Genomic DNA, 72,089 nt, shown 5'->3' on the forward strand with positions numbered 1-72,089 from the left:
AACAACTTAGATGGATCTTGAAAGTGTAATGCTAAGTAAAGAGCCAGTTTCTAAAGACCATACATTGCATGAGTCCATTTATATAAAATTCTTGATAGGACAAAATTACAGTGATGGAAAACAAATCAGGTTTCTAGGAGTTACGTATTGTGAGGAGAAGAGAGGGAGATCTTTGTGGTGAAGGAATGGTTTCACACAAACCAGTGATCAAATAGCAGAAAGGATTACACACATGTACTGAACCCAATTTTCTAGCACTGATATTGTACTAAAGTTATGTAAAATATCACCATTGTGGAAAACCTGAAAAGAATTTAGAGAAGCAATTTTCTAGATTTAACATAAACCCAAGTATTTCATAAATATTTCATTGTTTATGGTAGAGAGACAGAAAAAGAGAGGCAAATTAGAGATAAAGATGGAGAGAGAGAGCGGTAGAGAGAGAGACAGAGAGAGAGAGAGAGAGAGAGTGAGAGAGAGAGACAGAGAAAGAGAAAGAGAGAGGAGAAAGATATGCTGTATTTTTTATTTTTGTCCACTATCAACAGTTTGAAAAGAAGCAAGCCATAATAAAGACATGGGATAGGCCTTACCTGGCTGCGATGCCCAAGGAGTCTATCTGGAGGTCGTTGATACACCCCAAGCCCTCTGCTGTACTAAGATGAGAGCCACTGCCTTGTTGCCAATGGAGATGAGAGTACATTGAAATCCCCCCAGGGGAATTTTACATTAAGAGCCAGAGCTGCTGTCATGACAGCCTGAATGAGCAGACAGAGACATTTACAAAATGTTTGCACAGTATGACAGAAAGCTGCTTTCCTGTGTTTATAGGAATCTGAGGATTGGTCTTTCGAAACAAAACACAGTGAGGAGACACCACCATTCACTGGGAATGATAAGAACAAAAGTTAGTATTTATAGAATATAAAATGACATCTGGAGTGAGGAATATAGAAAGTTGTAAAGTGACAGAAGTTAGAAAGTATATGGATTTAAAATGGGAAAAGAAATGACAAATCAGTTGTATTTAAAACTCGTTAAGTGTATGCTTTGAAAATGTACCAGGTATTCTCATTGCTCTGAAAAGTATGTTAAATCTCCTCGAGTGTCTATATGTGTGTTTGGGCATATTTCCACATAGAGTGTTATAAAGATTGGACTGAGCCTTCTAAGGGAAATTCACACTAACTGGTCTGATTTTTTTTTTTGCATAAAGAAATTTAATCAAATATCATAGTAACACTTATCCTGTGACATTAATATCTTAACAAGTGTTGAAAAAAGAACCCACCAAAATATGATACCATGGCACATGATGAAAAAAACGAAAAAAACAATTACTATTAACGACTACTCTGTGAATAAAAAGAAATCGACATTTGATTATTTTTAATATTGAAATTTAGTAGATCATAAATGTTCTCACCACACAAACAAGAAATGGTAACTATGTGAGGTCGTGGATGTGTTCACTAACCTTACAGTGGTAATAATTTCACAATATATATGTGTATCAAATGATCACAGTGTACAATTTAAACTTACATAGTTTTATATGCCATGATACCTCAATAAAACTGAAAAAAGAATTTACAGTTAAAAAAGAAAGTTAAATATTAAAGGTTCCATTGAAGCCATAAAATTAACATAAATACAAACTACTTTTTTTTCATTACCCTGAGTTTCTTAGGATGGTCAGTGATGAATGACATCAGAATTTTAAGCAACTGTATTACTTTCACCCAAATAAGAAAATATCAGTTCTAAATTATATCAGTCAAATGTAGACATATAAAAATATTTTAATATGGCATCGTCAGTGAAGAGTGTGTGGCTATTTTAGCTATTTTTTTTTACGATCCCAATAGGAATAGAAATATATGGGAAGGAAAAATCATGAAATAGTCTTGAAATAATTGCAAAATTGACATAGCATTTATATGTTGCTGAGAAATGGGAATATTTGAGGTCGCTTAAGGCATTCTCTTGAGTTAAAAACATCAATAGGATAACAAAAACAGAGACAGAGACCTTACATTTTCACAATCATCAACACAAAATAGATCATAATCATCTTAGAAATGAAATATGAAAGTTTAAAACTTCTAGAAGATGACTTAGAAGAAACTTAGATGATCTTGAGTTTGGCAATGAGTTTTTAGATAACATCAAAAGTATAATCTATGAATGAACAAACTGATAAGTTTGACTTCACGAAAATTAAAAACTACTGCTCTGTGGATGAATATCAGGAGAATGAAAAGAGAAGTCACATACTGAGAGAAAATATTGGTGCAAGACATATTTGATAAAGGAATTTTATCCAAAATATACAAATGACTCCAAAACTCAAAAATAAGAAGATGAACAAACCCAATAAACAATGGGTGAAAGAGTTGAACAGCACCTCACAAAAGAAGGTATACGTATAGCAAAGAGGCATATGAAAAGAAGCCCGGCATCAATGTCATTACAAAGTTGCAAATTATGAGATACTAGTACACACCTATTAGAATGGCCAAAACCCAAAACATTGACAGCACTTAATACTGGAGAGGATATGGAGAAGAAGAACCCTCTTTCATTGCTGGTGAGAATGCAAAATGATACATTCACTTTTGGAACACAGTAGTGTGGCAGTTTCTGATGAAGTTAAAACTAGTCTCTACTATGCAATCTAGCGATTGCAGTCCTTGGTATTTTCTCGTTTGATTTGAAAACTTATGTTCACACAAAAACCTGCACCAAACGTTTATAGTTTTATTCACAGTTACAACACTTGGAAGCAACCAAGTGTCCTTCAATAGATGAATGAATAAACAAACTGTATGCATCCATACAATGGAGTATTATCCATCGATCAAAAAAAAAAAAAAGAGTTGTCAAGCCACTAAAAGACATGAAGCTATATCTTAAATGCATATTTTAAGTGAAAGAAGCCAGTCTGAAAAGGGTACTTACTATATCATTCTAACTATATGTCATTCTGGAAATGGTAAAATTATTGAGACAGTAAAAAGACGAATGGCTACCAGGAATTCAGCATACGAAGTGGGCAGTGGTTGAAAAGACCGAGTATAGGAGATTGTTAGGGCATGCAACTACTCTGTATGATAATGGAATGCTGGACATGATGCTAGATGACATTATGCATTTGGTAAAACCCATACAACTGTATAACACAAAGAGTGACTGCTAATGAAAACTAGTTTGGACTTTAGCTAGTAATAATGTGTCATTCCTTAATTAATACAAAATATATAATAATTAATACAAAATTTGATATATAATACAAAATTTGATATATAATTGATACATAATACAAAATAATTAATACAAAATTTGATATACAATACAAAATATATCACACTAAAGTAAGATAATAATAATAGAAGCTGTGTGTGGTGTGATGAGAGGGGTTATATATGGGAACTCTGAACTCTTTGTTCTTTCTGGTCTGTAAACTTGAAATTACTCTAAAAAAGTCTACTAGAAAGCAAAATTATGTTATTGTTTCCATATATCTCTGATTTGATGTGTGTACACATTAAGTTTCAAGGAAGGTTTAGTATGGACATGCCAAACTGATACAATATTAATTTTCTTATTTGGGGTTGTACATGTTTTCATGTATTACTGTGTCATTTAAACAGCTAGTTTATTGCCTCCTCACCACCACCCTGCTGGTCACAGATGGTAGTTCCTCTTTTATGTCAATGCTGGCTCCATTTTGTAGTATCTGTTCTATTTCTCAGCTGTGAAAGAGATAGCTGTGTGTACCTTTACTTCTCTTGGCTGCTTGATTTTAAAGGGACACGTCTGAAGGAGCATTACACTCCCTGACCTCCCTCCATCCCTCCATATCCCAAGTCTTTCCCTGTGTGTTAAAAGGAAATTCTAACACTCCGAATAGCAGAAATAGTAAAATAAGCATCATATACACATATGACATAGATTCATGATTCTTAACCTGTTGCCATATTTGCTTTCCCTAATTGGTTTGCCTAATTCTTAAAAAGCAAAATATAAACACATGATTTCATAATTGTAAACATATCAGTATATATCGTTAAAAAGTAACAATTTCCTACATCTTCCAAACATAATCGCACTTTCCAAGGGAATGGTTAATTTCCCTTAATATTTCTAATACCTAGTTCATATTCATGATTCCCTAATTATTGTCTCTTGCAGCTGTTGTTTTTCCAACCACGCTTTGCAATATGTTGTTAGATCCTCGAGTTAAAGTCGAAACCCAAACCTCTGGGTACCCAGTTGAAGTCCCCTGCTATCAGGTCCAATTGTCACGTCTGCCAACTGACTGATGAAACCCACACGCTTCAAGTAATAATTCCTGCGGTCTCACGGTTTCATGGGAAACGTAGTCTTCAAAGTGTGGGCTTACCGCGGAGCCCTCTGGGAATGGGTCTCACTCTGCGCATGCGCACGCTAGTCCCGCCTCCTCCCGACGGCCCTTCCCAGGCTAAGAAGGGCGGGATCTCTTAGTCGCTGTGTTTTGCGGGAGCAGAGGATGCCCTGGGCGTTTGCGTTCAGGTAGGCCTGTGCGGGGGCCACGAGAAGTGCACTTCGGGGACATCCTGGCAGGCCCTCCTCTCCCCCAGCCGCACGTACATTCGGGGTCTGCCCGGGGGACTTGGCGGACCCGGCGGTGCAGGTGGGGCCCAGTCCTGGTCAGGAGAAGGTGCTCGATGCGGTCCTGTGGGGGGTGTTGGGGGCTGGGGATGGTGTGGGCGGTTGCTGCAGACGGCCGGAGGGGAATGCACCTTTTTGACGTCCACGGTAAAGTTGAGGCTAGTAATAGTGGTTTGCGTAGTTACTCTACTCTGAGAATTAGGTAAGGTGTGATCTGCAAAACATTTTGCCAAGTGCTTATAATCACTGTGTAAGCAGCTATCAAGAGACACTGTTCCCTTCATTTATGTCATTTGACCCTCACAACGACTACTTGTCGGTATTGTCGATGAAAAAACATCAAGCCTAAGAGAAAACTTGTAAGACTTTATTTGAGCTAAACTGACGACAATTGTCCGGAAACAAAATTTCAACAGATTGAATAAATACTCGGGAAAATGGTGGTTTTGCAATTTATTTTACACAGTAGAATCTAAGGAGGAGGGTTACCTGAAATGGATTGGTCCTGGATTAAAAGGGTGGGAGAAAGCAAAGCAGGGACATCTCTGGGATTGGATAAAAAATAAATTGGAGGAACAGATACTTCTTTTAGGTTGGTGGGGACTGGATAGTTAATAGCAGTTTACAGCACATAGAGATGGTAATCAAGGGACCAGAAGAACAAGGGTTTCTGTAGTTTCCTGCTCTGGTGAGGCCTGTGGTGCCCTAGGGGGTCCAGTAAAAGGGATTATGGTGGCATCCCAAGGGCATGTTATCTTAGAAGCAGAAAAGACAGCAGGGAGGATCATTTAAGGTAAAAGATTGACCTTTGTCAAGGAATCTACAGGCCAAGGACATGACTATGGACCAAGACCGCTTTCAGTTAGGAATTTTTATGTTCAGACCGTCCTGTGTGGTTAATTTCAGTCTCTGAGTTTGTAGGGCCTGCCATGCGGACCTCCCCTGAGCTTCTCTGGTTTAGTATGTGGGCCCTTTTCTATCCACAGTATAAACATGCCATTTCACGTGAGGGAATGAAATACCTCAAGTGCACAAGCTGGTAGGTGAGAGAGGTAGGACGCAAATATAGATTTTCCTCCTGGTGTCTTGCTCTTCCTAATGTCCTCCCTGCCCCAAACCCAGAGCGCCAACCTTTGGAGCACTTAGCACAGTAGCCTGTCCTCAAATCCCCAGAGACATCGTTGTGAAGTAAATGCGGACAGAATCTTACCACGTGGTAAACATATCCTGGGATGTGTGGGTTTTCTCCAGAGCCCCTGGGTGGGACTGTGAGGCTCTTGGCGCCTTCCTGCACTGTCCAGGCTGTCTCCATCCTCAGAGGTCCAGTCTGACAAACTAATGCAGTGCTGGCCGGTAGGGACGTAATGCAAATATAATATAAAAATATAATTGAAAAATGTTCAGTAGGAGCAGTAAAAAGAAAAGGAGGTGAAGTTAATGTTACTGGTGCTTTTAATTCAGTGCATTCAAAATCCTATTTTGACTCGCGGCACTAGCCACACTTCCGGTGGAGCAGCTGCATACAGGTAATGGGTACAGTGCTGCATAGTCCAGTTTCGTGAATTCCAAAAGGGTCAGGTTTAGAATGTTAGATGAAGGTTTCAAATGAAGTGAATTTGTTTCTCAGGCTCAGGTCCCAGCCCCTCTGGAGCAAAGTAACACTTTTAACTCAGGACAGAGGGAGGAACCCCAGGAACAGCTGCCACTTGGGGGAACAGCTCTTCTCACAGACTCCTCACCAGAGCTTTAGAGTAGAGGCAGAAGTGTCTCGAAGGAGCAGGTCCTGATTTGCTCCACCAGAAGCAGTTCTTGATCCCTGGGGGAAGCCTGAGTCAGACTCGGGGATGTCACCACACCCAGAAGTCATCACAGACTGTGTGACGGTGGATACTGTGGACCAACTTGCAGAAGGTGGTACGTGGGGTTGAGAGGGATGGGTGTCTGCCAGGCTGCGCAGGAAAGGGCACCTGACTGGATGGCTTGTGAGGACTGATGTCCCAGGAAGGTGTAAACAGCTAGAGGTGACGAAATCCTAAACAGCACCTTGTTTCCTTTGTTCTGCCCTCACTCTCTCCAGATTCTGAGCTGCTCTCACACCATGTCCATCAATCACCTCATGTGGTATCTAGAGTTATGCTGATGCTCCCTCTTTCCTGAACGTGGACTTAACACAATGAGAGTAGAACAAAGGTTTTCTGTTTTGGGCACTTAGGGAAGCCCCAAAATATTGGGCCCGAAATGAATGATTTATTTTGTGTCACCTCGGGCAGAAGCAAGCATGCAGCACAGAGCTGTTTAGTCTCACAGGTAAGTTTTATAAACATGTTATCAACAGATGTATTTTAGAAACTGCAACCAATTTAGAGCAAAAAGTTAAACAATATAGATCTTGCATAAAGTATCCCATCTTTATTTCGCTTTTCTAGAGAAACTCTTAACTCAAGGTGTAAAGACAATGAGAACTTGATGAACAACCACCAGTCGTGTTTTGACGCTAGCTTTAATGAAGGTAGGGGGACCTCTCGCGGACCTGAATTTCTTTAACCAGTCCTCTGTATTACTTACATATTTAATTTTTTTTTTTTTGGAATTGATTAGTTAGAGGGGGCATCAATTTAGAATTCCTTGACAAAAAGCAGTTGACCTCACTCAGTGAAAATGCAAGGTGAAGCCCACGTCCTCATATCACAGATGCATGTGACCAGGTGGTGCTGCCTCCGTGCGCTTCTTCCTGTTCCTTCTCCAGAATGTCAGAGGGACGTGCTCCCACAGGAGGCTTTTCCTCCAGGTAGTGTTAGGAGATTTGTAGGCAGGTGAATATGGGAGTTGTAAGGAAGACCAAGTTTCTCATCATCCCATTGTCTTTCTTCCTCCCCATTGGAACCGTTGAGTATTTCATCTTCTTCCAGAAGCAGCAGGAAATGAACATGGCTCAGGTGAGTTCAGTTTTTAATACTCTGTTTATTTTACAGTGGAAATTATAAAGGCTACACTGTCTCGGTGTTAACATGGAAAAGTAGAAATAGAGATGGATCAAATGCATTGAGAGAATTTGTAGAAATAGAGATGAACAGCAGAGCAAAGGGGGCATGTGGATATATGCAGATGCTGTGATCCTACAAATTTACCAATTGGAGCTTCAAATTTATTTCTGAGATATTTGATGACCATGCCAGTATTAGAAAATACTTCTTTAAAAGCTGACATTTCTGAGAAGATAAAAGTAAACTCTCTCCTTGTAGAATGTAAAGACAATGGAAGATAAAAGATATCTTTGTTGATTTCAAGTTGGTGATTTAGTTAACAATTTTCCAGTAATAACCGTAAGATAATATCGGAATTTACTTCTACTTATTCTGCAATAAAAATAGAAGACTTAATGCTAAATATATATTCAGTAAATACTATTTTTCAGAAACTGAAACATGGGTTGAATTAAGACATTTTTTTGATGAATCAACTGGATATCCTTGAAATTACCCTTCGTAAATATTTCAAGTACCTATGATATTCAGGTTGCTCAGCAGACAGTTTAAAATTCTGTTCTCTGTCAAATATTTCAATACTTTCCATTCGTGCTTCAAACCTCTGCATGAAGCCTTGTTTTCTCTCCCCATTTGCCTGTGATCTCTTAATCAGAGACTTGATTATCATCAAATCCTTCGGACCTTGTCTAATCCTTTCCTTACCTGACTTTTCTGTATCTCTTGCTTCTTCTTCTCTTTTCTCTGTTTCTCTGTTAGTGTCTGTGACACCCTCCACTGGCACTGCCCTCGCCCTGTTGCCGTCTTCATGGAGTCATCTTCTCTCCCTTATCCTTTCACACGGCTCACTCCCAGTTCCATCCTTGGCCCTTCAGTCTGCTCTATTGTCCTGTAAGGATTTCATCCTCTCATTTTTTTTTTCTCCTTTCTTCTGCCTCCCTCCACCCACTCCGGTTCAAGCCACTGTCTCGCAGTCTAGTTGTGTAGGACAGAGCTCCTTGGCCCATGCTGGTATTATGCGCCTTGCGCTCCCCTCCGGCTGAGGCAGTCAGTCTACAGTCGTCTGTCACCAGGCGTAGGTCGACGTCGGTCAGCCGCTCACAGCAGCTCATGGGCAGCTCACGGTAGCCCACAGCAGCTGACGATGGCTGCCGGCCACTCACGCTGGCTGCCGGCCACTCAGGGCTGCACACAGTAGATGACGCCCGCACACAGCAGACCGCCGCAGCTCTCGCCAACCTCCAGCTGCTCACGGCAACCCAGCTGTAGGGAGAGCTGTTGTTCACAATCTTAGCTGCAGGGGGCGCAGCTCACTGGCCCATGTGGGAATTGAACCTGCGACCTCAGCGTTAGGAGCATGGCGCTCCAACCACCTGAGCCACCGGGCCGGCCTCTCTCTTTTCTTTTTCTTTCTTTTTTTTTTTAAATAGTTTTATTGAGATGCAATCCACGTACCTTGCCAGTCACCCACTTAAAGTGTAAAATTCAATGATTTTTTAAAGTGTACTCACAGATATGTGCAAACGTCACCACAGTCAATGTAGAACATTTTCATCACCTTAAAAAGCAACTCTAAACTCAACTGTACTGTCCCATCATCCCATTTCCCCTCCAAGCCCCAAGCAACAACTAATCTACTTTTCTGTCTGTATTTCTTGTGCTCTGTAGCAGAAATTTCCTTCAATGCCTGGAATCAGTAAGTCTCCCAGTCTTTGTTCTGTGCGTGTCAGATATATATATATTCCTTCAGCGGTCAGTCAGGCAGTTTACAAGTCTGCAGTAACCTTCACTTCCTTCTTATGCCAAAGCTCCTGGTCACCTAGAGGTGACAGCTTAGGACCATCTCACGTGTTTCCTGAACATGGTCTGAACCCTGGGTACGTGCACAGCTCCATTCTTCTATGGAGCCTTCTAGATTCTCACATATAGATCAGATCTGTATTAACATCCCTTTCCCCAGCATTTCCTTTTAAGCTTCTTGATCACGCCATTGTTTACCGCTGGTGTTATCCAGCACCTCAGGTAGCCACTAGGATAAACAAATGCCTTTAAATGTTTCGACAAATGCTCCTGAGGAGAAGGCTTTTCACACATGCTACTATGTGACACTCAAGTTACAAACTCCATGTTAGCTCAGATAAAGATATCCTTGTAAGTAGGGTCTTTCAGGGAACCACCAACTGGCAAAATGATGTCAGTTTTCTGAGAATGAGGCTTTGATGGAACCTGAACCCAGTTCTGCCCCTCCTGTAGTTGCCAGGCTGCTGGCTGCAGACCCTTGGTTCTCAAACTACCACAAAATTGAAGAGGGAGAGTAATGGGAACAGTGTAACTTAAAAGCATACAGTATCACTGTTTTTACTGTGATTTAGCCGTTTTCCATACATATATTCACAGTTCGCCTTTCTTCTGTAATTTTTTTCATTGTTTTTGAAAAGGAGAGAATTTTCCAGTATCCCTATTTCAACATTTTCACCTCCATAGCTTATTAACTTAACTTCTTTTAATGCAGCAGATTTTTATTCAGCCATTTGGGAAAGAGACTGGCAAAAATAAAACAAGACTAATGTTCCTTTTCTCACTAATTTTTACTTTTGGAAAATATAGTTAAATTTTCTTATTTTTTTACATCAACACAATTTGAATGAGATGTGTTCCTGTTTTATTATTCATTTACTTTAGTTCCCCACTACTAGCACTGAGCTGATCAGATAGAAGGTATTCACTCAGTGACACTGAAGACGTAAATGAACATATAATTGGATACATAACACTAAAAAAAGACTTGTTTCTCTCCTCTTATCTCTTAATCTAGCTTTATTTTATTTCATTTCATTGTGATAAGAACACTTGACATGAGACCTGTTCTCTTACAAATTTTTTCGTGTCCAATTCAGTAGCGTTAACTAGTGGCAAAAGGTTGTACAACAGATCTCTAGAAATTAATACTTTTCTCAAGTGAAACTTTATACCCGTTTATTGGCAACTCCCCACTTTTCCCTTCTCCCAGCGGCTTTAAAGTGTCTTATTGTGGAAACTTTCCCTTTCTCAGTTTCCAAGACTCTGACCTCTCATGGTTCTGTTATGACCTTTTAGAAAAGTTCTCTGGCTTTGTGACCTGTACATTTTCTTCCCGCCTCTTTAATATCCACGGTCCCTGCAAGGCTGGTTTTGGTACTTTGCTTTCCTCATCCCAGTGTGCTCAAGGTGCTGTCTGATGGCCTCTGATACCTTCAGTTACCACCCAGATTGCTCCTAACTCCTTAATGCTTGTCTTCATCCTGGACCCCCCTCTGTGTTCTACAACCGTGTGTGTGCTAGTGTAAGGGACAGTTCCAGCTTCACGTTCCACACACATTCGGGAGCAACATGACCAGATCTGTCTCACTAAAAATTCTGCCACAGTTTTTTCGTTTGTGTCCCTGATATCAGTATTTGACCCCAACATTGAAGAAGCTGCTCATGTTGCTTGACTGGGTAGCTGTATAAGAAAGTAGTTACCACATTGGGTGCTGCCTATGCTCTGTGATTCCATCCCTACCCTTATATCCACTGCCATTACTTCAGTGTACACAGTTCTCTTATACAGGTCTCTGGGATTCCAAGGCCTTGGTAAGTTGTGCTTTGCTCTTCATAAGCTCTAGATTTATATATTGTATGTTCATTTAGACAGAAGTTCAGTCATGTATGTTATCTCCACAGCTTCCATGTATTTCTTCTTTGGCTCCCATCATTGTTGGTAGTGGTTTCCATAGAGGGATTGAAAGTGCTAGAATTCTCTAGGACAGTTCCTTTGGATGTAGAAGAAGAGGTGTAGGAATTCTGTATAATGAAAGTTTTTTGTCTTAAAGAACTACAATCCATAAGTATATATAAATTATTAACTTAACTTCTTTTAATGCAGCAGATTTTTATTCAGCCATTTGGGAAAGAGACTGGCAAAAATAAAGCAAGACTAATGTTCCTTTTCTCACTAATTTTTACTTTTGGAAAATATAGTTAAATTTTCTTATTTTTTTACATCAACACAATTTGAATGAGATGTGTTCCTGTTTTATTATTCATTTACTTTAGTTCCCCACTACTAGCACTGAGCTGATCAATTAAGTATGATTAAATTGATTATTAAGTATGTTACATTGAAAAGTTTTTTAACTGATTGAGTAACTCAAAAGTTCAAGACAAATTAGGTCAAACATCAACATTATATGTATTTGTTTTAGAGCCTTTAGCGTAAACAGCAGAATACTAGTTCTCACAGGTATGTGCTGTGTCAGTTAATTAATTCTGAACTTTTGAACAATATATGTTATCACAGGGATCCGTGTCATTCGAAGACGTGACTGTGGAGTTCACCCAGGAGGAGTGGCCATACCTGGGCCCCGCTCAGAGGGCCGTCTACAGAGATGTGATGCTGGAGAACTACAGCCACCTGGTCTCCGTAGGTGAGCAGACCTTAGCATCTGACTCCCTGTGGAATACAATTCCTTTTTTTAAATTATCAAATTACATGCACCTTCTATAAAGATTAAAGTTATTCAGGCTTTTGATTACATGGCCGAGGTAACTGAAACCTTTAGAGAAACAAGCAACGTTTCTGTCATTACTTTCCCATTGAAAGCAGCAAATGGGCACTTTCATTTTGCTGTTGCTGCTGCATCTTTCTCCACAGTCAGGAACTAGAAAGTCTGTGGATTGGGTCTACATATCCCCTTAATTGTTGCATTCACAGGGTATTGCATTACCAAACCCCAAGTGATCTTCAAGTTGGAGCAAGGCGAACAGCCCTGGTCCTTAGGGGAAGAATTCCTAAACCAGAGGTACCCAGGTGAGTGAGCACGGACAAAAGGCAACTCCAGGTGTAGTTAGACCTTAGAGAGAAACACTTCTGACAGTTGTTTTTCTTTTTAAACAGCTTTATTGAGATGTAATTCACATGTCACACAATTCACCCATTTAAGGTATACAGTTCACTGGCTTTTAATATATTGATAGATATATGTAAACATCACTACAGTCAGTTTTCTTCACCGTTAGCTGTCACCTCCCTACGTCCTGTCCCCTCCAGCCCTAGCAACCGTCGATCTTTTCTCTGTCTATTGATTTGGCTATTCTGGACATTTCATGTAAATGGAATTACATATTATTTGTTTTTTGTGACTGGTTTCTTTCACTCTGCATTAGAAGGTTCATGTTATAGGATGTATTAGTACTTCATTCTTTTAATTGCAAAATAATATTTCATTATGTGGATATACCACATTTATTTGTTTATTCATCAGTCATTAGACATTTGGGATTCCACTTTTTGGCTATTATTGAGTAAAGCTGATATGATCATTCATTTACGTGTTTTTGTATGGATATGTGCTTTTGTTTCCCCTGAGTTCCTAGCTAGGAGTGGAATTGGTGGGTCCTGTGTTAACTGTGGAATGCCAGACTGTTTTCCTGAGCTGTACCATTTTACATTCCTATGACAGCGTATGAGGGTTCCCATTCCTCCACATCTTCGGCAGCACTTACTATCTTGCATTTTGATTTTAGCCATAGTAGTGGATGTGAAGTGCTATATCACTGAGGTGTCGATTTGCATTTCTGTGTTAGTCAGCTGGGCTGGCATAACACAATACCGTAGCCTGGGTGGCTTACATAACAGAAATTTATTTCTCACAGCTCTGGAGGCTGAAAGTCCAAGATCAGGGGACCAGCATGGTTGATCTCTGATGAGGTCTCTCCTCCTGGCTCACCATGTCCTCAGATGGCCTTTCCCCTGTGCACGCATGGACAGAGAAATAGCTCTGGTGTCTCTTCCTAGTTTTATAAGGACTCCGCTTCCATAGAATTAGGACCCCACATTTATGACCTCATTTAGCCTTCATTACCTCCCTTGAGGTCTCATCTCCAAATACACTTGCATTGGGGGATTAGGGCTTCAAAATAAGTGCTTGGGGAAGACACAGTTTAGTCCATAACAATTTTCCGATCACTGATGATGTTACTCATCTTTTCTTGTGCTTATTGTCATTAGTTTAAACCAGGGGTGTCCAAACTGCGGCCCGTGGGCCAACTGCGGCTAGCAATCCATTGTTAATTGGCCCACAGCAAATTCCAAAAATATATTTAGTTTACTTAAGTGAACCAGGTGGGGCAATACGTACTTCACCCTGAGTGAGTGGCCCGGCTTGTTTGTGTATTTTACCTCATATGGCCCTTGGTGAAAACCGTTGAAAAAAGTTTGGACACCCCTGGTTTAAACTAATAAAAGAATTCCAGAAATTTCAAAAGTTGTATTTTCAATATAATTTTTCAAACAAAAAGTAAAATCATCGTAAATAAGTTTTCTTACTGAAACTTTGTTGTGAAGCCATTTAAACAGGGTGACAAAGATACACTAACGTAGATCAAGCACATTTCACAGTCACTAAATAGAAATGATTGGTTCATGCTTATTGGCTAAAAAAGGTATCCCCAAATAAGTATCTTAGAAAGATTGTAATAAAAGAAGAGTAGAGTTATTAACTCACTAAAAATAAAACAATTTAAGGTTTAGTGTTGTGTTATCATTCAGGTTTGAATTTCCACAATATATTCATTAACTTAAAAGAAGACCTTCTATCCCAATAGCACAGGTTAACATGAACCTGTAAACATGTGAAAGACTGCATCAAACTATATAATATCAATGATCATAAAACGCGAAGTAATGGATTTCTAGGAACTTAAAATTCACTTGAATTAGGAGATCGTAATAGACGGTAAGTCTTCCGTTAATGATGTCGATAGGTTCTTAAAAACTGTATTTAAGTGAAATGACCTATAATGAAACCACCTATTCATAGGCTAATGAATATAAACAATGGTTAAGTTCTTAGATCAAAAACATCAGCAAACTTCTATAAAGATCCAAAACACTTCTAATATTAATCATTCATGAAATGAGAGCTATACATAGATTTAAGAAAGATTAAAGATGATTTTCCAACCCACTTATGGTAGTTCAGCATGGCAGGTGGCCAGATCCTATCCCGGCAGCTCGGGGCTGAAGGTTGGAACCCACCGTGGACAGGACGCCATTCCATTGTAGGGAGCATCACACACACCACACTTAGTCAGACTGAGGGCAGTGTAGACAAGCGACTTCACATAACATACACATCTTGGGGTGTGAGAGGAAGCCAGAGTACCCAGAGAAACCCCACCCAGACATGGGGAGAAGGGGCCCATTCAGCGCCGACACTGGCCCTGGCTGGGAATCAGTTTTTTTGTTGTCATCAACATTGTCACGAAACGATGTTTAATGAACGGAAGTTATTTGAGGACCTGCTGTACCTCATCTGATGAAATAAGAAATACTGTTCATATTAAATATGTATGTCTATAGAGGCTGTGAATGATATTTGTATTAAATTGAAACATTTGTATATGTGTATGCTGAAATCAAAGAACAAGCCGTTCAAATTCCCACGGAATAATAAGATTGTATAAAGATAGTTTTAAGCTAAAAAAACAGTAAGCCCAACAAATTAGAATCACCACAAAAAATATTCTCTGAACCTAGTTTGATAAATCTAGTAACTAATGATAAAATGAGTAAACAAAGACTTTCAACATGGAAATGTAAAAAATGATCTCTTAAACAATGTATAGCAAAGGAAATCAATTCCAAAATTGCATGGCATTTATAAAATAAAAATAAATGTGTATTAGAAACCTTAAGATATAGCTAAATAAGTGAATAGAGATAAATTTGTAGTGTCATATTTATATAAATTAAGTGAGAACAATGGCAAAAGTATACTAAATAAAAGCAGAAGAATATAAAAGTGAAATTAATAATGAACCGGAAAACATAGAAATGGTAGAGTGTTCTGAGAATAAAGAACAATAAAATGGGTGAAACTTAGGTAACCCCAACAAAGACAAAAGAAGCACTTTATATAAAAATTCAAGTGGGGATATATTTGTAAAGATTTAATGCAATGTCAAACTAAATCCCATCGTAAAATAGAGTGAACTTGCTCTGCCAGATTTCAAGGATTTATGTAAAGCTCTGAGTATTTAAGTAGCAGCTGCGGGAGGGATAATTTAATAAAGTGGAGAAACAGAAAAAGCTCAAGAAAAAAACGTGCTTCATAGACAGTTGGTCTTTGACACATGGCACTAGCCCCACAGAGCAGTGGGGAAAGAATTCTGAGGTAACGTTTTGGATCAAAACCAAAAAATTGGATTCAGGTACCTAATGACCCGATTTTCAAAGCAAAACTAGAAATATTCTATATGATGACAAGGAAAACGTGTTCATAACTGTGCTTAGGGAAGGAATTAATAAGGTATAAAAAGGCTTAACCAAGGGAAAGATGGAGTAAATGTATTCCTTCTGACTTCACCCACTAAATTCAGTTAAATGTGTACTTGTACACACAGTACATCTAAACATATATATGTGTGTATATTAGGCTAGTGCAAAAGTAATTACAGTTTTTACAATTATTTTCAATTGCAAAAACCGCAATTATTTTTGCACCAGCCTAATATATAGTAAGATTCTGAAAGATGGAAAGAAAAGCGAAGATGATTTAGGGACATTGGCACGTGAAGAAACACTGGGTGCCAGCAGGAGGCCTGTGGGGGCCTGATCTCACCCCTGCCCAGTGTTAAAGTGGCATCTTCTCCAACTCCCGGGTGTCAACAGACGTTTAGTGGGGAACCTGGACTTCTCTCCTCACTTGGCAGTAGTGAGGCTGCACCCCACTTCTATTGGCGTGGTTTCAGAGGAGGCTGGCTAAAACTGAACATGAACTTTGATAAAGTCCAATTCTTTAATTTTCTCTGAGGACCATGGTTTTGTTGTCCCATCTAGAAACATCAGCACTCAAAGGAACAAAGATTATTCCTATATTTTTGTCTAGAAATTTTTAAATTTCACATTTTGTCCTTTGTGATATTTGGTGTTCATTTTTATTGAAAGTGTGAGGTATATGTCAAGTACAAATTTTTGAAGAGGGAATCCAGTTATTGTAGCACCATATGTTGAAAAGATTATCATTTTTTCATTGAACAGCATTTGCAAGATCTTCGAAAACAGATGGGAATATTTATATATTTCTGCATATGTATATATTTGTATACAAATATATAATGTATAAGACTGTGTGTCTTAGATTGTACATTTTTATGGAATCTTTATTCTTCTTTATTCATCTACATATCCTTATGCCAAGAGCACATTGCCTATATTACAGTACCTGATTAATTAATTCTTGAAAAGATAGTGCGAGTCCACCAACTTTCTTCTGCATCAATTTTAAAATGAGCTTCTTGATATTTACAAAAAAGCATGCTGGCCTTTCAGTTGGGATTGCATTGCATCTATAGATCAAATGAAAGAGAATTGACATCTTAACGATATATGGCCTTACAATCCCTAAATAACAAATACTTCTCCATTTATTTAAGATTTCCTTGATTTCTTATGATTTTTTTCATCAGTAGTTTTCAACATGGAGATACCAAGATTTTGTGTGTGTGCATGTGTGTGTGTGTGTGTGTGTATGTGAGAGAGAGAGAGAGAGAGAGAGAGAGAGCGAGAATGAGCTTGTGTGTGCATGTGTGTTATGGTAAATTATGATGTTTATCTGATTTCAAATTCCAATTGGTCATATTTGTATATTATTGGCTTCTGTATATTGCCTTTGTATTTTGCCTTTGCTGAAAACACTTATTAGTTCAAGGGGCTTTTTCAAAAGATGTTTTTGGAATTTTTCTGTTTAGACTTACTCTGCATCTTTCATTTTTGTTCTTGTCATGTTGCATTGGTGGAACTTCCATCACACTCTTAAGTAGAAGTGCAGAGAGTAAACATCCTTTTTCCCCAGTCTTAGGGTTGAGGCTGTCAGTCTCTCACTTTTAAGTATGATGTTAGCTATAAGCTTATTTTAGATTTCGTTTTCTTTTTAAAGATTTTATTGGGGGAAGGGAACAGGACTTTATTGGGGAACAGTGTGCACTTCCAGGACCTTTTCCAAGTCAAGGTGTTGTCCTTTCAGTCTTAGTTGTGGAGGGCGCAGCTCAGCTCCAGGTCCAGTTGCCGTTGCTAGTTGCTAGTTGCAGGGGGCACAGCCCACCATTCCTTAGGGGAGTCCATCCAGCAACCTTGTGGTTTAGAGCACCTGCTCCAACCAACTGAGCTATCCCGGAGCTCAGCAGCAGCTCAGCTCAAGGTGCCCTGTTCAATCTTACTTGCAGGGGGCGCTCCCCACCATCCCTTGGGGGAGTCAAGGAGTTGAACCAGCAACCTCGTGGTTGAGAGCCTACTTGCCCACGTGGGAATCCAACCGGCAGCTTTCCGAGTTAGGAGCATGGAGCTCCAACCTCCTGAGCCACCGGCTGGCCCCGTAGATTTCTTTTATTAGGTTAATGAATGGATTTTGAATTTAGCACCATGTTTTGTTATCTTAATATATATGATTGTATGGGTTTAATTCTTTCAGTTATTTATATGGTGGGTTACATGGATTAACTTTCAAATATTGTAACAGTTTTCATTCTTGGGATAAATCCCACTTCATACTGATTTATTTATTTTTATATGTTGCTGTGTTCGTTAGGCTACTGTTTTTCAGTATTTTTACATTTATATCATGAAGGATATTGTATTGATCTGTGGGGTTTGTGTTTTTTTTTTTTTTCCCTTGGATTCTGTTTCTTTGGTTTTGAAATGAGGGTAATACTGGGCTTATAAAATGATTTAGGAAATATTCCCACATCTTGAATGTTTTCAAAGAGATTTTGTAAAATTGGCATTATTTCTAGTTTAAATGTTTGGTAGAATTCACTAGTTAACACCATATAGTCCTGGAGCTGCCTTTTGAACTTCATAATTTTGACCATATATTCAATTTCTTTAACAATTCTCTTTGGGTTATTTTTTCTGCCTGAGATATGTTGGTAGGTTTTTGTTTTTAGGAAATGTGTCCATTTCATCTAAATTGTCAAACTTATGGCATGAGAGTTTCTCTTAATATTCTTTATTATCTCTTTAACAATTGTTGTGTCAGGAGTTATATCCCCTCTTCTTTTATTTCTGATATTGATCATGTGTTTTCTCCTTTCTTTCTGTGTTCATTTTTATCATTTAAAAAAAAATATTTTCAAAGGAGTAAGCTTTGGTTTGCTTAATTCGTCTCTGTTTTCAATTTTATTCTCTAATCATTATTTTCTTTTGATTTACCTTCTCTTTGTATATTTTCTTAAGTGGGAGCTTAGGTAACTAGTTGGAGGTCTTTCATTTCTAATGGGAAAGCTATCTGCATTCCCACCAACAGTGTATGAGGATTCCTTTTTCTGCATAGCCTCTCCAACACTTGTTATTATTTGTCTTGTTAATGAAAACCATTGTAACAGCTGTGAAGTGATACTTCATTGTGCTTTTGATTTGCATTTCTCTGATGATTAGTGATATTGAGCATGTTTTCATATGTCTGTTGGCCATCTGTTTGTCCTCTTTGGAGAAATGTCTGTTCAGGTCCTCAGCCAATTTTTTCAATTGGATTGTTTGCCTTTTTTGTCTTTTTGTTTAGTTGTATGAGTTTCCTTGTATTTTGGGATATTTGCCTCTTATCAGAGGCATTGTTTGCAAATATCTTCTCCCATTGGTTGGTTGCCTCTTTGTTTTGGCTTTGGTTTATTTTGCTGTGCAAGAACTTTGTAGTTTGATATAGTCCCATTCATTTATTTTAGTTTTTACTTCCCTTCCCTTTGAAGTCAAATTCATAAAATCCTCTTTGAACCCAGGATCCATAAGTTTAGTACCTATGCTTTCTTCTATGCAGTTTATTGTTTCAGGTCTTATGTTTAGGTCTTTGATCAATTTTGTGTTAATTTTGGTGCACAGTGACAGATAGCAGTCTAGTTTCATTCTTTTCACATGGCTTTCCAATTTCCCCAACACCATTTATTGAAGAGGTTTTCTTTTCTCCGTTGTATGTTTTTGGCTCCTTTGTCGAAAATTATCTGTCCATATTTATGTGGGTTTATTTCTGGGTTTTCAGTTCTATTCCATTGGTCTGTGTGTCTGTTTTTCTGCCAATACCATGCTGTTTTGATTATTGTTCTTCTGTAGTACAAGCTGAAGTCAGGGAGGATGATACCTCCAGCATTTTTGTTTTTTCTTAGGATTGTTTTGGCTATTTGGGGTCTTTTGTGGTTCCATAGAAATCTGCTGAGTTTTTCTTCTTCTTCCCCCTCTGCGGGACCCAGCACATAGAGGCCGCTTCCTCACAGACACACCAGGAGTTTAAGCAGTAAAGCTCCACGTTAGCTGTGTGTTCCCCTTTGCTCGGCTCCAGAGCAAAGTCAGCGGTCCCCGGTGCAGGTCCCCCTGAATCGCATAAACAGGCTCCAGATGATATTCAAACTTAAGACCTCAAGATACCACAAGTCCTGTGTGGGGACAGAGTCCCAGAGAGCAGTTTCCAGGCTCTCGACCTCACATGGAAAGGTGCTGGCTTGGGTAGTAGATGTCCATCGGCTGTAACCGGTTAGCCAATTAGCCACTGAAAGAACTTCCGTGGCTACACTGGTTTGTTGGTTGGCAGGCAGAGAAGCAGACGGCAGATTGCAGCTAGCAACTGGGGTTGGTTGGTTGGCAGAGAAGTGGATGGCAGATTGCGGATCATGTGGTTCCTGCTTCCTGTGTCTCCAACCCAGCCGCCAGTGAGAATTAGTGGTATGACAACCCTATCCATGGCTCCGTGGGTGTTCCTTTTTGGCCTCACCACATCCTGTGATCGTATGCAGGGAGTGAGAGCTGAGACCCTGCATAACGTCCTGCCTCCAGAGTGATGTGGGAGCTTGTCAGTTCCCCCCATCTACTCCACGAACATTGTGACTTGAGGACCTTGGGATTTGCTTCTTTGGGAACTTTAAGTAAAATAGCCCTTCTGGCCGCCCTGGGTCCTCTAGGGCCGTCTGGAAGCCATGTTTCTCGCTTTCACTGTGTGCCCACTGTAGTGTGGACCTCCCTACAGCAGAAGGCATGCCGTAGGGCAGGGAAGGGTCCCCAGGTGTTGGGGTGCAAGAAATCTCACCTCTGTTTGGTCCGATCAGACAGCCTCTCGAACCTCCCAGCTTACTCTCCCGGACCACCACTGATCACCTGGGCAGATAGTACAAAAGCACGACTCACATGTACCCACGGCTGCCTTATGCTGGAGGCTTCATCTCCCAAATTACAGTCTCCATGCCTCAGTTTAAGTGAGCTTGTGCAGAGGGGAGGCAATGATTACTGACTAACAAACACTACTCCGTAATGAAAAAAAAAGAAAAGCCAGGTCTGAAGATGAGGCCATTGTAGGTGATCTCTGAACCTCGTTTAGGATTCGAAACAGGTCGCATTTCAAGTAAACTGCAATTCAGCTGGTCTGGCAAGGCGTCGGCTTGGTCACCTTCTCAAAGGGAATTGCCAGCTGCAGCACGTCCTTTTCTTCTAGTTTGCACACAAACATCTGATTGCTTTTCCAATACATGGCACTGTTGGGGCTTTTTTTTTCTTTTCTTTTCTCTTTGTTTTTTTTAGCACTTGTTATCTAATATCAACTCCAGAGAGTCAGGGGCTGTCCTTGTCTCCTGATTTCCCCCTCTCCTGCCCCCAATACACTAATAAAATCTGATACCGAAAGAATAAGAATGCTACAGGTAAATCTTAGTCCAAAGAGGCCGCTGTGGCCATAACCATTCTCTGATGGACTCTTCTGAAGACTCTTTCCCGACCTTCCCTAAGATCTGTCCCTCCAGGAAAAGGTGCATCTCAATAATTTTGGTAGGATGTATTTTCATTCTTATTTGTTTGTATGTATCTTTTGATCTCTCTTGCTTCTTCTTTGACCCAGTCCTTCTTTAAAAGCATGTTGTTAAATCTCCATGTTTGTGGTTTTTCCTGCTTTCTTTTTGCAGTTGATGTCCAGTTTCAAACCTTGTGATCAGAGAATATGCTTGGTATGATTTCAACCTTCTTAAATTTCCTGAGGCTAGTTTTATGTCCCAATATATGGTCTATCGTTGAGAATGTTCCATGTACCCTAGAAAAGAATGCATAGTCTGATGTTCTTTGATGAAGTGCTCTATACTTGTCAGTTATGTGCATTTCATCTAGTGTGCCATTTGGATTGATATTTCTTTCTTTATTTTCTGTTCGGATGATCTATCCATAGTTGTCAATGATGTACTTAGGTCCCCGACTATAATTGTGTTTTGGTCAATTTCTCCCTTTAGTTCTGTTAGTAGTTGCTTTGTATATTTCAGTGTTCCCTGATCGGGCGCATAAATATTGATGACTGTCGGATATAAGTATGGTACAGCTGCTTTTGTCTGGTTACCATTTGCTTGCTCTGTCAATTTCCACCCTTTCACTTTGAGTCTATATTTGTCCTTGTTGCTGAGATGCATCTCTTAGAGGCAACATATGGATGGGTTTTGTCTTTTGTTCCAATCTGCTACTCTGTGCCTGTTTATTGGTGAGTGCAGTCCGTTTACCTTTAGGATGATTATTGATACGTGAGGATTTCCTATCGTTCTATCTTTTGTTTTCTGGTGGGTCGGTGTCTCCATTGTTTCTTTGCCTGTTCGTTACTGTCTGGTATTTCAGTGTGTGATATTCTATGATTTTTCCCTCTGTTTTCTTCTGTTTTTATGTTTTATGTTTCTGTTCTGGACTTTTCTATTTTTTGAGTGGTTACCATTAAATTTACTTGAAAGCAAGTTTCATATTTACATTAGTCCTTTTTCCGCAGCATGCTTTTTATCTCCATTCTCCTTTGTACTTTCAGACCTTTACTCTCTCCCCTTTTATGTTTTTGTTGTCACAAGTTATCCGTACTTATGCTGTGAGTTGATTTCTGTGTTGCAGTAGCAAGTTGTCTTTTATTCTTATTCCTTTTTTTAAATGTTCCTTCTTTGCCATTTATGTTTAAGTGTATATGTAGTGCCGTATTTTGTGTAGGGGTTGCCGTTTTCTACTTCTTTCTGTCTTTTCATAATGCTACTCATGGTATTGTATTCTTTATTTTTTGTTTCAGGACGAATAGCTTCCTTCAGTATTTCCTGTAATGCAGGTCATGTATTGGAAATTTCTGCAGCTTTTGTATGTCAGGAGATGTCTTTATTCCTTCTTCATATCTAAAAGATATCTTTGCTGGATATATTATTCTTGGGTCATAATTTCTCTCTTTCAATAGTTTGAATATTTCGTTCCATTCCCACCTGCCTTGTAGAGTTTCTGCTGAAAAATCTGATGATAATCTAATGAGCTTTCTTTGTAGGTTACCGTCTTCTTTCCTTGGCTGCCTTGAGAATTCTTTCTTTGTCATTAATTTTTGACAGCTTTAATACAGTGTGCCTTGGAGAAGGCCTGTTGGGATTGAGGTAATTAGGTGTTCTATTTGCTTCTTGGATTTGAGGATCCAGTTCTTTCCAAAAGTTTGGGATGTTTTTGTCGACTGTTTGAATATACTTTCTGTTCCCTTCTCCCTTTCTTCTCCTTCTGCTATCCCCATTATTCTTATGTTGCTCTTTCTGATGGAGTCAGAAACTTCTTGTAGTGGTCTTTCTTTCTTTTTTTTTTAATTGAAGTCTCTCTCTTCTCCATCAGTTCCAGATTTCTATCTTCGGTGTCACTAATTCTTTCCTCCAACTAGTCAGCTCTCTTATCTAAGCTGGCTGTTTCATTCTTCATTCCTTTTATTGAGTTCTTCATCTCCAGAATTTCTATTTGGTTCTTTTAAAAATTTTTAATCTCTTTGAGATAATGTTCATTTTGTTCTTTGATTGTGTCTCTGAGTTCATTAAACTGCCTGTCTGTGTTTCCTTGCATCGTGTTGTTTATTTAGCACTGCAATCTTGAATTCTCTGTCGTTTAAGTCACAAATTTCCATGTCTCTGAGTTCATTTTCTGCAGATGCTTCCTTTTGTTCCTGAGCTGCCTTGTGACCTTGGTTGTTCATAGTAATGAAGTATCGTTTCTCTTCCTGGGCCTCTGCAGGAGTGGGTCTGCACTACATTGATACAAAGAGGTTTTTCTTGTGCTTTCCAGTAGGCGTTGGTAGAATGTTTTGTTTTCTGTCTGTCCACAGCCTTTATTTTCTCTCATGCCGTAGTGTTATATTTTCTCTTGCACTGTTCTGGCTTCTCACATACCGTGGGGTTCCCTGGAAGGTGGGCTTCTCTGTGAGTAGGTCTCGTAGATCTCAGGGCTCCGCCTCCATCAGGGAATGTGGAAGGTGATACAGTTCTGAGCTTCTGACTTCCCAGTGCTCCCCCTGCAGCCGGATGCAGAGCCTGTGTGTTTCAGTGGCTCTGGTTGCCCTCCCGTGATCCGCCAGTAAGGTGGGGGTGGGGTGGGCTGTGAGAGGTGGTTGATTCTCTTGTGGCGACTACTCACCTACAGTTTTCTTGCCTTTACGGTTCCTTCCCTTTCCCCAGAATTAGTTGCGCTGTGAATCTGTAGCTGCGTGACTGCAGTTCTCAGGGTTGTAGATATGCTGTTCTTTAATCTGACACTTCTACTGTTTCTTCTGTAGCCTGCTTCTAATACTGGGAGGGTGGGGTGAGGCAAGCTTTGGAAAGGTGGGCGGGAGGTGGCCAGGCTCCGTGTCTTTGTTTTCTGTTCTCTGCCTGGCAGTGAGTCCTTAAACCACCTTTCTCATCCTTCTGTATGAATATTCAGTCTTTGCTCTGAGTTCTCTGCTGCATGTGCTGGATTCAGCTGTATTATGCTGATCCCTCGGTGAGGACTGTGTGCATAGGGGGTACAATTGCAGCCCAAATTATTTTCTCTCCTGAGGCTGCAGCAAGCTCCGGTCTGCATCCTGCGACCTGTGGCGCACATCCTAGCACTTCCCCCTTCCCTCCTCCGCTATGCACATAATTTGCTCTCCTTTAGATGATTCCATTTGTGGGTCTCTCAGATGTGCCTGTGTGCTGCGCACAGAAACTTTTGTTGAATTATAGCTGTTCATTTTGTTGTATCTTCCACAGGAGATTTCAAGTAGGACTCCTCATGCCGCCCTTTCTGTGACGCAGTGCCCCTCAAAATGTCTTAAGGTTCTGTGAGACATACACTTTGATCCATGGTTTAATAGGAACTGTATGAATACAGAATTATTTTTGTATTTTTCCAGATAACTTGGTGTTACTGATTTTTACTATAATTTCTCTATGGCTTGAGATCACACTATATGATTTATCTTCTTTATAGTTGCAAAGATTTGTCTTACAGCGCAGACTGTCATCTGTGTATGAATGCTTTTTGTGCATTTGAAAATGATGTCAATTCAGCTCCTTTTTAATGTATTGTTTCTGGGTTTTGAGGGTATGGTTTTTACAAGTGCTGCTTCATCTCTTCTAGCTGTAACATGGGGCCTACCATGACTTCCTGCCTCTTTTCTTTTTCCTGGCTGTTTTGTTTCCTTCTTTTGTTCTCCTATGATTTGGTCATGAGTGCCATAAACGAACGGATTTATTCATCCTATGCAGATTTAATAAAGTAGATAGGACTATGTTTCCAGGTGAAATTTTGGCAGTGTCTGCTGGGACCAACTACCAGAATGTCTTTTGCATGGCAATTTCTCAGGATTCTTCATGATCTTTCCTATGAGTTCTTGGTTTGGCAATGAAATTTGAGTGTGTACAAATCCTTTATATACAAAGTGCATAGAAATTCTTTATATCTGTGGTAGAACTACAGAGAAGAGTGTTTCTTTTTTTTCTATTTTTTGGTGGTGGTGGAGGGCAGAGCTTGAGTGTGATGAGTATTGTCACAAAGCTTTTCTATTCTGTTAGACCACCATTTTCTGAGATCTTTGGTTAGAAGATACAATATTTTCTCGGAGCTCTTTTGTCTCTGTGTCTCTTTGGCTTTGATCACAGGTTTCTCCAGCACTTGAGCCCATATAAGATACATGGGAAGTAGAAAGAAAATTTTGGAATTCTTTTCTATGTCATTTCTTAAGTCCAAGAGTCCATCTTTTATTTTGTAGCATCTGCATTTGTTTGTTAATTTTTTTTTCAGGGATTTCCAATTGAAAGAGGGAGGACCTGGGTAAGGTTGGGCTGCTCCATGTTGGTCAGGACTGGAAATAACAGCTACGTTTGTATGTTTGTTTGTTTCTTTGTTTTAAATCACATGGATGAAGGGGGATAGGGAGACACACACAGAGAGAGATACTGACTGTGTCTTTTTCTCTGTGTGCATGAATTATTTATTTTAGAAACATGACTAGTAACCATACAAAACACGATAAGGCATATGACTGTCAGCTCCTCTCAGTAAGAAATGTAAGATTCATGCAATGTTTTCCATTTTTGTCATTTTAGAATATTACAAAGTTGATGTCCACGTTACAGAGAACCAGGAAAAACAAGAGAAAGCTCTGTGGCAAGTAATAATCAGTAACAACAAAACATTGAGTAAAGAAGGGCAGAAAGTTATAAGAAAACCAATTAATCTGGATATAACTCCAGATTTTTCAAGAAAAATGCCGTGTAAATGTGACTCATGTAGAACGAATTTGTCAGTTGTTTCTGAATTGATTGTTAGTGGTAGAAACTGTTCAAGAAAAAAGACTGATTACATGAATGTATATGAAAAGTTGCAGCTTGATATTAAACATGAGAGAACTCTTATTGGAGAGCAATCTTACAAATACAATAAAAATGTGAACGCTGTCAGTCGTAAAGAATGTCATCAGAAATTTCAAATTGTGGAACAGCCTTTTGAACGTAATGAACTTGGAAAAGTTTTACATGATGAGACTGTTGTGTGTGTTACAGCTCAGAATTGTCTAACAGGAGAGGAATCCTGTCACGATGATGACTTTTGGAAAAACTGTGATAAAGCAACTGTATTTGACCCAATGAGAGCTGGCACAACAGAGAAATGCTGTGATATTAATGAATGTGGGAGATCCTGTGACAAACCGTATGAATGTAAAGACTGCGGGAAAACTTTCTCCCAAAGGATAACCCTGTGTGTACATCAGAGAATTCACAGAGGGGAGAAAATTTATAGATGTCATGAATGTGGAAAATCTTTTGCTGCTAATTGAACCCTAAAGGTACACCAGAGAATTCACACAGGGGAGAAACCCTATGAATGTAGTGAATGTGGGAAAACTTTTACCCAAAATTCACGTCTTGGAAGACATCAAAGAATTCACACAGGCGAGAAACCCTATGAATGTAGTGAATGTGGGAAAACTTTTGCCCAAAATTCAGGCCTTAGAACACATCAGAGAATTCGCACAGGGGAGAAACCCTATGAATGTAATCTATGTGGGAAAACTTTCTCCTGAAAGACACACCTATACGTACATCAGAGAATTCACACAGGGGAGAAACCCTATGAATGTAATGAATGTGGGAAAACTTTTCCCCAAAATTCAAGCCTTAGAATACATCAGAGAATCCACACAGGGGAGAAACCTTACGGATGTCTTGAATGTCGGAAAACTTTTGATAATGATTCAATTTTCAGGGTACACCAGAGAATTCACACAGGGGAGAAACCCTATGAATGTAATGAATGTGGGAAAACTTTTTCCCAAAAGACACACCTGTCTACACATCAGAAATATCACACAGGGTAGAAACCTTACGGATGTCGTGAATGTGGGAAAACATTTGCTGATAATTTAATCCTCATGGTATACAAGAGGATTCACACAGGGGAGAAACCCTATGAATATAATGAATGTGGCAAAACTTTCTGTCAGTAGATAAACCTGTGTACACACGAAAGCATTCACACAGGTGTAAAACCTAAGGATGTAAAGAATGTGGGAAAACTTCTTGGCAATTCAATCCTCAGGGTACACCAGAAGATTCACATGGGAGAAAGCCTATGAATGCACTGAATATGGGTATACTTTCTTTAAGACACCACATCTCAGGGAATGTGAGAGAATTTACAGTGAGAAACCCTATGAATATAATGAATTGAAAAACTTTCTCCCAAAGGACACACATCAGAAATTTCACACATGGAAGAGTCTATGAATGTAATGAATGTAGAAAAACTTTGCCAATGGATACACCTGTGTACACATCAGAGAATTCACACAGGTGTCAAAATTTAAGGATGTAAGGAATATTTGAAAATTTCCTGGAAATTCAACCCTCAGCGTACACCAGAGAATTCACATGGGAGAAACCCTATGAATGTAATGAATGTGGGAATACTTTTGCCCACAATTCAGGCCTTAGAATACAACAGAGAATTCACACAGGAGAGAAACTTTATGCACCTCATGACTGTGGGAGATATTTTGCCCGTAGTTCAGCCCTCAGAACATACCAGAGAACACACTGGGGAGAAATCTTATGAATGTGGTAAGACTTTTTCCAGAGATACAACTCAGTACACATCAAAGGATTTATACAGGTGAAAAACTTTATGAATGTACTGAATGTGTTAAAACCACCTCTCAGAAGTCATTTCTCAGTGGACACGAGAGAATTCACAAAGGGGGAAATACCTTATGAATGTAATGTGGGAAAGCAATTGTCTATAAAGCAGCCCTCATAATCCATCAAAGAATTAACACAGGACAGAAACACTATGAATGTAATGACTGTGGGGAAAGTTTCTCCCAAAGGACACACTGTGTGCTCATCAGAGAATTCACACGGGAGAACCCCTATGAATGAATGAATGTGGGACATCACAACAGAATGCACAGCAGAGAGAAAATCCTTGTATGGAACGAATGTCAGATGTCCCAAAGGAACTCACAGCACAGTGGAAAAGGTCATGGTACATAGACTGGCAGATTTTTTCCTTTATTTCTTTTTGTGCTAGGTACATAGCTTGTTTAAATTTCCCTGCCCAGATGGGATTGCTCATGGATTATGGTGCTATTCCATTTAAATGTGGCCTTGCAAAGTCACCTTATATTGTTGCTTTCTGTGTTATACTGGAATGGAGAAGATTCCATGGAAGACTTGGGTGCTGTGTATTGAACATAGAACATGGGCTTAAAGAAGCTAGAGTCTGAATATGTGGGTGAAAGAGAATTCCCCACTAACAGATCTTCACCAGGTTTTTGTTTGTTTCTATGTTTTTTTAAAGCAAGAATTAAGTGTGTACTCTTTTGGGCTCGTACAGATTTGTGTCTTGGTTAAATGCATATAGTTTAGGCAACTATCTGTTAGAGTGCAATGAAATGCTATAATAAATACAATAAAATGTCAGAAGACCTATCAGAACTCAACCTATCATTCTACATCACAGACTACGCATGAAGAAGAGGACTTCTGTCAAATGTCCTGAATAGTCAGGCGACTTCATTAAAAATCAACCAAAGTGTCCTTCGATAGATGAATGGGTAAAGAAGTTGTGGTATATGTACACAATGGAATACTATTCTGCCATGAGAAAAGAGGAAACCGTACCAATTGTGACAACATGGATGGATCTTGAGATTATAATGCTAAGCGAAATAAGTCAGAAAAAGTAGAGAAGTATACGATTTCATTGATACGTGGTGTATAAAAGTGAAAACAACAAAAGAACAAGACAAAGAAACAGAAACTCATAGACATAGACAATAGTTTAGTGGTTACCAGAGGTTACGTGGGTTGTAGAAGACGCTAAACAGTGTCGAATATATGGTGATGGAAAGAGTACTGTCTCTGGGTGATGAACACACAATGGGAGATATAGATGATGTAATACAGAATTGTACACCTGAAAACTATGTAACTTTACTAACAATTGTCACCCTAATAAACTTTAATTAAAAAAAAAAAAACCCACGAATCTCAGGGAAAAACACCAAAGCCTTTACCACCACGTAAACTTCCTTAAAGATGAAATAAAATTAGACTGAAATATTGTATTTTGATAATTATAATTTTTGAACATGTACTGAGTTTGCATTAGATTTTTCCCCTGAGGAAATGTATCAGTTTAAAAATTCATGATAAATTCTTCACCTAGAACTGATGTACTGAAACTCGTGATTTATATGTAATACTAAGTTTTATAGAAAACAGAGGAAAATATTTACCTATGTACAAACACTATGGAATGTGATATTTTAAAGATGGAAGAACAACGTGAACTGTGTGGAGAGAGAACACCAATAAATGTTTGTGACTAGTGTGTGAGCTATGTGGTACAACGGTATACGTATGTACCAGGTTTCATTACTGCTTCTAGTATGAGGCAGTAGCCAAAACTGCTCTGGACCTGGTCACTTTCCTTTTTTGAGTGACAATGTAAGTGCTACTTCTGTTGGCTTCCGTCAGCTAGATGCTGTAGACTTTGGCCGGCATGCCATATCTGAATATTAGTCTGGCCCCATTTTTCTAGGACCTTGTTGATCCATGAGATTTCTCAATGATTCTTACGTGAGAGTGAGTGTGTGTGTGTGTGTGGGGGGGGGGGTGTAGTGGATGGTAATTCTTACATGTTCTTTTGGCCTTCATTTTATGCCATTTATCATTTGTTTTGCATGGAGTAATTGAAAAGCAATTCTTCTTAGCCCTCTTGTATGCGTGTAGCCTGAGCATCCTGTCTATGATCTTTTCCCAACCCCATGGTGCTTGCTCACACTGCAACATTGCAAACTACTTAATTTTTACCCTTCTTGGATAGCAGGTTTTAAAATTGGAATAAAATCAGGCCTACTTTCATGTCAGAAGCATCACTTTGATACTGAAAAACACATTTTTGGGAAACAATATTTCCTTAACCAAGGAAATATTTGGTCAATCTGTCATCACTTCGGCTACATGGTTTGGTCAGTACTGAGAAGTAACTGAAATTCTCATTTTTAAAACCTGGACCATTAAAAACTTCTCTGAATCCTGGGCATGTTGCTTTCTGCTAGTATGATCTGATAGAGCATGTGGAAAATACTCAGGTAAGTTGATTGTCTGAGAAAGTTTTCTATTCCTCATCTTGTGTTGATATGGTGTGAGGGAAAATGATGGTATAATTGTAACACTAAGTGGAGAACAGGTATTTCTTTGACACTGACTTATCAGTAATTAACTTAGCGGCTACCCTGCCAAAGGAAAGAGCCAGGAGTAAGAGCCCAAAGCTGGATGAAGGCTGTGTCATGGCATCTCCAGGGCTAGTGCAGCACAGACTGGGCCAGCAGTCCTGGCTGCAGAGTTCCAGCAACTAAGAGAATGTGTTTGCGTCTCCTCAGTGTCTTGACACTTTGATACATGAGAAATTTTTGCACAACCAAAAAGGAAATGAGAGTCAAAAGGCATCTCTACATGCTTGATTTTTCAGAAAATTGTTGGTTTACAGGAATTGAAAGGAAATAATCTAACGTGGAGTAGTTTGGAATAGTTGTAGATTTAAACAATAGTTACAACAGTAATTCCTTACACAGTTCCCCTTATTAACATTTTAAATTACACTGATACACTGATTTGTCTTAACTAACACTGATATATTATTAACTAAACATATTTTTCGGGTTTTTCCAGTTTTTCTCTAGTGTTTTGGTATTCCAAGATTTCATCCAGTATTCCACATTACACTTAATTGTCATGTCTCCTTAGCTTCCACTGGTCTGTGACATTTGCTTGTGCCGTCCATGTTTTTGATTACCTTGACATTTATTGAGTATACTTGTCAAGTATTATGTGGAGTAAGTCTCAGTTTGGGTTGTTGATATCCTTTTTTTCTATTTTAAGATTTTATTGGGGAAGGGGAACAGGAGTTTATTGGGGGAACAGTGTGTACTTTCAGGACTTTTCCAAGTCAAGTTGTCCTTTCAGTCTTAGCTGTGGAGGGCGAAGACAGCTCCAGGTCCAGTGGCCGTTGTTAGTTGCACGGGGTGCAGCCCACCATCCCTTGCAGGAGTCGAACCGGAAACCTTGTGGTTGAGAGGACACACTCCAACCAACTGAGCCATCCGGCAGCTCAGCTCAAGGTGCTGTGCTCAATCTTAGTTGCAGGGGGCAAAGCTCACCATCCCTTGCGGGGAGTCGAGTCGAACCTTCAACCTTGTGGTTGAGAGCCCGCACTCCAATCAACTGAGCCGTCTGGCACTGGCCCATGTGGGAATCTAACTGGCAGCCTTCAGAGTTAGGAGCACAGAGCTCCAACCACCTGAGCCACTGGGCTGGCCCCAGATATCTTTTTTTTTTTTTCTTTTTAAATGATTGCACTGGAATTACAGGTTTTTTTGGTAAGAAGACCATATAGGTAAAAAGAAACAAAAAGCATTCTCATCCTACCAGTAGTACGTGCTGTCAACATGAATGATCACTGACAATGCTAAGCATGGTCACCTGGCTGAGGAACTGTCCCCCAACTTGAAAGCATGTATAACAAACACCACGCTTGGCACTTGGTAAAAATTTCTTTTATAAATCATTAGTTGTTACCAAGTTTTGCACAAACTAAGATCAGAATCCTTTTTATATGATTCTGATTTTATGTTGGAAACAATATAAATTGGTTAAAAACTAGAACCCTCAATATTTAAAAATCACTTAAAAATTTTTTATCCTACTTTATAATTTGAGATGCAGTTTTAATACAGGAAGGCAAGCACTACAAAAGGAGTGACAACATATCTTTCCTCAGGCCTCAGAGGGTCCGATTATTTACCTGAAGTTTACTGGCAAAACTGTGCAGGGAAGAGTGTAAAGATTTGTCTTAAACATTGAAAAAAGAAAAATTGACTTTAAGTGGATTTAGTTCACAGTCCAATTTTTTTTTACGTTTATTGTTTGGCAAACAATGCCTCTGATAAGGGGCTAGTATCCAAAATACAAAATGTAGAAAGAACACATACAACTCATCAACAAGAAATTTAAAAAAGGGGCAGAGGACCTGAACAGTCATTTCTCTAAAGAGGACATACAAATGGCCAATAGACATGAAAATATGCTCAACATCACTAATCTTCAGAGAAATCCTTCAGTATTTCTTGTAGTGCATGTCATGTGTCAGAAAATTCCCTCAGCTTCTGTATGTCTGGAAAGGTCTTTATTCCTCCTTCAGATCTAAAGGATATCTTTGCTGGATAGATTATTCTTGGCTCATAATTTCTCCCAGTAGTTTGAATATTTGATTCCACTCCCTCTTGGCTTGTAGAGTTTCTGCTGAATAATCTGATGATAATCTAATGGGCTTTCCTTTGTAGGTTACCATCTTCTTTTCTCTGTCTGCCTTGAGGATTCTTTCTTTGTCATTAATTTTTGACAGCTTTAATACAGTGTGCCTTGGAGATGGCCTGTTGGGATTGAGGTGATTAGGTGTTCTATTCACTTCTTGGATTTGAGGATCCAGTTCTGTCCACAAGTTCGGGAAGTTCTCATCCACTATTTGTTTAAATATGCTCTCTGTTGCCATCTCCCTTTCTTCTCCTTCTGGTATGCCCATTATTCTTATGTTGCTCTTTCTGATGGAGTCAGAAAGTTCTTGTAGGGTTCTTTCACTTCTTTTAAGTCTTAAATCTCTCTCTTCATTTGTGTCAGTTCCAGATTTCTATCTTTGATGTCTGATTCTTTCCTCCATCTGGTCAGCCCTATTACCTACGCTGACTATGTCATTCTTCATTTCTTTTATTGAGTTCTTAATCTCCAGAAATTCTATTTGGTTCATTTTTAAAATTTCAATCTCTTTGGGATAAAGTTTATTTTGTTCTTTTATTGTGTTTCTGACTCCGTTAAACTGCCTGTCTGTTTTCTTGCATTTTGTTGAGTTTTTTCAGAACTGCAATCCTGAATTCTCTGTCATTTAAGTCACGTATTTCCATGTCTTTGAGTTTATCTTCTGGAGACTTTTTATTTCTGAGCTGCCTTGTTAACCTCGGTTAGTCACACCAATTAATGAATTATTGTTTCTCTTCCTGGGCATCTACAGGAGTGGGTTCTACAACAGGTTGATAGGAAGAGGTCTTTCTTTTGCTTTCCGGTAGGTGTTGGTGGAATGTTTTATTGTCTCTCTCACTGCAGCCTTTTATTCTCTCTTATACTATAGATTATATTTTCTCTTGCACTGTTCCAGCTTCTCATGCGATGATGAGGGGGTGGGTTTCTGGAAAGTGGTGGGTTTTTCTTCTGTGAGCAGGTTGCCTGGCTCTCAGAGAACCACCTCAATGGGGCAGGGTGGGGGGGGGGAATGTGGAGAGCTTCTGAAGTCCCAAAGCTCTACCTGCAACCGGATTCCGAGCTTGTGTGTCTCAGCACCTCTGTTTACCCCTGCCTGGATCCACCCAGATAGGGCGAGGCGAGGGAATGGTGGGTTATGAGGGATGGCTCTGAGCAATGGTGACTACCAGTCCACAGTTATCTTGCCCCTATACTTCCTTCCCTTTCACCAGAATTAGTTGCGACCTGAGTCTGGGGCTGCGGGAGCTGCAGTTCTCATAGCTGTAAATATTCTATTCTTTTCATCTGACACTGCTACTGTTTCTTCTGGAGTACGTTTGTAGCACTGGGAGGGTGGGACTGGGTCAGTCAGGATATGTGCCTATGTCTTCCGTAACGTCCCTGACCACTGCAGTGTATACCTGAAGCTGAATAATAATGAATGTCAGCTATAATTATATGTGTGTGTGTGTGTGTGTGTGTGTGTGTGTGTGTGTGTGTCTCACAGGACGTGGAGTACAGCATAGGGAATACACTCAGTGCAACTGTAACAGCTATATATGATACCAGAGGGATAGTAGATTGGGGGAGGTGAGTTATCACTTTGTGAGGGGTATAAATGTCTATTACATTATTTTGTACACCTGAAACTAGTAAGAAAAGAAAGAAAGAAAGAAAAAGTTGGGCAGAGAAAGAGAGTTTTGTTTGAAATAGAAATACTGGCAAAGGGAGGCTTACCAGGGTAGAGCCTGAGAGGGACAGCTGCATCGATGAGTGCTTGGGTCTTTTATTATTCCATGCAGGATGTAGGGTGCTTATCAGCTTGCAGGGGGGGCTGCCATTACAATTGTCTTCTCCTGGGAACTGTCCTGTTCCCACCTATGATGGGTGTTTGTTAGTTTGCAGGGGGTTTTCTTGCGATTGGGAACTGTTCTGTTCCCACCTATGATGGATGTAAGGTGCTTGCCAGGGGATTCAGAGCCCATTACTTAATTTCTAAGCTTGTTCCTGCTAGCTTACAAGCTCACTCTTGTTAACTCTTTGCCTGTCCCATCCTGCCAGCTCGCAAGCCCGCTCTAATTAACTCTTTACTTGTCACATTCCCCCATCTCTGACTGGCAATGATAAATCTTTGGAAACTGGGATGTGAACCATCTTCCGTAAATGCTTCAGAGCTGGGTAGGGGCATAGAGCTGTAGCTACCTAAGAAATTGCCGCTCGGAGAGGGGGGAGAGTGACTGGGCCTTGGAAAATCCAGGCAGTTTCATCTACCGCGTTTCCCCAAAAATAAGACCTAGCCGGACAATCAGCTCTAATGTGTCTTTTGGAGCAAAGATTAATATATGACCCAGTCTTACTTTACTATAAGACCGGATCTATAATACATAATATAATTAATATAATGTAATACTGGGTCTTATATTAATTTTTGCTCCAAAAGACTCATTAGAGCTGATTGTCTGGCTAGGTCTTATTTTCAGGGAAACAGGGTTGGAACTAAACTGAGCTGGGGGCTCCAGGCTGGGAGTTCGAGCTCTGGTATATTGGGGTGACCCAGTGCCAGCCCAGGCTGTCCATCCTTGGTCCACCTTTTTCCTAAGTCTAGAGGCTCAATCTCTCAGTTTCTCTGTTGGTTTGAACCACCCTGGTCTTATTTACCCAGAAACAGCATTCCTCTTGTAACAGACAGCCACCCTGTTGGGAGACTGTGAGCATATCTAATCCTTGGAGGTTCTGCAGCACACAGGATTGTAGACAGGTCAGAGTTAAATGCTTGAGAAGGGAAAATATGCTGCAGAGCAACTATTAGAGTGGGTTAGGAGAGATTTGGTGGGAAGCTTGTAGCTTCTGCATAATATCTCACCCTAAAAGGGGTATAGGGCACTGAGGCATAATTAGAAAGGTATGTGTAAAAGCAAGGGGCCCAAACTCACAAGGTAAAGGTATGGTGCATCTGCAAGTGGTGGGATTACCTTCAGTACCTGTTAGGAGGAAGTTGGAGGGAAGCGTAGGGCCAGGGTGATGGATTGAAGCAGAGAATGGGGCTTCCTTATCAAGAAGAAAGATTACACTCTTACCTGCCACGTCAGGCATTATCCTCTATGATATTAAGGAGGGGAGCCTGGACAAATCCCAGGGCCCATCATTTGAGGTGGCAGTTGTCTGGCTCAGCATTCACGATGACCGACATTGACAGCTGGTTGGAGAAGCCGCCCTGTTGGCGTTTTAGTAGTTGGGATCGCTCCTAAAGGGAGAGAAGAGGGAATAGTCTCTCTTCCAGTGCCCTTCCTCGTTGCAAAAGGGACAAGGGCCAGGGAGTGCTCTCTTGGCCAGGTGAGGACAAACCTTACTCCAATGTCCTTTCTGATGACAGTTGTCTTCAGTGGCCTCCCTCCTCGTGGCCCCAAATCTGCGTAAGGCTGTGAGGGCAGGGTGCTGGCAAGGGCAACAGCCATTAATTGAACTCTTTTTGCTTTATCCCTCTGGTTCTCGTATTTCACTGGGATAATAATGCCTTTCTTCCTGCCCTCAATAAGACAGGTGACCATATGGTCTCGTCTATTCTGGCCCTGTTGGCCAGCCTGATAATTCCAATCAGTGTCTCGATTTGGAACAGCCTCAGCCTCAACTCTGTACTGTCCTGGGTTCTGAGCAGCTACCTCATTTGCGCATTTTTGAGCAAGAGCCCAGATATGGTTCTTCTCTTCTAAGGAGCAGTAGGTGGTTAAAATGATGTGACTGTCCTGCCAAGTAAGATCAAAGGCCGTGGTTAGGCCCTGGAATTTCTTAATGAACTTAGAAGGGTCTTCAGAGTAGGTTCCTAATTTTGTCTCTGTCTGAGCTAGATCTGCTGTGGGGAAAGGGACATACCCCTAACTGTACCAGCCTCTCCATTTCCAACCTCCTGGAGCGGCAGCATGGAGTCCACCTTAAAATTAGCTCCACCACGTGTGGTGCCCACAGGACTGGGAGCTGGGGTAGAGAATATGGGAGCGGGGGAGCTGAAGGAGAGGTGGAAGGGATAGAGGACTTTTAAGAAAGAGAGGTAGGAGGGATAGGAGATGGGTTTTGAGGAGATCTAGGAGGGACCTGGGATCTTTTAGTTGTTCCTAATGGAACAGTTTCAGAGAGGCTGGAACAAAAGGGTGGAGGTTTGGCTTGAGAGATTAGCCACTTGTGTTCTTTTAAAAAGTGCCCCCCCTCTTTTTTTCTTCAGTTACCTCAGCCTCAGGTGGCAGCAGCAGCTTCATTTAAGAATATCTGTAAGATCTTGAATGTTACTGAGAGTTGGAGACAGCTTTCTTTTTGAGAGGAGAAAGGTTGAATATTGTCCAATTCTTCAGAAGACAGCTGAGAGAAGAGAAAACCAAGAGGAGAGTCGAGAGGGACCAAGGTGGAGCCACCCGTGGTGCTTTGGATGGGGGTCTCATGACAGATTAAGAGATTGAGGGGTGTCCTCCAAAGATCCTCCGAACAAAGGGTTCCCCCAGCACTGGGTTACAGACTTAACTAGTGCCTTACTGTGTACCTGAGAGGGAGCGAAGGAGGAAACTGATTGACCATTAGGTACGAGGGCATCCCCTGTGCTACTAAGGTCCAGAGAGGGAGAAGAATTTAGATGGGGAGTGAATCACTGAAAACAACTATAGGGAGTGGCCAGTGGAGAGGAAGACTGTGTCTTTGACTTGTGTGCCTGTCCAATGAGCAGGTCTTTGACTTGCACCTTGCGAGACCTAGTCCTAGGGTCCTGGACCACTACCAGGTCATGCTGTCATGGGAGACGTCTTTAAAGTGGCGGACGCTGCCCACTAAGAATGTGGCCATAGTGACTCACCTGTCCACTGAGTAATGGAAAGGAGCCTCACACTGGGTCTGACAATGGGATTCCCAACCAACAGAGAGGTTGGACTTTTGATTTCATCAGAGAGTAGCCCCGGCCTGGAAATGTCCATTTCCAACCTTCAAGGGGATCCATGAGAGGTTTCTGAGAGCCACTGGGAGTCACTGGGAGAGAAGGAGGTAGAGTTGAACTCCCAGAGACAGGGAAGTCAAATTCCTGGAGAGGAGGAAGTATAATCCAACTAGCAGGGTTTGGCACCAAAGTGTTTAGAATTAATCTCTGGTCATTCCCAGAATGTGAAAGCATTTATGAGACTCTATAAAGTGGGAGAGCAAGAAAATGTTTACTGAAAGTTAGGGGGGGAGAGAGAGAGAGAGAGAGAGAGACAGACAGAGAGACAGAGACAGAGACTGAGAGACAGAGAGAGAGAGAGAGAGAGAGAGAGAGAGAGAGAGAGAGAGAGGTCTGTTTGGAAGAGAAATATTGGCAAAGGGAGTTTTGCCAGGGCAGAGCCCAATAGGTACAGCTGCAACAATGAGCAGGAGTGCTGGGGTTTTATGTTTTTCCATGCGGGATGTAGGGTGCTTGTTTGCTTTCAGGGGGGCTGCTGCTACAATCATCTTCTCCTGGGAACTGTGTTGTTCCCATGTATGATGGATGTCAGCTTGCAGGGGGTTACTGTTGCAATTGCAAACTGTTCTCTTCCCATCTATGATGGGTGTTTGTTAGTTTGCAGGGTTTGCCATTGCAGTTGGAAACTCTTTTGTTCCCACCTATGATGGATGTAAGGTGCTTGTCAGCTTGCACGTGCAGTGCTAGCCAGAGGTTTCAGAGTCAAGCAGTTAAATTTTAAGCTTGTTCCTGCTGGCTCACAATGTTGCTCTTGTTAACTCTTTGCCTATTCCATCCTGACACCTCACATCCTGCTCCTGTTAACTCTTTACTTGTCTCATCAGTTTTATAAGAAACAAATATGGGGGTTTGACAAATGGTTTTTATATATTTACTCAGATTGCTTTTCTTTTTCTTTTTAATCTATTCATAAGTCTAATTACATTAATTGGTTTTAAAATATTAAACCAACCTGGCATTCCTAGGATAAATACCACTTATGCATGTCCTAGCCTTTATGGATTTTAGTGGATTCAATTTGATAAAATTGTGTTAAGAATTTTCCCTTTATAGTCATGAGGGATACTATTCTGCAGTTTTCTTTTAATGTCTTTGGTTTTAGAATCTGAGTAATCTTGGCCTAGTGATATAAATTAAGAAGCAGTCCCATCTCTTCCAACTTTCTCTTTAGCTATGTAGAATTGGCATAATTTCTTCCTCAATATTTGGTAGAATTCACTGATGAAGACATTTAGACATAGTTTTCTTTGTGGGAAGGTTTTAAACAACAAATTCAATTTCTTTAATTGATATAGGACTATTCTGGCTATTTGTTATTTAGTGAAATCAGTTTCTCTTTTGAGGAATTTGTCCATTTCAACTTAGTTATCAAGTCTGTTGGAATAATGTGTTCATAAGTATCTTTTTAATATCTGTAGAATATGTTATGTTACTTCTCTTATTCCTGATATGCTAGTTTTTATGGCCTCTTTTATTTTCTGATCAGCCTGAATACATGTTTATAAAAAATATGGATTTCTAAAACAAACAAACAAAAAAACAGATTCATTTACTTGTAATTTTTTTGCTTGTTTTCTATTATGTTAATTCCACACCAATATTTTTTATTTCCTTTATTTTGCATACTTTTGATTTCATTTGCTCTTCTTTTTCAAGTTGGAATCTGAGGTCCTTGATTTGAAGTCTTTTCTGATATACTCATTAAACTTCCCTCTAGGTACTCAATGAGGTAGATCCCACTAATCTTGAAGTATTTTTTCATTTTCATTCAACTCAAAATACTACTTAATTATTTGGCTCTATTTTAACTCTTGAGTTACATATACGTGTTTTACTTGATTTTCAAGTATGTGAGGAAATTCTAGAGATCTTTCTTTCGTTGGCTTCTAATTTAATTCCACTGTTGCTGTACTGAAATATACCACATCTTATTAGATTTGAGAGCAGTATCTCTTTCACTGTGGCAGCCAGCACTACACTGATACTGTTTTCCCAGGTAGGTTATAAGCTCCACGTGGGCAGGACACATTCCCAGTACTTTGTATAAGGTCTCTTATGTGTGTGTTTAATAAATGCTCACTATTATAAATATTCCAAGGTCCCACATGTCAAGTACATCTTAACGGGAGTCAGGCTTCAAAATACGGATTTGGGGGAACATATTCAGTCTATAGCATAGGGGATGAAAATTCAGAAAGAACACATCCCTACTTGGGAGCAGTTTTCTTTTTCAATACCAGATCTTGAAGTCCCAATAATGGGGATAAAATTAAGGTCTAAGAGTCTGGAAATATTCCAAAACCAGAGAGTGTGTCTATTTGACGAATGCCAAGAATGCCACAGGGATTGATGGGATGGCTAATTGTTCTGTATTTCACCAACTTGGGCCTGACTATGAAAATGTTTTGTTGCCTAGTGGATGGGATAGCCATATTTCTCTGTACTTATCATCCCAAAGTATGTGACTGGAAATGGCCCAAACGGAAGCACTGGACATTTCATCTTGCTACCATCATAATCACTGACTTCAAGGGAAACGGTTGATTTTAAAATTAATGGTAAATGGGGGCCACGTGAGATTGCTGCTGAGTGGAGGGGAGTCAACAAATGGGTGTTACAAAAGCAAATCACCTAAGCTCACCTTGGTGCCTTCAGAGAGGCTCAGAGCAAGTGAAAAATATTCTCTCTTAGCTTGGGCTGAGATGCCCCTTGGGGCAAAAGACTGCCAGCTCTTCCTCCACCTTTAATGAAATGAAGCAGCTGTACCATGGCCTATCTAATAAGTGTACTTCCAGTGTTGATTTATGTCCTCCTGGTCTATGAACAGATCAGAGCTCAGATGATGACTATGTGGAACGATACCAACATGGCTGTCTCTCTTGGTTCTCATTTCACAGAATATTATGTCTACGGAGTACCATAGGCCTAAAGAAGATTTAGATTTAATTGATGACAGATTGATTAGGATTCTTAGTTATTCAACACGTGTATATCATAAAGTGCTGATAGCTATAGCTCAGAGAGGCCTAGAAATAGTGTAAAAATATAAGAATATGAGATAATTTGTGCCAGCATTATGACTCAAATTATACAACCCCTCACTGGTTACTACAACTCTTTGAAAAATGCATGTGCCTTTTAATTATCTATTTTATTACATACTGTTGAAAGGCAGATGACTGCTATCAAATTGTTTTTTGTTTTGTTTTGTTAAAGACTTGAACCAAAAACCAGGGGATGAACTGTGCTGTGAGGTTAAGTCCAGCAGAACTGCAATAGGCCTGAACTGAAGTATCCGTATATGACTATTCATTACACAAGGAGTGAAATACACTAATAGTGTTGATTTGTAACCACGGATCCAAGATGTATGGGGACAGGTTTTAACAGCTTATCAGCAGTGTTTATTGATAACAGTGTAACTGATAATTTACACCTGTTCTCACTGAGACCTTCATAGTCCTCTGCTGTTGGGGAAGGTTAGATAGCAAGCACATGCCTAATAGCCTCCATGGTATAAGAAACCTCAGCAGTGAATACATTTTTGGCTTCTGGCCAGTTCTGTGCATATTGGTTCTCACCTAACAGTGAAATTATATCTGTTTAATGGAGAAAAATGGGAGTTCATGCCTGGCCTTTATCCAAACCCTGTGCTGTGAAGCATCCTTTTCCCTTAATAAGTTGCAGATTGGTAAGTATTGCCATTTTGGTTTCCATGAGTTTTCTTTAACAATTTCACCCTATTTAGCTCTCATACTTAGTGCACTACATTGTTTGAAATGTGGCAGTTCTGTAGTTTTAACCCTGTGGCCATTTCTCAGTGTGTAACCTTTTTCTCTCTCGTGAGTTATCTCTCCATAAGGCATGTATAATCTAGTTCTTTTTTCATGTTTATTCAGTGGTCCCATTCCTTTTCTCTGCTGACTTTCTCAATGTGTTTGTTGATTTCTGTTTCTCTGGGATTCACAGTGCACTCAGGCACCAATAATCTTCTCTAATTTCCTGAATAGTCTAAGAACAGTCTTCTTCCTGTTTACCACAGTAGTGACATGGTAACATACCTGTGCCGTTGGGTTATTATCTTCTATCAGAGATGCACACCTGTTTTGAGAGCATGTTTTTTAATCAGTAGAACTGTTTTCTACATGTACGTCAATCAATATAGTTCTCTCCCAGAGGTGTTGCTTTTACAAAAGTTCCTATTAGATTTTCATCCACACTGATGTCTGATGATATGCATTGTATGTGTTCAATAACATATGCTCATGTGTTCTTGCTTCACTTGCTTTTCTATGATCCCTTCCTGGTTTAACTATTAAGTTATGATCTGGGAATGACCATCTGCTCCTAATCCTTTATATATCTATCTGGTTATGTCATCTGCCTATGGCCTACACGTCCAAACATAACTTTCTAGCTACTGATAACACACCCATTCCTTTTAAAGCTTCCTACTAGTACCGCACAATTTATCAATGCTTTTACAGAACCCTATGCAGGCACTTGGCTTTTGATACCCCATCTTCCTCTCAAGCCTGACTTAATTGATTTCTCCTCTCATCACAGATTTCTTAGTTAGCACAACTGTTCATTCTTTGTATTGCCTATATCTTAGTTAATAGAGTAACCTCTGTGTTGATTGGCTCATAAAATGCAGACAAACTTTCAGTCCTTTCATTACTCTCAGTCCAAACTCCAAGGATTAAGAGGTATAGAAGAGGGACATCATTCTCATGACTAGATGTGAAGATACTGTATTTTGCCTTGTATAATGTGCTCCTGTGTGTAATGTGCACCCACATTTTTGGCCTGAATTTTCAGGGAAGAAAAAATTTTCGTTTTAATGTTTTAATTCAAATTTATATTTGTTTATATTTAGGTACTTGTTTTTTGTATTGCAAAGGAATTTTAACATTTATTTTTTAAACATTATGGTACAAGAAATTTCATGTACTGGAAACAAATTTACATTTACACATCATAGAAGGCCAAGAACTTTTTGACGTTGCAAGTTTGTCTCAAGTTCAAGAAAACCGACTATCATATTCCAGGGTATTACTTTGCATACAGATATCATTATTTGTTTCTACAGTTACACTTTTAACTCATAAGCATAAATAAAAGAATTTAAAATATTTATATAGATATGAAGCTAGTAGCACCCAGGTATAATGCACATCCTTATTTTTCCCTCACAAATTTGGGCCAAAAGTGTGCATTATACATGGCAAAATACGGTAAATCCTACAGTTAAATCCTGAGGAACAAAAAAGGGGGGAGGGGAGTAATGATTCATTCATATTCCAGTAAACACTAAAATCCAAAATTTTGGACAGTGAACTGGATCCACTTAGTGATTTTTAAAAGTGTTTCTGACAAATCTTTACACTCTTCCCTGCACAGATTTGCCAGTGAACCTCAGGTGAAAGATCAGACCCTCTCACTCCTGAGATAAGATGTGTTGTCACTCTGCTTTTGTAGTGCTTGCCTTCATGTATTAAAACTGCATCTCAATTTAAAAAAATAAGATAAAAAAATTTTAAAGTGATTTTTAAATACTGGGTGTTCTAGTTTTTAACCTATTTATGTTGTTTCCCACATTAAAATCAGAATCATGTGAAAAGGATTCTGATCTTATTTTGTGTACAACTTGATAAACTAGTAATTTATGAAACAAATCTTTACCAAGTGCCAAGCATGGTGTTTGCTATACATGCTTTCAAGTTGAGGGACAGTTCCTCAGCCAGGTGACCATGCTTAGCATTGTCAGTGCTCATTCATGTTGACAGCACGTACTACTGATAGGATGAGAATGCTTTTTGTTTGTCTGTTTTTACCTATGTGGTCTTCCTACCAAAAAAAAAAAAAAAAAAAACAGCAACCCTGTAATTCCACTGCAGTCATTTTAAAAAGATATCAAAAACCCAAACTGAGAGACACTCTACAAAATACTTGTCAAGTACTCATCAACTGTTAAGGTAATAAAAAACATGAAAGGCATGAGCAATTGTCACAGACCAGTGGAAGCTAAGGAGACATGACAGTTAAGTGTAATGTGGTATCCTGGATGATATCTTGGAATGCAAAACACTAGAGAAAAACTAGATAAATGAAAAAATAATGTGTTTAGTTAATAATGTATCAAAGTTAGTTATGACAAATGTACCAATGTAATCAAAGATGTTAACAAGGGGAAATGTGTAGGAATTTATAGGAATTACTGTTGTAACTTTTCTTTAAATCTACAACTATTCCAAACTGAAGCAAATTAAAAAAAAAAAAAGTATTCCAGGTTAGATAATTTCCTTTAGTTTTCTGTAAATCAACAATTTTCTGAATAATCAAGCATGTAGAGAGGTGGCTTTTGAGTTTCTTTTCCCTTCTGGTTGTGCAATCAGCTCTTGTGGATCAAGATGTCAAGACACTGAGAAGCAAACATATTCTCTTAGCTGCTGGAACTGTCCAGCCAGGAGTGCTGATCTAGTCTATGGTGCACCAGCCCTGGAGATCCCATGACACAGCCTCCTTCATCCAGCTTTGGGCTCTTACTCCTGGCTCTTTTCTTTGGCAGGGAAGCCATTGAGTTAAGTGCTGATAAGTGAGTGTCAAAGAAATACCTGTTCTCCACTTAGTGCTAAAGTTATACCATCATTTTCCCTCACACCATATCAACACAAGATGGGGAACAGAAAACTTACTTAAGGAATCAACTGACGTGAGTATTTTCCACATATTCCATCTATCAGGTCACACTTGCAGAAAGCAACATGCCCAAGGTTGAGAGAAGTTTTCAGTGGTCCAGATTTTAAAAATGAAAATTTCAGTTACTTCTTTCTCTGTGCTGATCAAGCCATGTAGCCTGAAATGATGACAGATTGACCAAGTATTTCCTTGGTTAAGACTATGCTATAGTGTTTCCCCAAAGTGTGTTTTATAATACCAGTGTGGTGCTTCTGACATGAAAGTAGCCCCGAATTTATTCCAGTTCTAAACCCTGATATTCAAGAAGGGTAGAAATTAAGTGGTTTGCAATGCTGCAGTGTGAGCAAGCACCAGGAGGTTGGGAAAAGATCCTAGACAGGATGCTCAGGCTACATGCATACAAGATGGTAAGATGAAGACTTGCTTTTTAATCATTCAGCGCAAAATGAACCACAAATGGCATAAAATGAAGGCCAAAGAGCATGAAAAAAATCACCCTTCACTACTCACACACATACAAGAATCCTTGACCAATCTCATAGATTGACAAGATCCTAGAAAAATAGGGCCAGATCAATATTCAGACATAGCAGGCAGTCCAAAGTCTAACAGCATTAAGCTGACGTAAGCCAACAGAAGAAGCACATAGACTGTCACTCAAAAAAGGAAAGTGAACAGATCCAGAGTAGGATTGGCTACTGCCTCCTACCAGAAAAACAGCAATGAAATCTCTGTTACTTACATATTCCTACAGATGTACCACATAGCTCAGAAACTTGTTACAAACATTTATTGGTGTTGTCCACAGAGCTGATGTTATTCTCCATCTTTAAAACTTCACATTCCACGGTGTTTGTGCATAGGTAAATATTTTCCTCTGTATTTGCTATAAAACTTAATATTACATATAAATCACAGGTTTTGGTGCATCAGTTCTAGGTGAAGAATTTATCTTCAATTCTGAAACTGATACATTTCCTCAGAAAAAAATTATCTGATGCAAATTCATTATGTGTTCAAAACTTAGTTATCAAAATACAAAATTTTTGTCTAATCTCAATTATTTCATGTTTAATGAAGTTCATTTGATGGTAATGGCTTTTGTGTTTTTCCCTGAGATTTCTCTTATTTTTAATGAAGTTTTCTGATTATTCAGGACAGTGAAGTCGCTGATGTACAATGATGGGGTGAATTCTGATAGGTCTTCTGACATTTATTATATTTATAGTGTTTAATCCCACTCTAACAGAGTTGCCTAAACTATAATATTTGTATTTAACCAATAGACCAAAATCTGTAAGAGTTCAACAGAGTAGAAAGTCAATTCTTGCTTAAAAAAAATAAAAATTAAAAAACTGGTGAAGGTCTGTAGTGGGGAATTGTTTCACCCAATTATTCAGACTCTACCTTCTTTAATCTTGTGTGCTATGTTCAATACACAGCACCCAAGTTGCTGTGTAAATTTCTCCATTCCAGTACAACACAGAGTAGAACAATATAAGGTGACTTTTTCAGTCCAGACAGCTTAAATGTAATAGCATCATATACCATGACCACACCCACCTGGGCTGGCAAATTCAGACTAGCTATGTGTCTAGCACAAGAAGAAAAAGTTAAAGGAAACAATTTGCCAGTCTATGTGCCATGAGCTTCTCCACTGTGCTGTAGGAGTTCCTTTGGGACATCCCAGATTCATTAGATGCAAGAGTTTTCTCTGCTGTTGTGGTGCATTCTGTTGTGGTATATCCTAAGGGCTGCCTTACGAACAAAAGTTTTTCCACATTCATTACATTCATAGGGTTTCTCCCGTATGAATTCTCTGATGTGCACTGACAAATGACTTTTGGGAGAAAGTTTTCCCACATTCATTACATTCATACAGTTGCTCCCTGGTGTGAGTTTTCTGATGTGCTCTGAGGGCTGAATTATAGGCAAAAGATCTCCCAGAGTCATTACATTCATAAGGTTTCTCCCCTGTGTGAATTCTCTAATGTGCTCTGAGAACAGATATATGGACAAATTCTTCCCACGTTCTTTACATTCATAGGGTTTCTCCCCTGTGTGAATTCCATGATGTGCTCTGAGGGTTGAAATATCAGCAAAACTTTTCCCACATTCAGTACATTCATAAGGTTTCTGTGCTGTGTGAATTCTCTGATGTTCTTTGCGCTGTGCCATCTTGGAGAATGATTTCTCATATTTATTCCTTCATCTCTGTGTGTTGTCTCTGGTGTACTAAGAGGGCAGGTTTCTTGTAAGATTTCCCGCATCCATTGTTATCATAAGGTTTCTTCTTTTTATGAACTGTCAGATGTTCATTGAGGTTTGACATCTGATAGAAAGTTTTCCTACATTCACTACATTTCTAGAGATTGACCCCGATACGAGTAGCAGGATAATGAATAGTGTGTGAATTTGAACAAAAGGATTTCCTGCTTTCCTCATATTCATATGTTTTCTCCCCTGAGTGGGTCCTCTGATGCTGAATAAGGTGTGATTTCTTGTGAAAGCATTTCCTACATTCATTACTTTCAAATGATTTCTCTCCTGTGTCACTTTTCTGATGTACAATGAGAAGTCGTTGATACAAGCATTCCCCATATTTACCACACTGGTAGAATTTCTCTTCTATCTGAGTTCTCTTATGCATTGTAAGGTCTGATTCCTGGTAGAAGGCATTTGTACATCCATTAAAAACACAGAACTGATCTCCAGGTTGTGTCTTCTGATGTACTAGATGGTCTGATGAACTCAAGTTTTCTTCACATTTACTCCTTTCAAAAGCACCCTGTCTTGTGACAGTTCTCTGAGGATGAGTGCAGGGTGAGCTCCTCTTGAATTTAATTCCACTTTCATTACATTAATTGTTTGTCGTAGCCACACGAACTTTACTATGTTCCACAATGCTGGTTTTGTCCCAGGATCTCCCACATTCATTAATATCAAAGCATTTCTCTCTTTTACCAGTTCTCATTTGTTTAAATTAAAGTTGTTTTATCACAGTTTTTCCAAAATTCATCATCCTGATAGGACTCCTCTCCTGTTAGACAGCTCTGAGCTGTAACACAGACAACAGTTTCATCATGTAAAACTTGGCCATGTTCATTATTTGAAAAGGTTGCTCCAGAGTTTGAAATTTCTGATGATCTTCCTTATAACTGAGAGCTTTCCCATTTTTATTACATTTGTAAGACCACTCTCCAGTATGAGTTGTCTCATGTTTAATGTCAAGTTGCAACTTTTCACATATGTTCATGTAATCAGCCTTCTTTCTTGAACAGTTTCTGTCACTAACAATTAATTCAGAAACAAGTGGGAAAATCATTCTACATGAGTCACATTTACAGGGCATTTTTCCTGAAAAATCTGGAGTTATATCCAGATTAATTGGTTTTCCTAAAACTTTCTGCCCTTCTTTACTCAATGTTTTGTTGTTACTGATTATTACTTGACACAGAGATTTCTCTTGTTTTTCCTGGTTCCCCTCAATGTGGACATCAACTTGGTAATATCCTAAAATGACAAAAATGAAACCATCATCGTATGAATCTTATATTTCTTATTGAGAGGAGTTTATACCCATATGTCTTGTCATGTATTATATAGTTTCTGGTCATGATTCCAGAATTAATAATTCATGCATACAGACACAAAGACAGACATAATCAGTCAGTCTTTCGCTCTGTCTCTCTCTCCCTCATACATGAAAATTTTTTCAAACAAAAAACCACAGGTGTCATTTCCAGTCTGGCCAAGATGAAGCAGCACCATTCTTCCCAGGTCCTCCCTCTTACAATAGGAAATCCCTGGTAAAATAATTTACAAAGAAATGAAGATGCTACAAAATGGAAAGATGGTGGACTCTTGGACTTAGGAAATGACATGGAATAGAATCCCAAGATTTTCTTTCTGCTTCCCATATATCTTATATGGTGTGCTCAAGTGCTGGAGAAGCCTGCAATCCAAAGCCAACAATAGGCATAGACAAAACAGCTCCAAGAAAAATCTGTTTCTTCTAGCAGAAGATCTGAGAAAAAGGTGATATAACAGAAAATAAAATCTTTTTGACAATATCCACCATACTCAAGCCCCCACCTCCCAAAAAAGAAAGAGAAAAAAAAAAGAAACACTCTTTTTTTGCACTTCTACCACAGATATACAGGATTAGTACACATTTGCAAAATTTTCCTTGAACCAAACCAAGAACTAAGGAAAAATCATGAAGAATCCTGAGAAATTTGCATTCATAAGACATTCTGGGAAATGGTCACAGCAGCCACTGCCAAAATTCCACCTGGAAACATATTTCTATCTACTCTATGAAATCTGCTTGGGGAAGAGCAACAAATCTATTCATTTAGGGCACTCATGGCCAACTCATAGCATGTAAAAGAAGAAAAGAAGGAAAACAAAAAAGCACAGAAAAAAAAGAGAGGCAGGAAAATATGATAGGCCCAATATTACAGCTAGAAGAGATGAAGCAGCACTTGTAAAAACCATACCCTCAAAACCCAAAGACACAATACATTAAAAAGCAGCTGAATTCACACTATTCTCAAATGAACATGAAGTGTTCATCAAGACAGACCACACTCTAGGCTATAAGACAAATCTTTACAATTATAAAGAAGAAAAATCATACAAAGTGTGATCTCCAGCTATAGACAAGTTATACTAGAAATCTGTAACATGAAAGTATCTGGAAAAATACAAAATAATTTTAAAATCATACATTCTAGTTAAAACCATGGATCAAAGAGGACGTCTCACAGAACATTAAGATATTTTGAAGTAAATGAAAAGAAAAACTGTTCAAAACAAAGTTGTGGCATGCAGCTAAAATAGTACTCAGAGATAAATTTATAGCTTAGATTTTTCACATTAGAAAAAAAAGTCCTCCAACTAGTTACCTAAGCTTCCACTTTAAGAAACGACAGAGGGAAGTTAAATCTAAAGAAAGCAAAAGGAAGTAAATAATAAGAACTAGAGAATACAATGAAATTGAAAACAGAAAAATCAATCAAGCCAAAGCTTACTTCATTGAAAAGATATTTTTTAAATGAGAAAAACCAATAGAAAAAAATGAGAAAACACATTATCAATATCTGAAATTAAAGGAAGAAGGGCTATAACTAGTGACACAACAAACATTACAGAGATAAATAATATTAAGAGAAACTTGGGCCGGCCCAGTGGCTCAGGCACTTGGAGCAACGTACTCCCAATGCCGAAGGCTGCTGGTTTGATTCCCACATGGGCCAGTGGGCTCTCAACCACAAGGTTGCCAGTTCGATTCCTTGACTCCCACAAGGGATGGTGGGTTCCATCCCCTGCAACTAAGATTGAACATGGCACCTTGATCTGAGCTGCCACTGAGCTCCCGGATGGCTCAGTTGGTTGGAGCACATCCTCTCAACCACAAGGTTGCCGGTTCGACTCCCACAAGGGATGGTGGGCTGCACCCCTGCAACTAACAGTGGCTACTAGACCTGGAGCTGAGCTGCACCCTCCACAACTAAGATTTAAAGGATAACAACTTGACTTGGAAAAAGTCCTGGAAGTACACACTGTTCCTCAATAAAGTCCTGTTCCCCTTCCCCAATAAAATCTTCAGAGAAATTTTATGCCCATAAATTTGAAATTTACATGAAATGGACACATTTTTTGAAAACAAAAAACTGCCCAATTCACTCATGAAGAAATAACCCAAATAGATCTATTTAAGAAATTGAATATGTGGTAAAAAATATGTAGTTCAAAAAGCAGCTCCAGGACGAGGTGGTGTAAACTAGTGAACTCTACCAAACATTTACAGAAGAAATTATATCAATTTTACATAATCTCTTTGAGAACATACAAGATATGGGAATTTTTCCTAAATTATTTTATAAGTCCTATATTATCCTCATAGCAAAACCAAACAAAGACAATTCAAGAAAAAACCAAAAACCTACAGACCAATACAATATCTCTCATGACATAAATGTAAAAATACTGAAAAACAGTACCTAAAAGCACACAGCAATATATAAAAATAAATAATAAATCAGGATCAAGTGGGATTCATCCCGAGAATGCAAACTATTGCAATATTAAAAATGAATCCGGGGTGACGTCATAGGAATGGCGGCAGCCGGGCGTACTTTCTGAGTTCTCCTCTGGATCTTCTTGCAAACAAGACCTATAACCCATCAAGCAACTTTTTGCTCATCGCACAGAACAGCGGGGAGTTTCGTGGTTTACTTGAAGCTAAGGAATACTTGAAGTTGCGCTAATTGGGCGAGCAGGGGAAGGAAAAAGAAGAGCGGAGTGAAAGCGCCCGGCCGGCAGCGGCGTGAGATCCCAGCCCGCAACGGAGCCTCGGCTGGCGGGGGCGAAAACCGAGAACCGAGGTGAGACCCGCTGTGCCGTGCACGCACAGGAGCCCAAGGCGGAGCGGAGAACACAGAGACCGGGAGGTGGGCTCTTTCCCTGCATCCCACGGCTGATCTCTCCCACTGGGAAGGCAGACGGAGTCGCCCTAGGGCAGACAAAGAACACAGTCTCCATACCTGGGCCCCTCCCCCGCCCCGCTCTTCCAGTCCTACCTGCCCTTCCAGAGACTTGAGCCGGCCCCTGAACTGAGGAGTGGCGGCAGATTGCAGAGGAGCCGTGAAGCTCAGACTCTGGGAGGCCTGGCGGGCAGCCCTGGCCCAGGGAGACTGGGAAGTGTATGTGATTTTGGCTGCGCTGGGAGAGAAGAGACTCTTCCACCCCCAACCACCACCTTTTCTGGCCTGTGGGAAGAGGGCGACGCGCGGCTGGGTTGGGAGAGTGAAGACCCCTCCATCCCCAGCCCGCACCCTTTCTGGCCTGCCTAGGGCGGGGCGGGTGCAGCTGCAGAGACACACCCGGAGATCTGCAGTGAGGCAGGCGCAGCTCTGGGTTTTCAGCAGATCAGAAATTTCCCGCCCGCACTTACACACACACACTGAAGAAGGGCCTTCAGTCTCAGGAGTTCTGGACACGGGGCCGGTGGTGCCACTCTCAGTTTGCATATGTACAGGCAAGGGAAGAAACTGCACTGATTTTGTAAAAACTATCGTCCAGACCCCTCGGGCCCATGCATTTAAGTCTGCAGTCCCAAAGTCTCTCTGGGCACCAGGTGACCGGCTCTGCCTGCACAATAAGCAGGGGGCTCTTTGGTACAGCAGAGGACAACCTGGACATTGCTTGGTGGGCTTAGGCCTGGACTGTCGCTGCTTCTTGTTTTGCTTTGTTTTGTTTTGTTTTGCTTTGTCTTTATATCTTCGATATCTTTGCCTGTGACGAGTAGGGGTTATCAGGTGGTTTTGCATGTGAATGTATTTGATTTTTTTTCTTTGTTGTTGTCGTTGCTGTTGTGCTTGGTGATTTGCTTTGTTCTGAAACTGCCCTGCCGGGGCTCAGCTTGTGAGGCACGGTCAGCAGATCAGAAATCTCCCGCCCGCACCCATACACACACACACTGAAGAAGTGCTCTGAGACTCAGGAATACTGGACAAGGGGCTGGTGGGGCTACTCTCAGTGTGCATACGTGCAGACAAGGGCAGAAACGGCACTGACTTTGTAAAAACTATCATCCAGACCCCTCAGGCCCACGCATTTAAGTCTGCAGTCCCAAAGTCACTCTGGGCACCAGGTGACCGGCTCTGCCTGCACAATAAGCAGGGGGCTCTTTGGTACAGCAGAGGACAACCTGGACATTGCTAGGTGGGCTCAGGCCGAGACTGTCGCTGCTTTTTGTTTTGCTTTGTTTTGTGTTGTTTTCCTTTGTCTTTATATCTTTGATATCTTTGCCTGTGACGAGTGGGGGTTATCGGCTGTTTTTTGCATGTGAATGTATTTGATTCGTTTCTTTGCTGTTGTCGTTGCTGTTGTGCTTGGTGATTTGCTTTGTGCTGAAACTGTCCTGCTGGGGCCCAGCTTGAGAGGCACGGGATTCAGCATATCCAGGGGCCAACTCCAGACCAAACCGGAGTGCTGCCGGGTTTGACCTCCAGGTCACACACACAGACGGGGTTCCCTGCAGGCACTGGAACCCGTAGAGGCCAAACCACATTTGGGTGGTCAACCCTCACGCAGCAGAGCGCCGTGCGGGGGGCAGAGCCAAGTCTCACAACGGGTCAGCCCAGGAGTTAACCCCACCTACTCACAAGCAAAAAGCAATTATAGATCTTCTTGAACGGGACAGTGTACACAACACAAGAGTCACCTTTGGAGCACACACAGAGGAGGACGACGCTGTGCGAGTCAAATATAAAGGACACATACTACATAAGATAACCTAGCAAGAACTAAGAACTCTAGGGGATCTACCTAATATATCAAAATAAACACAGTCAGCCAGAATGGGGAAAAAAAGATACACGTCCCAAATAAAAGAACAGAAGAAGCCTCCACATCTGGAACCAAATGAAGCAGACGTAACCAACCTTTCAGAGACAGAGTTCAGAACACTGGTGATAAGAATGTTTAAGGAGCTTAGAGAAGACATAAAGAAGGATGTAGAAATCATAACGAACAACCAGTTAGAACTAAAGAACACAATTACCGAAATTAAGAACTCACTTGAAGGAATTACCAGCAGGCTAGATGAAGCAGAGGATCGAATCAGCGACTTAGAAGACAAGGTAGCAGAGATCACCCAAACGGAACAACAGAAAGAAAAAAGAATAAAAAACAATGAGGATGGCTTAAGAGACCTCTGGGATAACATCAAGCGCAACAACATGCACATCATAGGAATACCAGAAGGTGAAGAGAGTAAGCAAGGGATTGAGAACATATTCGAAGTAATAATGTCTGAAAACTTCCCCAACCTGATGAAGGAAACCAACATACAAGCCCAGGAAGTGCAGAGAGTTCCAACCAGGATTAACCCAAACGGGTCCACACCAAGACACATTATAGTTAAAATGGCAAAGCTTAAAGACAAGGAGAGAATCCTAAAAGCAGCAAGAGAAAGACGGAGGGTTACATACAAGGGAACTCCCATAAGACTATCAAATGATTTTTCTACAGAAACATTGAAGGCCAGGAGGGAGTGGCCGGAGATACTCAAAGTGATGGAAAACAAAGGCCTACAACCTAGATTGCTTTATCCAGCAAGGCTATCATTTAAAGTTGATGGAGAGATAAAGAGCTTTCCAGAAAAAAATAAGCTAAAGGAATTTATTACCACCAAGCCAGCATTGCAAGAAATACTAAAAGGACTTCTGTAAATAGAAGAAAGATGAGAACAACCTAACTACAAATTTAAAAATGGCAATAACTATGCACCTATCAATAATCACTTTAAATGTAAATGGATTAAATGCTCCAATCAAGAGACATAGGGTGGCTGACTCGGTAAGACAGCAAGACCCTTGTATATGCTGTATATAAGAGACTCACCTCAGAACAAAAGACACACACAGGCTGAAAGTGAAGGGTTGGAGTAAGATATTTCATGCAAATGGAAACGAGAAAAAAGCTGGAGTTGCAGTACTTATATCTGACAAAATAGACTTTAAAATGAAGAACATACTAAAAGATAAAGATGGGCACTATATAATAATAAAGGGATTGATCCGACAAGAGGTCATAACCCTAGTAAACATCTATGCACCCAACATAGGAGCACCTAAGTATATAAAACAGGTACTGACTGACATAAAGACAGAGATCAACAGTAACACTATTATTGTAGGAGACTTCAACACACCTCTGACAACAAGGGGCAGGTCTTCCAGACAGAAAATCAATATGGAAACAACAGCCTTAAATGAAACATTGGACCACTTGGATTTAATCGATATTTTCAGAACATTTCACCCCAATGCGGCAAAATACACGTCTTTCTCAAGCACACATGGAACATTTTCCAAGATAGACCACATGTTAGGCCACAAAACAAGTCTTGATAAATTTAAGAAAATTGAAATCATACCAATTGTCTTCTCTGATCACAATGCTATGAAATTAGAAATGAACTACAGGAAAAAAACTGGAAGACACACCAATTCATGGAGGCTGAATAACTTTTTACTAAATAATGAATGGGTCAAGCAGGAGATCAAGGAAGAAGTCAAAAGATATCTCGAGACAAACGAAAATGAAAACACGACGACCCAAAATCTATGGGATGCCGCGAAAGCAGTCCTAAGAGGGAAACTCATAGCTTTGCAGGCCTACCTAAAGAAACAAGAAACATCACTAATCAACAGTTTATCTTCACATTTAAGGGATTTGGAAAAAGAACAGCAAAATAAGCCCAAAGGGAGCACAAGGAAGGAGATAATAAAGATCAGAGCAGAAATAAATGAAATAGAAACCAGAAAAACAATACAAAAGATCAATGAATCCAAGAGTTGGTTCTTAGAGAAGATAAACAAAATCGACAAACCTTTATCCAGACTCATTAAAAAAAAGAGAGAGGGGACCCAAATTAATAAAATCAGAAATGAAAGAGGAGAAGTGACAACGGACACTGCAGAAATACAAAAAGTTGTAAGAAGTTACTATGAGCAACTATATGCCAACAAATTTGACAATTTGGAAGAAATGGACAATTTTCTAGAGGCGTACAACCTTCCAAGGCTAACTCATGAAGAAACAGAAAACCTGAATAGACTGATTACCACCACGGAAATTGAATCAGTAATCAACAGTCTCCCAACAAACAAAAGCCATGGACCAGATGGCTTTACAGGTGAATTTTACAAAACGTTCAAAAAAGAATTATCACCTATTCTCCTCAAGCTCTTCCAAAAAATCCAGAAGGAAGGAAGACTCCCAAACACTTTTTACGAAGCCACTATCACCCTGATCCCAAAATCAGACAAAGACACCACAAAAAAAGAAAACTACAGGCCGATATCTCTAATGAACATAGATGCAAAAATCCTCAACAAAATATTAGCGAACAGAATTCAGCAATACATTAAAAAGATCATACACCATGATCAAGTGGGATTCATCCCTGATATGCAAGGGTGGTTCAACATCCGTAAATCAATTAATGTGATACACCACATTAACAAAATGAAAAATAAAAATCACATGATCATATCAATAGATGCAGAAAAAGCATTTGATAAAATCCAACAGCCATTTATGATAAAAACCCTTAAGAAAGTGGGAATAGAGGGATCATATCTCAACATAATAAAGGCCATATATGACAAACCCACAGCTAACATCATACTCAATGGGGAAAAGCTAAAACCATTCCCCCTAAGATCAGGAACAAGGCAAGGTTGCCCACTATCTCCGCTTCTATTCAACATAGTGCTGGAAGTTCTGGCCACAGCAATCAGACAAGAAAAAGAAATAAAAGGCATTCAAATTGGTAAGGAGGAAGTAAAATTATCATTGTATGCAGATGATATGATACTATATATAGAAAACCCTAAAGACTCCACTAAGAAACTACTAGAGCTGATAGATGAATTTAGTAAAGTAGCAGGATACAAAATTAATATTCAGAAATCAGTTGCATTTGTATATACCAATAATAAAACATCAGAAGGAGAAATTAAAAAACATTCCCATTTACAATCGTTCCAAAGACTATAAAATACCTGGGAATAAATTTAACCAAAGAAGTAAAAGATCTGTACTCAGAAAATTATAAGACACTGAAGAAAGGAATGAAGGAAGATATAAATAGATGGAAACACATATCATGTTCATGGATAGGAAGAATTAATATAGTTAAAATGTCCATACTGCCTAAGGCAATATACATATTCAATGCAATTCCTATCAAACTACCAACGTCGTTTTTCACAGAAATAGAACATATAATCCTAAAATTTATATGGGACCATAAAAGATCCCGTATAGCCTCAGCAATCTTGAGAAATAAGAACAAAGTGGGAGGTATAACAATACCTGACTTCAAATTATACTATAAGGCTACAGTAATCAAAACAGTATGGTACTGGCATAAAAACAGACACATAGATCAATGGAACAGAATAGAGAGTCCAGAAATAAATCCACGCCTATATGGCCATTTAATCTACGACAATGGAAGCAAGAATGTACGATGGAGTAATGACAGTCTATTCAATAAATGGTGCTGGGAAACCTGGACAGACACATGCAAAAAATGAAGCTGGACCACCTCCTTACACCATATACAAAAATAAATTCAAAATGGCTTAAAGACTTAAATGTAAGATCTGAAACCATAAAATACCTAGAAGAAAACATAGGAAGAAACTTCTCAGACATTACCCGGAGTAAGATTTTTACTGATATATCCCCTCGCGCGAGGGAAGTAAGAGAAAAAATAAACATGTGGGATTATATCAAACTAAAAAGTTTTTTTACAGCAAAGGAAACCATCAATAAAACAAAAAGGGATCCTACTGAATGGGAAAAGATATTTGCCAATGATATACCTGATAAGGGATTAATATCACAAATCTATGAAAAACTCACTCAACTCAACTCCAAAAAAACAAACGACCCAATTAAAAAATGGGCAGAGGACTTAAAGAGACATTTTTCTAAAAAGGACATACAGATGGCAAACAGACATATGAAGAAATGCTCAACCTCACTAACCATCAGAGAAATGCAAATAAAAACCACAATGAGATACCACCTCACCCCAGTCAAAATGGCTATCATCAATAAATCAACAAACAACAAATGCTTGCGCCGGATGTGGAGAAAAGGGAATGCTTGTGAACTGTTGGTGGGATTGCAGATTGGTGCAGCCACTATGGAAAACAGTATGGAGGTATCTCAAAAATCTGAAAATGTAACTACCCTATGATCCAGTAATCCCACTCCTAGGTATCTATCCGGAGAAATCCAAAACTCCAATTCAAAAATCTTTATGCACTCCTATGTTTATTGCAGCACTATACACAATAGCCAAGACATGGAAACAACCAAAATGCCCATTGGTAGATGACTGGATTAAGAAACTGTGGTACATTTATACAATGGAGTATTACGCAGCCATAAAGAAGAAAGAAATCTTACCATTTGCAACAACATGGATGGACCTAGAGAACATTATGTTAAGTGAAATCAGTCAGACAGAGAAAGATAAGTACCATATGATCTCACTTATTTGCGGAATCTAAAGAAAAGAATAAGTAAATGAACTAATCAGAAACAGTGTTGGAGACAACGAGGAAAAACTGAGGTTTGCTAGATGGGCGGGGGGGGGGGCGGGTGAAGGGATTGAAGGGCAGTCGGTGACCACAGGATGGCCACGGGGTTTGAAAATTAATCTGGGGAACGTAATTTAGCGGTTACCAGAGGGTAAAAGGGTTGGGGGTGGGAGATGAGGGTAAGGGGGATCAAATATACGGTGATGGAAGGAGAACTGACTCTGGATGGTGAACACACAATGTAATTTATAGATGATGTGATATAGAATTGCACACCTGAAATCTATGTAATTTTAATAACAATTGTCACCCCAATAAATTTAAATAAAAAAAAAAAATGAATCCGGGCCGGCCGGTGACTCAGCTGGTTCGAGCGCCCTACTCCTAAAGCCAAGGTCGCTTGTTTGTTCCCACATGGTCCAGTGAGTTGCGTCCTCTACAGCTAAGGTTGTGAACAATGGCTGTCCCTGGAGCTGGGCTGCTGTGAGCAGCCGGAGTTTGGCGTGAGCTGCCGTGGGCTGCTGAGTGATGCCACGGTTGCTGTGTGGTGCCATGAGCTGCTGATGGCCAGCGTGAGTGGCTGGTAGCCATTGTGAGTGGCTGGCAGCCAGTGAGAGCTGCTGTGAGCTGTTATGAGTGGCCAACGGACGACTGGCGACCAACTGCCTCAGCCAGGGAGAGGTGCAAGGCTTATAATACCAGCATGGACCAGGAAGCTGTGTTTTATACAACTAGACTGAAAAACAATGGCTTGAACCAGAGTGGGGCAGAGAGAGGGGGGAACGGGGAAAAATGAATCCATGTAATCCATCATATAAACAGTCTAAAGAATTAAAACCACACAATTCAATAAATTAAGGTAAAAAAAATTTCACTAAATTCAAAATCCAATCATCAACCTAATAAAAGGAATCTACAAAAAGCACATAGCTAATATCAAACACATGAGTGAGAGAATGAACGCCTTAACGCTAAGATTGGAAAAAAAGACAAGTGTGTTTACTCTCAGCACTTCTTCTTAAGACTGGAATGGAGGTTCCAACCAATGCAATATGGCATGAACAAAAATGGAAGATACAGAGTAAGTCCACACAAAAATCATAAAAAGAATCATTAAAAATGCTCCTTGAACTAGTATGTGTTTTCAGCAAAGCCAAAATACGAAGCCAATATACAAAAGCCAATAATATACAAATATGATCAATTGGAATTTGATATCAATTAAACAACATAATTTACCAAACCATGCATGTGTGCATGCGTGTACACACACACACACGCACACACACACACACACACACACACACACTAGGCATCTCTATACTAAAAACTGATGAAAAATCATAATGAAAGAAATCAAAGAAATACTAAAAGAATGATAGGAAATTTTCATATATCAGTAATCGCCATAAATGTAAATGCACTGAACTCACCAATAAAAAGGCACAGAGTAGCAGATTGGATAAAAAAACTAAACCCAACCATATGCTGTCTCCAAGAGACACATCTCAGCTACAAGGACAAGCATAGACTCAAAATGAAAGGGTGGAAATTGACACTCCAAGCAAATGGTATTCAGAGAAAATCAGGTGTAGCCATCCTGATATCAGATGAAACAGAGTTCAGGATAAAAAAAGGTAACAAGAGACAAAGATGGACATTTCATAATAAAGGGGACTATACAACAAGAAGACATAACAGTCATCAATAATTATGCCCCCAATCAGGGAGCACCAAAATACACAAAACAACTACTAACAGAACTAAACGGAGAAACTGACTAAAACACAATTATACTAGGGGACCTAAATACATCATTGACAGCTATGGATAGATCATCCAAACAGAAAATAACGAAATAGCAGCCCTAAATAACACATTAGATGAAATAGACATAACTGATGTTTATAGAGTACTTCATCCTAGAACATCAACTATACATTCTTTTCTAGTGTACATGGGGCATTCTCAAGGATAGACCATATATTGGGACATAAAACTAACCCCAGCAAATTTAAGAAGATTGAAATCATACCACGCATATTTTCTGATCACAAGCCTATCAACTGCAAAAGAAAGCAGGAATAACCACAAATTGTGGCTATTAAACAACATGCTTTTAAAAAACAACTGGGTCAAAGAAGAAATAAGATGAGAGATCAAAAGCTGCATAGAAACAAATGAGAATGAAAATATATCCTACCAAAATTATTAGGATGCACCGAAAGCAGTAATAACAGGGAAATTTATATCATTACAGGCCTGTCTCAAGAAAGAACAAAAATCCCAGATAAACAACCTCACACCCTCAAAGAAGTAGAAAAAAGAACAAATGAAACCCAAATTTACCAGAAGGAAGGAAATAGTAAAAATCAGAGCAGAATTAAGTGAAGAAGAGAAGAAAAGGTCAATAGAAAATAATTCATGCAACAAAGAGCTGGTACTTTGAAAAGATTAATTTAATTGACAAACCCTTGGATAGCCTCACTAAGATAAAAAGAGAAAATACACAAATAAGGAAAATCAGAAATGAAAGAGAACTTACCATGGGTACTACAGAAATACACATTTTCATCCAAGAATACTATGAAGGACTATCTGCCATCAAACTCAATAACCTAGAAGAAATGGACATGTTCTTAGAAACATACAGCCTTCCTAGGCTGAATCACAAAGAATTAGAAAATCTAAATAGATTGATCAACAGTAAGGAAAGTGAATCAGTCATCCAAAACCTTCCCAAAAGCGAACGTCCAGGAACAGATGGCTTCACTAGTGAATTCTATCAAATATTCAAAGAGGATCTAATACATGTCCTACTCAAACTCTTCCAAAAAACTGAAGAAGAGACAATACTCCCTAACTCATTTTATGAGGCCAACATTACCCTGATACCAAAACCTGGTAAGGACAACACAAAAAAAGAAAATTACAGACCAGTATAGCTGAGGCTGGCAAAAACCCAAAACAAAATTCAAAGGCAAAAATCCATAACAAAATTCCAGCAAATTGAATGCAACAGTGCATTAAAAAATTATACATCATGACCAAGTGGGGTTCATCCCAAGGGCACAAGGATGGTTCAACACATGCAAACCGATCAATGTGATACATCACATAAACAAAATAAAGGACAAAAGTTATATGATATATCAACTGATCCAAAAAGCATTTGACAAGATACAACATCCATTTATGATTAAAACTTAATAAAATTGGTATAGAACGAGAACACCTTAACCTAATAAAGGCCATATGACAAACCCTCAGCTAATATTGTAATTAACGGCGAAAAACTGAAGCCCTTTGCTCAATGTTCAGGAACACGACAGGCTGACCCCTATCACTTCTTCTTTACAACATAGTGTTGGAAGTCCTAGCCAGAGCGATCCAGCAAGAGAAAGGAATAAAAGGCATCCACATAAGGAATGAAGAAGTTAAATTGTCACTTTTTGCAGATGACCCAATGCTATATATTGACAACCCCAAAGACTGCACCAAAAAGCTATTAGAAAGAATAAATAAATATAGTAAAGTTGCCAGCTACAAAATTGACGCGGAAAAGTCCATTGCATTCCTATATACTAACAATGAAACTTCAGGGGGGGGGAGAAAAAAACAAGAATTCCTTTTGCAATTGCAACAAAAAGAATACAATACCTAGGAATAAACTTAACCAAGGATGTGAGAGACCTATATACTGAAAACTATACGACATTTTTAAAAGAAATTGAAGAAGAAAAAAAAGAAACGGAAAGACATTTCGTGTTCATGGATTGAAAGAATTGACATAGTTGAAATGGCCATATTACCCAAAGCAATATACAGATTTAATGTGATCCCCATCAAAATCCCAATGGCATTTTTTAAACAAGTAGACAAAAAATCACCAGATTTGAATGGAACCACAGAAGACTCTGAAAAGCCAAAGCAATCCTAAGAGAAAAGAACAATGCTGGAAGTATCACACTCCTTGACTTCAGCTCGTATTACAGAGCACCAATAATGAAAACAGCATGGTATCAGTAGAAAAATAGACAAACCAACCAATGGAATAGAATTGAAAACCAAGAAATAAACCCACATCAATATGGAAAGAAATTTTTATTTTTTAAAAAAAGCCAAAAACGTACAATGGAGAAAAGAAAGCCTCTTCAATATATACTGTTGAGAAAATTGGAAAGTCACATGCAAAAGAATGAAACTAACACCAAATAGATCACAAAGAGTAAAATTCCTAGAAAAAAACATAGGAATAATCTAGGTTCCTTTGAGTTCTGATGTTTCTAGACACAACAACAGTGCAATGGTCCATAGAGAAAATTAAAGAATTGGACTTTATCAAAGTTGATGTTCAGTTTTAGCCAGCCTCCTCTGAAACCATGCCAACAGAAGAAGTGGGGTGCAGCCTCACTACTGCCAAGTCGGGAGAGAAGTCCAGGTTCCCCACCAAACCTCTGTTGACACCCGGGAGTTGGAGAAGATGCCACCTAAACACAGGGCAGGGGTGAGAGATCAGGCCCCCAGACGCCTCCTGCTGGCACCCAATGTTTCATCAGGTGCCAACGTCCCTAGCTCATCGTCACTCATTTCCATCTTTCAGAATCTTACCGTATGTATTAGGTTGGTATAAAAGTTAACTGCAAAAACTGCAATTACTTTTGCACCAATGTAATATGTACACACAAACATGTACAATGACATGTTTAAGTGAATTCAGTGGGTGAAGTATGAAGGAACATAGTTACACTATCTTTCCCTGGTTATGCCTTTTTATATCCTATTAATTCCTTCCCTAAGCAGAGTCATGAACACTTTTTCCTTAATCATCAAATAGAATATTTCTAGTTTTACTTTGAAAATCAGGTCATTAAGTCACCTGAATTCAATTTTTTGGTTCTCATCCATAAGGTTCCCTCAGAAATCTTTCCCCACTGCTCTGTGGAGATAGTGCCATGTGTCAAAGACCAATTGTCTATGAAACACGTTTTTTCTTCTGCTTTCTTTTCTGTTTCACTAATTTATTAAACTATCCCACCATCAGCTGCACACTACTTAACTACTCAGAGTTTTACATAAATCTTTGATATCTGGCAGAGTAAGTTCCCTCTATTTTATGATGGGATTTAGTTTGACATTGCATTAAATATTTACAAACATATCCCCACTTGATTTTTTTATATTAGAAGTGCTTCTTTTGTCTTGTTAGGTTTACCAAACTTTCACCCATTATATTGTTTTTAATTCTAAGAACATTCTACAATTTCCTTGTATTCCAGTTTATTATTAATTTCACTTTTAAATGCTTCTGCTTTCACTAGTATACTTTTGTTATTGTTCTCACTTAATTTATTAATATAAATATGACAACCACAAATTTATCTCTATTCATGTATTTATATCTTAAGGTTTCTGATACACACATTTGTTTTTATTTTATGTCATGCAATGTTGGAATTGATTTCCTTTGTTATATACATTGTTTAGGAGATAATTTTTTACATTTACATATCGAAAGTTTTTTGTTTACTCATATTATCATTAATTACTAGATTTATCATACTTGGTTGAGAGAATATTATTTGTGGTGATTCTAAGTTCTTGGGTTTATTGTTTTCTTTACAGACTAAAACTGTATTTATACAATCTTACTATTCCAAAGGAATTTGAACGGCTTGTTCTTTGATTTCAGCATACACACATACAAATATTTCACTTTCATACAAACATCATTCATATCCTCTATAGACGTACATATTTAATATCCACAGTATTTCTTATTTCATCAGATGAGGTACAGCAGGTCCTCAAATAACTTCCTTTCATTAAACATCATTTCGTGGCAACGTTGATGACAACAAAAAAACTCATTCCCAGCCAGGGCCAGTGTCGGCGCTGAATGGGCCCCTTCTCCCCATGTCTGGGTGGGGTTTCTCTGGGTACTCTGGCTTCCTCTCACACCCCAAATGTGTATCTTATGTGAAGTAGTGTGTGTACACTGCCCTAAGTCTGACTGAGTGTGGTGTGTGTGATGCTCCCTACGATGGAATGGTGTCCTGTCCACGGTGGGTTCCCACCTTCAGCCCTGAGCTCCCGGGATAGGATCCAGTCACCTACCATGCTGAACGGGCATAAGCGGGTTGGAAAATAATCATTAATCTTTCTTAAAATTATGTATAGCTCTCACTTACATGAATGCTTAATGTTAGAAGTGTTTTGGCTCTTTACGTAGAAGTTTGCTGATGTTTTCGATCTGGGAACTTAACCATTGTTTATATCCATTAGCCTATGGCACAGCCGGTTTCATTATAGGTCATTTCACTTAAATTCAGTTTTCAAGACCCTATCAACATCATTAATGGAAGACTTACTGTCTATTACGATCTCTTAATTCAAATGAATTCTTAGAAATCCATTACGTTGTGTTTTATGATTGTTGATAACACATACTTTGTTGCAGTCTTTCAAATGCTTACAGGTTCACGTTAACCTGTGCTATTGCGCTAGAGGGCCCTCTTTTACGTTAATGAATATATTGCCGAAATTCAAACCTGAGCGATAACAGAACACAAACCCGGAATCGTTTTATTTTTAGTGACTATTAAGTCACTAAACCATTCTTTTTTTACAATCTTTTTAAGATACTTATTTGGGGATACCTTTTTAGCCAATAAGCATGAACCCATCATTTCTATTTAGTGACTGTGAAATACGTTTCATCTAAGTTATGTCAATCTAGGTTACCCTGTTTAAATGCTTCACAACAAAGTTTCAGTGAGAACACTTATTTAAGATGATTTTACTTTTTTTTTTCTGTTAACCTTAAAATGTGGTTTTATTATTTAAAAACAATTGCCATAGCCTCCGTGTTTATCTTTACTATTGTCTGGAACATTTGTGATAAAACGATTTAAATTTTCCATAGCTTTTTAAAAATTATTTATTTATTTTTATTAGTTTCAGGTGCACAAGACAAAGTAATACTTAGACGTTTATCATTTATATCCCTCACACGGTGTGAACCCCACTCCCCCCATCCACTACCCCTCTGACATCGCACAGAGCCATTACATTTCCACTGTCTCTATTCCTAATGCTGTACTCTGCTTCTTATAAGTATATACATACATATATATATATATAAAATTATAGTCGACATTCATTATTGTTCAGCTTCAGCTTCAGGTGTACAGTGCAGTGATCAGGCATCTACATCATCCCTGAGGTGGTCTCCCAAATGGGACAAGTGTCCATCAGATACCCTACAAAATCTTTACAACATTATTGATTACATTCCCCAAATTAATTTTCAAAACCCGTGGCCATCTTGTGGTTACTGACTGTGCTTTCTAATCCCCTCACCTTCCCGCTTATCCCCACCCGCTCCCATCTAGCAGCCCTTAGCATTGTAAAGAGCTTTGTATACACTCCCACAACTGAAATTGGTATGCCCATCACATCAGGCTCTTCTGTCCAGTAGCCAGCTGCATTACACAGTCATTTCTGATCTCTAAGTCTTGGCTTCTTCACTGTCAATAGATGGAGACTACACACTGGCCTTATTTGTACTTAGAAGGGACAAGTGAGATATATTGAAAATGTGTTGTCAATCTTAAAAGAATTATATAAAGGTCCTATTTTGGTCTCTCATCTAACACTACTCATCTGCTAACCGGTTTGTAAAATCGCTCAGAGGTTTACCTTACAACAAGAAGCGGAGCACAGTTTTTCACAAATAGTTGCTTTGGGTTTCATGGTACAATTAAATTTTGCATTTAAAGGTACAATTCATCAATTCTCATAATCTGTTCATTTTTTTTCACAATATTTGAGTATGCTGAAAAGGGAATGCTTTCCAGTTACAAAGTCATGTTCATCATCCGGGTGAATGCACAGGCTTAATCTAACTTTTAAAGAAATTATGAGCTCAACTAAAGTTTAAATAGATAAGAGCTACAAGATATTAATATTCCCTCTATGAGATAATGAAATACTCACTGGCATTTAAATGAAACAAATGGACCAATGGGGCCTTAACAGCTTTATGACACAACGTTTCCTACTTCAGAGGACAATCTTCATGAGCCCCGTTGTACCCAGAATTATTGGAAATCAAACATTTCCTCTCTTCCCTCTCCACACTGCCCCCCGCCCCCAACCATTTACCTCAACAATCTTAAAGGAGAACAGGGTTCTATTAGCAGGAGCGGGAGCCATGGAGGCAAACATTCTTGTGCAGAATCTGGCATCTTAACTCCCAAACCTTTACATTACAAAGTAAACTCTAAAGGTATGCTTTCTTCTCTTCTAAAGCTTCTTGACCAAGTCTCAGGAACCACCCCATCTCTCCTTTAGAACAGGCAACGTAAAAGTGAAGTTAAGTCACTGAAGTAAGACTCAAGACATTCTGTGGCAAAATGGGACTTCTCAAGGAATCGGAACTCCGTGGGTTCTCCTTTGGGTAAAAACTATCCTCCGCGGCGCTGGCAGTAACAGGTCACATCGCTCAGTTATTTTAAGTTCCCTCTCCCACCATTTTCTTTCCTTCTGTGTTCAAATTATACTCGGAAGGAATAACGCGGCTTCTATCCAGGCAAATGGAAAGAGCTCAGTTAAGGACACCATTGGACTCTCCCACGTCATCAATCTCTCGTTTGAATTTCAATAACAAACCCTAAAATGTTTAACGTTTGAATGGTCCCGCGGAGCAACTAACTACCTTAATGGGTGGGAGCAAGGGTCTTACCCGGATAAGTCTGCACAGAGAGGTGGGATGGGAACTCCGAAGTAAGGGTGCTCAAGTTTTCGTTGACAAAAGGGAGAGAATACACCCCAAAGTCTTTATAAAGTCCCACGAAACGTTCCACGGAGCCATAAACAGCAAGGGCCGAGGCCGGGAGGGTCTCAGGCTGGGGTGGGGGTGGGAATAGGGCAAATAACTGGGCGTTCGGGTAGTGAGGAGGGAAAGAACCTGGCGGGACCCGACGGGGTAGGAGGGGAGGTGACGCCAGGCAGAGCCATCCTTCGTCGCCGGTGCCCATCCCTGGGACAGCCGGCTCTGGGCAGGAAGGAGCCCGACGCGGCGGCTCCCTTCCGAGACCCTGGGGGCGGCCGCAGCCGGAGGTCCGCCCGAGCGCGGACCGCGCCCGCCGCCTCCTCACCTTCGGGCATCTCCGGGTCGCTCCTGTGCCGCAGGCGGTGGCCATCGCCGGCTCCCAACTGCGGCTCGGCGGGCTCCCGGGCGGCAGGCCATGGAGTTACTGCGGTGGCTACCCTGTCCCCTCCGGCAGCCAGCCCGCCTCCAGACACACCGCCTCCCACCAGCGGACTAGTCTGAGGGAGGCAACCAGCCCGCCTTGTTTCCAAGGGGTGGGGACCCCACCCGCCTGGACAACTAGTTGTGAGTGCCTGTAAAGGCTGTTGCCCCACATCAGTTTCTTCCTGAAAGTCGAGGGGACATTAACCACTTGGTAGGGTCTTACGTCCCTGCGTGGTACTCGTAACATGAGTAGGGAACAATGTCCTGATGCACAGGTTCAGATAGAGTGAGTAACACAGCTTTATTTGGAAACCAATGTCCCTCCAGAGGCCAATGATCTGGCAAGCACAGACGGTTATACAAGATAAAATAGAATTTAATAATGAACCAAGTCCCAGAGGCAATTGAGGTGGAGAATGTCCCTGGTCCGGGAGAAACTACTGGGCCCAGGACCTGTCTGAGGCGAGCTGGTCTTGCAAGGAACAACTTGGGAGATTCCCGGAGTATTGCGGCTTGCACCTCGCAGAGGGTCTTAGCCAGAGCGCCCAGTCAGACTGCTTGTGGCGTTGCTCTATAGTTGTTTTTATCCTCTTTTCCTTGGACTTGTTTACCTCTTAGGTGATAACCAGAAGTTGTTTTGGTGAACGTGTTTATTGTTCAATTTTGTTATGTTTAGTTCCACACAAAAACATATTTTTCACTTCACTCTTGTCAGTCTCACACATATGCGGCCATAGGCATGTCCCTACTAGTAAACAACTTGTTTTGCAAACCTCAGTCCATATATATATATATATATATATATATATATATTTATTTATTTATTTTTTAATTTATTGGGGTGACAATTGTTAGTAAAATTACATAGATTTCAGGTGTACAATTCTGTATCACATCATCTATAAATTACATTATGTGTTCACCACCCAGAGTCAGTTCTCCTTCCATCACCATATATTTGATCCCCCTTACCCTCATCTCCCACCCCCCAACCCCCTTACCCTCTGGTAACCACTAAGTTACATTCCCCAGATTAATTTTCAAAACCCCGTGGCCATCTTGTGGTTACTGATTGTTTTCTAATCCCCACACCTTCCCCCCCACCCCCCCCCCCGCCCATCTAGCAACCCTCAGGTTTTCCTCTTTGTCTCCAAAACTGTTTCTGATTAGTTCATTCATTTATTCTTTTCTTTAGATTCCGCAAATAAGTGAGATCATATGGTACTTATCTTTCTCTGTCTGACTGATTTCACTTAACATAATGTTCTCTAGGTCCATCCATGTTGTTGCAAATGGTAAGATTTCTTTCTTCTTTATGGCTGCATAATACTCCATTGTATAAATGTACCACAGTTTCTTAATCCAGTCGTCTACCGATGGGCATTTCGGTTGTTTCCATGTCTTAGCTATTGTGTATAGTGCTGCAATAAACATAGGAGTGCATAAAGATTTTTGAATTGGAGTTTTGGATTTCTCCGGATAGATACCTAGGAGTGGAATTACTGGATCATAGGGTAGTTCCATTTTCAGATTTTTGAGATACCTCCATACTGTTTTCCATAGTGGCTGCACCAATCTTCAATCCCACCAACAGTGCACAAGCGTTCCCTTTTCTCCACATCCGCGCCAGCACTTGTTGTTTGTTGATTTATTGATGATAGCCATTTTGACTGGGGTGAGGTGGTATCTCATTGTGGTTTTTATTTGCATTTCTCTGATGGTTAGTGAGGTTGAGCATTTCTTCATATGTCTGTTTGCCATCTGTATGTCCTTTTTAGAAAAATATCTCTTCAAGTCCTCTGCCCATTTTTTAATTGGCTCATTTGTTATTTTGGAGTTGAGTTGAGTGAGCTTTTTATAGATTTGTGATATTAATCCCTTATCAGATATATCATTGGCAAATATCTTTTCCCATTCAGTAGGATCCCTTTTTGTTTTATTGATGGTTTCCTTTGCTGTGAAAAAACTTTTTAGTTTGATATAATCCCACATGTTTATTTTTTCTCTTACTTCCCTCGCGCGAGGGGATATATCAGTAAAAATCTTACTCCGGGTAATGTCTGTAAAGTTTCTTCCTATATTTTCTTCTAGGTATTTTATGGTTTCAGATCTTACATGTAAGTCTTTAAGCCATTTTGAATTTATTTTTGTATATGGTGTAAGGAGGTGGTCCAGCTTCATTTTTTTGCATGTGTCTGTCCAGGTTTCCCAGCACCATTTATTGAATAGACTGTCTTTACCCCATCGTACATTCTTGCTTCCATTGTTGTAGATTAAATGGCCATATAGGCATGGATTTATTTCTGGACTCTCTATTCTGTTCCATTGATCTATGTGTCTGTTTTTATGCCAGTACCATGCTGTTTTGATTACTGTAGCCTTGTAGTATAATTTGAAGTCAGGTATTGTTATACCTCCCACTTTGTTCTTATTTCTCAAGATTGCTGAGGCTATACGGGGTCTTTTATGGTCCCATATAAATTTTAGGATTATATGTTCTATTTCTGTGAAAAACATCGTTGGTAGTTTGATCGGAATTGCGTTGAATCTGTATATTGCCTTAGGCAGTATGGACATTTTAATTATATTAATTCTTCCTATCCATGAACATGATATGTGTTTCCATCTATTTATATCTTCTTTCATTCCTTTCTTCAATGTCTTATAATTTTCTGAGTACAGATCTTTTACTTCTTTGGTTAAATTTATTCCCAGGTATTTTATAGTCTTTGGAGCAATTGTAAATGGGATTGTTTTTTTAATTTCTCCTTCTGATGTTTTATTATAGGTATATACAAATGCAACTGATTTCTGAATATTAATTTTGTATCCTGCTGCTTTACTAAATTCATCTATCAGCTCTAATAGCTTCTTGGTGGAGTCTTTAGGGTTCTCTATATATAGTATCATATCATCTGCATATAATGATAATTTTACTTCCTCCTTACCAATTTGGGTGCCTTTTATTTCTTTTTCTTCTCTGATTGCTGTGGCTAGAACTTCCAGCACTATGTTGAATAGAAGCGGAGATAGTGGGCAACCTTGCCTTGTTCCTGATCTTAGGGGGAATGGTTTTAGCTTTTCCCCATTGAGTATGATGTTAGCTGTGGGTTTGTCATATATGGCCTTTATTATGTTGAGATATGATCCCTCAATTCCCACTTTCTTAAGGGTTTTTATCATAAATGGCTGTTGGATTTTATCAAATGCTTTTTCTGCATCTATTGATATGATCATGTGATTTTTACTTTTCATTTTGTTAATGTGGTGTATCACATTAATTGATTTGCGGATGTTCAACCACCCTTGCATACCAGGGATGAATCCCACTTGATCATGGTGTATGATCTTTTTAATGTATTGCTGAATTCTGTTCGCTAATATTTTGTTGAGGATTTTTGCATCTATATTCATTAGAGATACCGGCCTGTAGTTTTCTTTTTTTGTTTTCTGATTTTGGGATCAGGGTGATAGTGGCTTCGTAAAAAGTGTTTGGGAGTCTTCCCTCCTTCTGGATTTTGTGGAAGAGCTTGAAGAGAATAGGTGATAATTCTTTTTTGAACGTTTTGTAAAATTCAACTGTAAAGCTATCTGCTCCATGGCTTTTGTTTGTTGGGAGATTGTTGATTACTGATTCAATTTCCGTGGTGGTAATCAGTCTATTCAGGTTTTCTGTTTCTTCTTGAATTAGCCTTGGAAGGTTGTACGCCTCTAGAAAATTGTCCATTTCTTCCAGATTGTCAAATTTGTTGGCATATAGTTGCTCATAGTAGTTTCTTAAAACTTTTTGTATTTCTGCAGTGTCCGTTGTCACTTCTCCTCTTTCATTTCTGATTTTATTAATTTGAGTCCTCTCTTTCTTTTTTTAATGAGTCTGGCTAAAGGTTTGTCAATTTTGTTTATCTTCTCTAAGAACCACCTCTTGGATTCATTGATCTTTCGTATTGTTTTTCTGGTTTCTATTTCATTAATTTCTGCTCTGATCTTTATTATCTCCTTCCTTGTGCTCCATTTGGGCTTATTTTGCTGTTCTTTTTCCAGATCCCTTAAGTGTAAAGATAAACTGTTGATTAGTGATGTTTCTTGTTTCTTTAGGTAGGCCTGCAAAGCTATGAATTTCCCTCTTAGGACCGCTTTCGCGGCATCCCATAGATTTTGGGTCGTGGTGTTTTCATTTTCGTTTGTCTCGAGATATCTTTTGATTTCTTCCTTGATCTCCTGCTTGACCCATTCATTCTTTAGTAATAAGTTATTCAGCCTCCATGAATTGGTGTGTCTTCCAGTTTTTTTCCTGTAGTTCATTTCTAATTTCATAGCATTGTGATCAGAGAAGACAATTGGTATGATTTCAATTTTCTTAAATTTATCAAGACTTGTTTTGTGGCCCAACATATGGTCTATCTTGGAAAATGTTCCATGTGCGCTTGAGAAAAACGTGTATTTTGCAGCATTGGGGTGAAATGTTCTGAAAATATCGATTAAATCCTAGTGGTCCAATGTATCACTTAAGGCTGTTGTTTCCATATTGATTTTCTGTCTGGAAGACCTGTCCCTTGTTGTCAGAGGTGTGTTGAAGTCCCCTACTATGATAGTGTTACTGTTGATCTCTGTCTTTATGTCAGTCAGTATTTGTTTTATATGTTTAGGTGCTCCTATGTTGGGTGCATAGATGTTTACTAGGGTTATGTCCTCTTGTCGGATCGATCCCTTTATTATTATATAGTGCCCATCTTTATCTTTTAGTGTGTTCTTCATTTTAAAGTCTATTTTGTCAGATATAAGTATGCAACTCCAGATTTTTTCTCGTTTCCATTTGCATGAAATATCTTACTCCAACCCTTCACTTTCAGCCTGTGTGTGTCTTTTGTTCTGAGGTGAGTCTCTTGTATACAGCATATACAAGGGTCTTGCTTTCTTACCCAGTTAGCCACCCTATGTCTCTTGATTGGAGGATTTAATCCATTTACATTTAAAGTGATTATTGATAGGTACATAGTTATTGCCATTTTTAAATTTGTAGTTAGGTTGTTTTCATCTTTCTTCTATTTACAGAAGTCCTTTTAGTATTTCTTGCAATGCTGGCTTGGTGGTAATAAATTCCTTTAGCTTATTTTTTTCTGGAAAGCTCTTTATCTCTCCATCAACTTTAAATGATAGCCTTGCTGGATAAAGCAATCTAGGTTGTAGGCCTTTGTTTTCCATCACTTTGAGTATCTCCTGCCACTCCCTCCTGGCCTTCAATGTTTCTGTAGAAAAATCATTTG

At 39.5% G+C, this 72,089-nt stretch overlaps 1 protein-coding gene across 1 annotated transcript; it reads left to right on the forward strand.

The window, feature by feature from the left end:
• The first annotated feature begins 7,181 nt into the window (after nucleotides 1–7,181).
• Nucleotides 7,182–28,343, forward strand: LOC117020109 (zinc finger protein 658-like). The gene is given in 7 exon segments (XM_033102353.1): nucleotides 7,182–7,589; nucleotides 11,956–12,082; nucleotides 12,370–12,465; nucleotides 26,007–26,662; nucleotides 26,774–27,398; nucleotides 27,887–27,964; nucleotides 28,036–28,343. Coding segments are annotated over 7 exon segments (1,836 nt in total). The 5' UTR covers nucleotides 7,182–7,472; the 3' UTR covers nucleotides 28,173–28,343.
• The last annotated feature ends 43,746 nt before the right edge of the window (nucleotides 28,344–72,089 follow it).

This window comes from Rhinolophus ferrumequinum, unplaced genomic scaffold, assembly GCF_004115265.2.
Source record: "Rhinolophus ferrumequinum isolate MPI-CBG mRhiFer1 unplaced genomic scaffold, mRhiFer1_v1.p scaffold_84_arrow_ctg1_1, whole genome shotgun sequence".
Taxonomy (NCBI): Eukaryota; Metazoa; Chordata; class Mammalia; order Chiroptera; family Rhinolophidae; genus Rhinolophus; species Rhinolophus ferrumequinum.